At 48.1% G+C, this 72,089-nt stretch overlaps 1 protein-coding gene and 1 pseudogene across 1 annotated transcript; one reads left to right on the top strand and one right to left on the bottom strand.

Annotated features, from left to right (window-relative positions):
* The first annotated feature begins 4,867 nt into the window (after positions 1–4,867).
* Positions 4,868–49,191, top strand: LOC149327628 (endothelin-converting enzyme 1-like). The gene is made up of 5 exons (XM_089562483.1): positions 4,868–4,987; positions 23,053–24,112; positions 29,019–29,450; positions 38,481–38,666; positions 48,176–49,191. The coding sequence occupies exons 2-5, from the start codon at positions 23,171–23,173 to the stop codon at positions 48,362–48,364; spliced, it is 1,749 nt and encodes a 582-aa protein (XP_089418609.1). The 5' UTR covers positions 4,868–4,987; positions 23,053–23,170; the 3' UTR covers positions 48,365–49,191.
* Positions 49,192–53,094: 3,903 nt separating this feature from the next.
* On the bottom strand, positions 53,095–53,891 carry LOC149327629 (uncharacterized; annotated as a pseudogene).
* Between the last annotated feature and the right edge of the window lie 18,198 nt (positions 53,892–72,089).

Here is a 72,089-nt window from a genome sequence, read left to right on the forward strand (position 1 = left end):
AAAAAAATTCCAATCAGGAAAGGTGTCTGGCAGGGAGACATGATCTCGCCAATGATATTCACCGCCTGTTTACAGGAGGTATTCCGGGGCCTGAAATGGGTACAGTTGGGGATAAGAGTTAATGGAGAACACCTAAGTAATCTGCTATTCGCCGATGACATCTCCTTGCTAAGTCACTCAGGACATGAACTGCAAAGCATGATCAATGAGTTAGACAGGCAGAGCAGAACGGTGGGGATAAAATTAACATGCAGAAAACCAAAGTAATGTCTGACTGTCTAGCAAGGGAACAGCAGTTCGCATATGGTAGCGAGGTGCTGGAAGTAGTAAGAAAATATGTCTGTCTAGGGCAGGTAGTGACCGCAGATCCGGATCATGAGAGGGAAATAACTAGAAGAATAAGAATGGGGTGGAGCGCATATGGCAGGTTCTCTCAGATCATGGATGGAAATTTACGTGTATCCCCCAAGAGAAAAGTATACAACAGCTGTATCTTACTGGTACTCACCTATGGGGCAGAAACGTGGAGGCTAACAAAGAGGGTTCAGCTTAAGTTAAGGATAGCGCAGCGAGCTACGGAAAGAAAAATGATAGATTTTTCGGAAGCGGGCGGAGTGGTGAGGGAACAAACGCGGGTTGATGACATCCTAGTCGAAATAAAGAGGAAGAAATGAGCTTGGGCTGGGCACGTAATGCAAAGGCAGGATAACCACTGGTCCTGAAGGATAACGGAGTGGATTCCAAGACAAGGCAAGCGTAGCAGGGGGTGGCAGAGAGTTATGTGGGCAGATAAGGTCGAGAAGCTTGTGGAGATAGGGTGGCCGCAACTGGCAAAAGACAGGGTTATTGGACTGACATGGGAGAGGCCTTTGCCCTGCAGTGGACATATTCAGGCTGATGATGATGATGTTTTCTTTTTAAATGATAGCGTGGTGAAGCAACCTTGCTTGTTAGTGCTGAGCACAAGGGTTCGCAAAAGGAGTTGCCCACATGAGCCATTGGGCATCGAAGCTCTAAAATGGTAGTACCACAGACATGGCAAACTATGAACTTTCAGTTAGGTTGGCAGCAGGGACAATTGTGATATGTTGAGTGCAGGTGTCAGCAGGCAGTTGATTATTTCAGGCTTTTATTCTTGATCCTCTTTGCTAGGTAGGATTGCGAATAAATTTTACATTTTGGTCACAAGTGTCATATTTCTTCCTAACATGCACATGCTCGTATGCTTTCGGCAGGTGGCATCAAGCTGCAACGAAAACTAACACACAGCACAAAAAAGGATTTCAAGTGCCATTTATGTGTGTACTGAAACGCTTCTGTGGGATACAACTCCGGAACAAAGTGGCAAACATCCCTCAAAAGGGGCCCTTCAGCCAATGTTGTCGGCGTGGTGCCATGACGTCACTTTCAACTGTTGTGCACTATTGTCTGGAAGGCGAAGGAGCATTTGCAGCTTTGTTTTTTTACCTGTATCCAACCATAGCAGTAGGAAAAAAAGTTTTTTAAATAAATTTTTACTGTGCAGCAGACGTCTTCTTGTCCTGCAATTTTAGAAGTGCCTGAAGCCTCTGTAGTGTCCATCTTTTGATGGGTACCGTCTTCTGATGCTACTGATGACACAGCTTGGTAAAATCCGTCTGCTGCCTTTTCCCATCCTTTTCCATGTCAGGAACACAAATTGGCGGTACGCGGCATACCTCATTTGCCTGTGGACATAAAAAGTAGCACTACAGCATTCAGCCTTGGAAAAAAAGGCTTTCTTACCTGTTAAATGGCTCTATGTCAGCTGTTGCAGCTACTTTACTGCCCTGCTGGGCAATTGCCACACGCAGGACAGTAGTATTCAAGCACGCGTCTTTGAATCTTTTTGTCCTTGCAATGCACCGGGGGGACTTCTGCCGTCTAGTTATTTCACGTACCTCCTGGCAGCACACGCATTCTTCTTCGGTGTCCATTGGGACACAGTGCATGCATAAGCACCTGTAAACAAAGCACAGTTAGAAGTGTGAGCAATGCAGGAGGATAATTTATTAAGAAATTCCGTAGTTTTACTCTAGTTTTAACATCCATTAATAAAGCCACCGATCGAGTGGCAGCGCTGCAATTGCAGCAACACGATGGCTGTCGTCAAAATCGCGATGTTTTCCGCAGCTAAATACAATTTGCAAAATACACGGCATGGCAGCGCATGATTGCCGATACTTGCCCTGACGTTTACCGATTTTATCGAACATTATAAATGGGATTACGCGCGTGCAGCCACGAACTTCGGTCTGGCTTCTTTCCGATAATGCTGGTAGCTGCCGGGCCCCGGTGCAAGGGTATCGGGAGTCGCACCGCGCTCTCGCGCGAACAGCTTGCTGAATCATGCCATTAGAAATGTATACTGTACACACTCGAGCTTACGGTACCTGACAGCATGACTTTCGCTGCGCTTGTTGACATACAAATCGCTAATTCACGCGACGAAACGAGACAGCTTATGTGGGTGCGCCGTTTGTTTACACTCTATACCAATCCATCAAGCGCTTTTAACGTGACAGTCTGGCGGGAGTGTAGGGCACGATCAACGCAGATCTGTTCGCTAGAAAGCTGGTCACAGGCGCACGCAACAATGCAGCGCACGGGTACGTACCATTGTGAATTTCCCATTCGAGAAAATGTAGGCGCCGTCTCCTCGCTGTTCGCACGCATCGTGTTGTCATTGCTGTTAGTGTCGCCTTGTTCCGACGCCGCCAATGGCTCGAACAAGTAGGGCTCAACGCCAAGTTCCCTTGAACAGCTTGAACGTTGCATGTCTAGCCCGATACATCCACAGACAAGCACGTGCGTACAACGCTTTCGCGTGGGCCGCCGCCGCCGCCGACCGATCTCCCTTCTTTGACGTCACGACGCGCTTGACCAATGAGAGGTGACAAAGGCGCTTTCAGAATGGCCTGCGGCGATGGTGCACATTTTTTCAATATTAAAGTTGTTTGGGGTCATTTGTGACCAATTTTATTGTTATATTCGGTTTCAGGGGTCCTTGAACTGTAGATTCGCGCTCCTAACTCAATTTTTTTGAAAAGTGATGCAGCAGCCCTTTAACTGGTTTAGTCATATAAGAGTTTGTGACCAATTACTACACCTGGGTTGCCAAATTCTGTTCTGGTGAGTGAGTACGTTATCGGTTGTGGTCACCGACATCATGCCGCACCCCAGGCCTGGTTATGAAATTCCATCGACACGCGGAGATTTATTTTTAATCGGGTGGAGAATTGCGCTTAACCGGGATTCGAAGCCCGATCTTGCACGCGAAGCGGATGCTCAACCTTCACGCTATGTAGCCTTTATATAGCCTTCACAGATTATCGAGAAAGCAGTTGGCTCAGTCAGAACGTCAGCAGTCATGCAGGCGTTATGGATTCGGGGTTAGAAGTGCCTTATGTGAACATACTGGAATATATCTTTAACAGCTGCATAGCTAACATAGTCCTGCTTTAATTCTTCAATAAAATTCGAATGATGTAGGGTGTCAAACAGGGAGACACGGTCGAGCATTTCAATTCACCGCGTGTTTGCGGGAGGTGTTAGGAGTCCGGAATTTGGAACGTTTGGGGATAAAAGTTGATAGAGAACACCTAACTAATATCTGATTCGCTGATGATATTGCCTTGCTAAGCCACTCAGGAAATAAGCTTCAAAGCTTGATAAGTGAGTTAGGCAGAGCAAAACGGTTGGTCTAAAAACTATTATACAGAAAACCAAAGTAACCTGCAACAGTCTCGGAAGGAAACCGCAGTTTACAATTGGTAGCGAAGTTGTGGGGGTAGAAAGGGAATACGTTTACTTAGGGCAGGCAGTGACCGTAGGTCCGATCGCGAGGTCAAAATAACTAGAAGAATAACAATGGGGTGGAGCGCATTTGGCAGGGTCCCTACGATCATGAATGGCTGTTTACCAGTATGCCTCAAGAGAAAAGTGTACAAGAGCTGTATCTTACCGGTGCTCACCTATGGGGCAGAAACGTGTAGGTTAACTACATGGGTTCAACTTAAATTGAGGGCCACGCACGGAATTATGGAATGGCGAATGATAGGCTTTATGTTAGCAGACAGGAGGAGGGCAAAGAGAGTCAGGGAAAAACGATATCGTATACGAAATCAAGAGGAAGCATGTGAAGGCAAGGTAACCAATGGTCCTTAAAATGAAGAAATAGATTCTAAGAGAAGCAAAACGTCGCATGGGGAGGCAGCAAATTAGGTATGCAGATGAGATCAAGAAGTTCTCGCGGAGACCGTGTCCACATCTGGCGAAGGACAGGGTTAATTGGAGGTCGATAGGAGAGGCCTTTGCCTTGCATTGGGCGTAGGCAGGATGATGATAGGGGTGATGAACAAACTACGGAGAATCATAAGTGCTCCCTGTATCAATCATTAGATGCTGAGAATTGGCATTGTCTATTGTGCTACAGAGCTACGAATTACGGTTGTCCAAGCATATAAGGTGACTCCGAAGTGCGCATAGCCATGCCACTGCTCGGCTACGGACTCGGAAGGCGCAGGTTCGATCCCCGCCACAGTGGTCGCATTTCGACGGACGTGAAATGCTAGAGGCTGTGTACTATGCAATGTCAGTGCGTGTTAAAAAGCCGTTGATGGTCGAAATCACCCCGAGTCCTCCACTACGGCGTGGCCTAAAGTCTGAGCTGGTTTGGAACGTTAGACGCCATAAAACAGAAACCAAACCACGATATACGCGACCGCTATCCATTCCCGCCGAGAGGCCGCAATGGCCACTAAGGTCGCTTATTTGCCTGTTCAACCTTTATGCAGGATGCTACGCCCAGGACAGCCACTCGACCACAGGAGCCACATTTACTGAAATATAAGCTGCTCAGTGTGGTGCTGCTTTGCGTTGCTGTGGGATCCTTCACCCTGCTCCTGTACCGGCCGGGGAGCCGAAAGACGCCGCAGTACTGCGTAACAAAGTGCTGCTCTGAGCACAGGTGAGACAGCCTAGAGCTGAGCGCTACTTTGGGCCTGGAAAAAGCGTAACTCTACAGTTCCACAGGTTTAGTGCGCTGAAAGATTCTGAGGAGGAATTATTTTTGTGAATGGCTTGGAGCTGCATGTGATATGAGGTCCGGCACACATATCAGTCCACAGGGAGCCGTTTCTTTGGGTAAAGCATTAACCACGGCGAACCAAATATGATCTGCGGCATGACCCCCCACATTTGGAGCTAAAAGGCAATTCCCTAAGGCCCGCATTTAAGAGTCCGGTTTGAGATTTCTCGCTGTCTTTGCAGCACTCAAGAAAATAAATTGAGCAATAGCAACGCAGCACACAGGAGAGATCAGAGCCCAGGGAGGGCATTCTTCTGAGACACACCGTCCGGATCGTAACGCATCCCCATAGTTTCAAATCTCCTGAAGGTAACAATGGGTAAATTGGTATTGACCTCAACGAATGCTACAGAAGCCCCGCTACATAGATTACACCCAAACCCCCAGGGCTGTGAGCTTCAGACAGAGGGCGCACACTGGGGGCATTTTCGCTTTGGGTTTGTTTGGTTGCTCCTTCAGCCTATTTCTGGGGGAAAAGTAATCTTGCGATTGTTTGTGCGACTCAGCTGGAAGACTGTGCACGAACTACGATCGGAAACGGCCATGTGCTCTTGAATTGTTGAATAATTCATTCAGCAAGCAGCTGCTTCACATTCGTCTGGATGGTCTCACGTTCTTTCGGCCCAGTGCCGTACGGCTGTTCTCTTATGGGGCGGGCATCATCCGACGTGATGATTCGATGCTTCGTGATAGCAATTTTGTAGGCCTTGGACTAAGGCGCGAAGCAGTAGTTTATTTATTTATTTATTTATTTGTTTGTACCGCAAAGGCCCCATTGAAGGGGTAATACAGGGGGGGGGGGGGTGGAATATTCAGTAGTACATTTCTTTGATGGACGATTCGAATGACGAGGAGTCAGTCTGATCCACGATGGCGTTTGACAGGTCATTTCAGTCTCTTGCTGTATGAACGAAAAATGATGACAGATGCGCAGAAGTGCGGGCAGGGGGAGGATAGACGGATGATCTTTCTGCTCGCTGAGTTGGTTCATATCTCTATCGTTAATGCATGTAGCGATATGAACTTTTCCTTGTCATCTCTGTACCTCGTCTCTTTTGTTGCGCTACATGCTTTTACAAACGCGAAGCAGGCTGTGTACAGGAGCTGTAAGGCACGCAGTCCTTGATGTTGAACCCCTCATATCCCTGAACTTATATCACTCCTTAATAAAGCCGAGTGAAAAAGTCCTCCGGCGTCGGACGCAAAACATTTCCCACAGCGCCGGTCGCAAAACTTTAAGAACCTCAGCTAATTGCTCGGCAAACGCAATGGCAGTAGCGTGAAAGAGGTGGCAAAGATCGTTGATAAAACTGATAACCTGCAGTTCCCACCTACCGTAACGAACGCAGACGAGGCTTAGAGCCGAGAAACTGCCCTGGGTCAGCAAAAGTGAAAGGTGGCTGTCGACAACTGCTGTCCTGTAACGTAGTCTGTGGAGCTCCACACGAAAAAAAAATTCAGGGGGCACTTTGACTGTCTAAAGTGCGTAGAGGCGAAACCGTTTTCCGCACCACTTTGACTGCTTCTGTGGTAGTGGTGGCGTGATGTAATTGAGTACTAATTGCTAAGTGACGACAAATCACTAATTAATGGTTAATTACTGATTTGTTCCTGAATACTAATTACTGCTAATTAATGACGCTTAAGCTTCGCCTTTAGGAGTGGAACGCGACAGCGTGTTGTAGCGCTGCCAGGGAGTCCACGGAACGCCACCACCCGTTCGGCGCGTTGCCGTGCCCTTTGAACGCTATTTGAGGAAAGGAAAGGGCACATTAATTCTCTGTCATCTCGGTGGACACCTGAACCGCACCGTAGAGGAAGGGATGAAGTGGGAGTGGAAGAAGAAAGACCAAGATGTCCCGTAATGAAGAAAATGAAAATTGTATTTGAGGAAAGGAAATTACGCATAACACTCTCACATATCTCGGTGGACACCCGTCAAAATTCAGGGGGGGGGGGCACTTTTTTGACCTAAAGTGCGGTCACTGATGTGTGGTTAAGATGTTAAGCTTCGCCTCTAAGAGTAGAACGCGACAACTTCTTGCAACGCTTCCAGGAGTCCATAGAATGCCATCGCCCATTTGGTTCTATGCCTCGCTCGTCGGTAAATTGGTTTTTGAGGAAAAGAAATGTATCTGTCTCTCATATCTCGGTGGACACCTAAACCTCGCCGGAAGTGAAGGGAGAAGGATGGGAGTGAGCGAGGACACCGTATTCACTAGACGCACCTTTGTTCTTCCCAAACCATCGAGCTGGCATACCGGAGTGGATAGCATGCTCGTGGATAGCACGCTAGCCCGCGCAAACTGGGCAACATTTTGTAACGACCTCAAGGGTACATTAAGCACAAAACGCACGTGGTCCCTCCTACGTGCTCTCTTGGATCCAACAACCACTAAATCTCAGACACAAGTAAACACACAACGTCTAATACAACTAGAGCTCCAAAAGGGCACCGACGTAATTGGCCAACTACGGGACACTTATATACCCACATGAGATCCGCTAGGTGGCGCCGCCCTGGTTAGCTGGCTGACTATCGTGCTCCGTTTTTCACCTGCCCCTGGCCTGGTCCAGGGCCTTGCCCGCCCCTGGATATACACTCCATCGCGTCAGGAAGACATCCGCACCACGAGGACACCATTCGCATCACGGCCCGCTGTCGAGCTGGCGCTCCAAGCGCCTCCAAAAATCTGCTGCGGCGCGGCGCCTCACTAACCCTAACGCGCCGCGCCTGCACCTCTGGCATGCAGCGTCTCAACAAGCCCCTGAAGCCGAGACCCACCCATACCTCGCCGGTGTCAACTTCTTCCGACGCGGCCGCCGCGGGGCCTAGTCCAACCACGCTTACAGCCATGTCTCAACCGGCTGCGTTCAACACCGGCCACACCACCGCGCCCATTCCCGTCGCGTTCACCGACGCTGGGAGCACCGAATCGACAGCCGCAACGCAGCCGGCAGCGTTCGTCACCGCCGCGGCGTCCACTGCTGGCCAACTCCACGCATTAAAGGGGTTGTGAAAAGAAAATGAAGCTGCCCGGTTTTAATTTTTACTGCTTCCATAAACATTAGACATGCTGATTCCGAAATATTTCGACTCAATATTGAGTCTGCATTTAATAAAGCCCGTTCGAAATCCCTGCCTTTTTGTGCTCATGAAACGACCATGCGCCGCCGTCGGGTGGAACACGCACTACTCGACTACGTCACTTTAAGAACTTTAGAAACGTAAGAGTATCTTCAACTTCCGTTTGCCCTAAAATAATAGCTTTATGAGAAATTCAGAAAGTGGAACAATGTTTTCCAATTATTTGCACGCGTAATTACACTCTGTTAAACTGCAGCGCGTGGTCATACATCAATCACTGACCTGGGACCAGTTTCGGTTTCGGTTCTGCTTCTCCATCCTCCTTGGCTTAAGTATCAGCGATTCGATATAGCCTTGCTTACGTGAACCTATCTAGGCGGTGTTCCTTGACAGCGGTGGTTTGAGTCAGAGAATCGAGCTGAGCAAGGTCAGTCCATCTCGACGACTCTCTGTTTACATGAACTCGATACGAACGAGTCAGCTATCGCGGCGCGCATCGGCTCCGCGCTTCTCTTCTTTCCTGCAGAAAAATATATTCCAGAAGCGTGAAAAGGGTTAGGCATAATTTGCAGACGGGGCTGCGAGTCAACCCACCCCTTGCGATAGAGATGAAGACTCGAGTCCACGACCGGGTTCGGAGGTTCACGGTCGGGGCTCCCGCAGGCAGAGATATCACGGGCTCTCGATATGACTGCTACTTGCCGGGCGCGCGACGTGCCGTTGCGAGCGGCGTAACAACGACTGACAGCAGCTCGCCGCCTGCGCCCAACCGATGTCAATGACAGGCCGCACGCGGAGCGTCGCACTCACAAGGGGCAGAATGCAAGCGCGCAGAGCGCCAGCATCATAATGACGCAGGGGCGCGTTTCTCGGGGCCGGCCTGCCAGCCTGGATGCCGGCCGCCGGCGTCAGAAAAACACGCTAGTATTATTTGTTCACGCTCATAACAAGCCCTGGAATAGATTAATGCCAAAAATGAATCATTTTTGAGGATCGTTGGCTGATGCCGAGTTGCTGGCAGTATTTAATTCGGCGATACAAGCAAATTTCATCTAATGACCGCTTTATTTACTGCCTGGTCGCCGCTCGCATAGCTGGCATTTGCTAGCTCCGCTGGCGTCGCGGAAATCGAGCATATCTTTATTTTTTTATGGAACAGGTTCACAGTTAAAGGGGTGACGAGAGTATTACCTTTTACAGCGCTCACCAGTTCCCAAGCTCCCTCAGCTGCGGTATCGATAGTATCGATGCAAAACCAGGTAGGCTTAGCGACGACCAGGGCCGCCGGCAAGCCTCGCAGTTCATCGCCCGGCGCGTCCGCAGGCGGCGTCGTTGCAGAAAGCTCTACATGCTGCCACTGCTCGAACATCACAGGCAGCCTTTCTGATAGCATGGCTGTTTTGTCATTTCTGGTGCGAATGTAAAATACAGCGAGTCTGCAGGCCGGCCGGCAAGCGTGGATCCCGTCCGCTGGCGTCATAAAAATGAGCTAAAGATTTTTATTCAAGTAAATAATAAACTGTGGGAGCAAGAAGTGTATAAAATAGATCATTTTTGAGGATCGCTGAATAATGCCGAGTTGCTGGTAGAAGCAGCAACTGTAATACGAGCAAATTTCTTGCCACAGCCGCCGCTCAGCTGCCGCTGCCCGGCCGTTGCGGTCCGGCTTGCGCGCCTGGCGTCCGCTATATAGCTCCGCTGCCGAGCGCACCGCAACAATGACTATATTTTTTGTTGTGAGACGATGCTGTTGACAGTAAACCGATGCCAAAAGCAGGCATTTTATTATAACCCAGGCTACTTCCGAAGCGCTGTCCACCGCGGCTTCGATGTGTGAAACAGGCCTAGCGACGACCAGGGCAGCCAGAGAGCAGTGCAGTTCGTCGCCCGGCGCGCCCGCGTCCAGCGCCGTTGCCGAAAGCGCGCTACGTGGGCAGGCATGCTTTGTCGCCGCCCGAGTACAGCCCGCAGTCTTTCTGATAACATCGCTATTTTGTCTTTTCTGGTGCGAACTTCAGTAGCCAAGCAGCGCGCAGGCGCTGGTGTGCGGTGGCAAAGTGTTACACCGGATGTGGCCCGGGCATGAGTCTAGCGGCGCAAAGATGCTTGCCGCTCCGTGTCCCTGCTTGCAGTCGGCGGCCGTTCGCAAGCGGCGACTGGTGCGGCATGGGTGCGGCGCGCCGGCCAAGTTTTCGCACATATGTTAGCTTGCCAGCTAGCAGACTCCATTCTGAGCAGACGACAGTACCACATTCGAGTCAATATGCGTGCTGTAACCTCGGTCAACTATGGCTAAACAGGCCTCGCTAAGCCGCCATGTTGTGTTGACGACAGAAGCCTCTGATTGGCTTCTTAAAATGACGTTTGCTGTGAGTTGAGGGGGACGCGCGCTGGGAAACCGAAATTTAGTTTTTAAGCATGAAATGCTTTTAGCCCCCGTTGTCGGCAGTGTGGTGACGTCACGCCGAGACCGAGATCCACTCATCCGGGCATTGAAATCCACTCATCCGGGCATTGAAATCCACTCATCCGGGCACTGAAATCGAGTCATCCGGGCACTGAAATCGAGTCATCCGGGCACTGAAATCGAGTCATCCGGGCACTGAAATGGAGTCATCCGGGCACTGAAATGGAGTCATCCGGGCACTGAAATCGAGTCATCCGGGCACTGAAATCGAGTCATCCGGGCACTGAATTCCAGTCATCCGGGCTCTGAAACGAGAACATCCGGGCACCGTACGAGACTTAACGAGATTTAACGAGACTCTCTAAGCCCTCCTACGCGACCGGCATGCAAGCAACGGTTGGTCTCCAAACGAGTCACAAAAAATAACTGCTGCCAGTGCCTTCTCAATGTTTATCAAGATATCAGTCGCGCTGTGCGTTTGATAATGCACGGAATTATAATTTCCGATTTCTAATAACGCGTGCAAAAACCACATAAATTGCATGTTGCACTTCGTTGTCGTACGTGATCCGGGGGAGAAGCGCGGCGTTCAAAGGGCAAGGCATCGTGCCGAACGGGTGGTGGCGTTCCTCCCTTCCTTTACGGTGCGGTTCGGGTGTCCACCGAGATGGCAGAGAATTACTGCGCCATTTCCTTTCCTCAAAAAACCTTGCGTTCAAATGACAAGGCATCGCGCTGAACGGGTGGTGGCGTTCCTCCCTTCCTGTACGGTGCGGTTCGGGTGTCCACCGAGATGACATTAGGCCCGTAAACATTTCATGCTTACTCTACTCTCGGTTACGGGAGAGGCAGAGATTTTTTCGCTATTCAATCAACCCAGCCGATGAAACGAACCAAGGTATACTTTTGAATGAAGGGTCAGAATTCCAAATACACACGTCGTTCAAAATTTTCGGAAAACGTTTCACGACCCCTTTAAGGGAAGCCAAGAGCTTCGGGCCCACAGACGCATCGCAGTCGACTGCGTTCGTCGCCGCCGCCAGTGCCGCCGCACCTACTCGGACCACACTTCCCGCTGACAGCAAGTCCAGCACCTTGGTACCTGCGTCGCAGATTGCTGCTCAGGCTGACGGCACAGCAGACATGGACCTTACGGCGTCCCCGGTCGACGGCCATCTCATTCCGGCCCCTGAGGTCGGCTGGACCACCATCGGTGCCTGCCTCCGCCACCCGGCCCCGCACCGAGCTCATCACAGTTGGCATCCAGCTTCCCCCTGGCACCCTCAACCCCAAGATACCGCTCTACGACGTCCTCGCCGCAGTCGTCTCCGCTGCACAACTGTCCTCCGAGAACTTCAACAAAACTTGGGTAGGGCCTAGTTGGTACATGATGTTGTGAAGGTAAAGGATGCGCAATCAAAGGACGAACCACGAAGAAAGACACAGGGACACACACAAGCGCTTCCGAGAGCAGTGCGGAGATTACCCTTCAGGCCAAGCCAGCCCAAAGCCTCGTCTTTTTAAAAACTCATTCCCCTCTCACCGCCCACCTCCTGCTTTCTATCACGCATCTTCAGCTTCACGGTAAGCCTATCACCATTAAAACATATGCCCCTAATCCTCCCATCTCATGCCTCGGCGTCATCCATAACGTCGGTGGCCACTTCACCCCTGATGACCTCATGCATGATATCGAATCATTCAAAGCCAATATTCTTGCTGCTCGTATGATGGGCACCACTCAGTCGGTGCTCATAACTTTCGCTGGAACCGTAATCCCCCACTTTGTGTATTTCAAACGCGTTGCCTTCCGGTGCCGTCTCCATAAGCCTAAGCCTCCCACCTGCACCCGTTGTCTCGCTCTTGGACACCGCGCCCACCAGAGTCCACAGCACAGCGTTCCGGCAAAGTGCCGTCGCTGTGCTGCTCCTCTACCCGCCGACCCTTCCGCTCATGTATGTACCCAGCCCTGGTGCGTTCATTGCCAGGTAAACACCCACTCCTCCCTCGACCCCACTTGCCCCTTTCTCCTCGGTAAACAACGCGAGTGTGCCAAAGCTGCGTACCTACGACGCCTAGCTTTGCGCCGGGCCACGCAACCCACGCCCTCCTCCTCCTCTAATCATGAACCTCCGTCAGCTCCGGTCACGTCACCAGCAGGCTCCTACGCCGCCAAAGTTAAAGGCTCCTCGGTTCCAGCGTCCCTCTCTTCCACTGCACCTCCTTAAAACCTACAATGATGCATGGGACAGCGGCTGCCTGCCCAGCTCCTGGACCTCCTTTCTCATTTCTATGATTCCAAAGCCGGGCAAGCCTCCCTCTCTCTCTAACCTCCGCCCAATCTCCCTGACATCATGTGTTGGTAAGACCCTTGAGCGAATGGCCCTGACTCGCCTCTCTAATTTTCTCGAGACGAGGGAGTTCTTCCCTCATTCTCTCATCGGCTTCCGACGCCACGTCTGTGCACAGGACATGTTTCTAGTTCTCCAGCACACGTTTCTGTCACCTACCCCCACTCAAATTCACGCACTTGTGACCGTCGATGTTCGCAAGGCCTTCGACGGTGTTTGCCACGACCACATCCTTTCCCAACTCTCCTCCCTAGACTGTGGCTCCCGCATGTACTGTTATATCCGCTCATTCCTCTCTAAACGTGTCGCTCGCTTTCGAGTCGACCCCTATATGTCCGACCCCCACAACCTCACCCGAGGCACACCTCAAGGTGCTGTTCTCTCTCCTACCCTTTTCAATCTTGCTATGGCCCCTCTCGCCACCCAGCTAGCTGAAATTCCCGACCTGCATCATATATTTTGCGCCGATGACATCACTCTCTGGTGTTCGTCTGGCTCTCCCGGTCACGTACAGGACACCCTGCAACGTGGCCTAGATCTCATCGACTCCTTTCTCACCAATGCTGGCCTCTCTCCTGCTCCTGAAAAATCCGAGCTCCTTCTCCTCAACCATTCCTCATACCAGCGCTCACACAACCAATTCGTCTCTCTCCACCTTTCTGGCTCTCCCATTCCTGTCGTCACGCAGTGCAAAGTTCTTGGCTTTCCTTTGCATGCAGCCAAGAACGTGCAAGCCCTCCACCGTGCTGTCACCGCCTGCCACTCCGTAACTCACCTCCTGCGGCGCGTGGTCACTCGGCGCTCAGGTCTCCACGAGGCTCATGCGTGCCGAGCTGCCCACGCGCTGGCCCTCAACAAGGTCTTGTACTTTGCACCCTACGTTTCCTTCAATCAGACTCAACTTAACGCTCTTGAGACTGCCCTTGTGGGCCTCTACAAGGCAGCTCTCAACCTCCCTATCACTACCTCTACTGCAAAGATCTTTGCAACAGGCCTCTTTCATCCTCTCCGTTCTCTGCTCTCTCTCCATCATGACTCGCAGATTGCCCGGCTTTCCCTTACCCGTCAGGGTCAGTGGTTACTGACTCAAGCGGGTATCTCGCCCATTCCCTGCACCCCGTTTACCTCTCCTATTCCCACCCCGGCTCCCAATCTTCGGATCCTCCCCCTTCCGTCCAACATGTCCCCCGTTCTGCACGCCGGCCGTCGTCATGCGGCCGCACAGCACCATTCTCCTCTCTTTGATACCCAGGGTGTAGCTTACACGGATGCCTCCTTCGTGGCTCCTCGAGGTTCCTGCGGCTACGCCCTGTACCACCCCCACCTCCCCGCTCCTGAAACTCACACCAGCGGGCCGTTTCTACGCCCTCCGGATGCATTGTCCCTCGAGGTCCTCGCCATTGCGCATGCCCTCCAGTCATTTGCCCTCCTTCCCTCTCTTCAAGAGTACACAGTCTATTCAGACTCACAAGCCGCTATACACCACATACAGAAACGCACCCTAACCCCTTCTCTTCAACAGGAGGTCGAACGAGCGGCCTCCGCTTTGCAGCCTTCCATCGTTTTCCTCCGCTGGGTCCCTGGCCATTCAGGGATTGACGGCAATGAGCTGGCTCATCAGCTCGCCCGTGACACACTTTTCCGGGCACCGTTGATCCCCTGGCCCAAGCCCTCGGAGGACGGTGGGAGACTCACCCTTCGCCGCACCATAAAAGAGGTCTACCTCGAGCTCCGCCTCGACAAACGCCTTTACCCTCCCCCTCATCCATCCCTCACAGTGCCGGAGGCTTGCCTTCTTCGGCACGTTCAAATGAATGCAATCATCACCCCGTCTCGCCTCTTTCTCTATCGCTATCGATCGGACCCTTCCTGTCCCAACTGCCCCTGTATCTATGCGGACCTTGCCCATTGCCTCTTCTATTGCCCGGCTGCTCAGCAGTCGGGTTCCTACCCCCCACCTTCTTTATCCATCACCACCTGGCTCGACTGGCTTGGCGCTGAAGGGGAGGAAGAACAGCGACTCCTGGTCGCCCAGGCGGTCGATATGCTCGGCCTGTAAATTTTGGCCGAATAAACGTCTTCTACTACTACTACTATACCCACATCTCTTCAGTCGGCACATCCACCCAATCTACCTCCGCCTAACCCAGAACTTGATGCCGACATCACATTAAACGAAGTCCGCCGAGCACTCTTCAGTATTCGCCGCTCTACGGCGCCGGGGCCGGATGGCATAACGTACAAGGCACTACTCAATCTGGGCGAAGTCTCCCTCCAGGAACGCACGGAACTCTTCAATAACCACTAGCAACCTGGGACGCTCCCATCAGCCTGGACCCATGCCAGCATGCGATTTATACCCAAACCGTGCAAACCCGTCACTCTTCAAAATTTGCGCCCCATCTCCTTAACGAGCTGTGTCGGCAAGCTCTTCAAGCATGTCATTCTCAATCGCCTGCAACCGTTTCTAGAAACAACAGGCTTTCTATCCAACGTTCAATGCGGTTTTCGCCCAAACATCTCGGCGCAAGACGTACTTCTTGCCCTTAAAGAGTCCCTCTTTTGCACCAGGCGCCGTACAGCCAGCATGAGAGCCATACTGGCCCTGGATACTCATAAGGCTTTCGATACAATAAGCCATTACCATATCCTCACGACATTAGCCACCACGGGATGCGGCACCCGCATATGGCAATATATTCGGGCCTTCCTTCAGGGGTGCACGGCAGAACTCCACCTTGGGGATACTGCCTCCCAGCCTTTCCCCCTGCCTAACCACCGTACCCCACAAGGGGCGGTTCTGTCACCTTTACTTTTTAACATTGCCCTAGCGCCACTGGCAAAGGCCCTTGCTGCTATCCCAGGGCTGCACACAGCCGTATACGCAGATGATATAACCCTCTGGACAACGGGAGGATCTCTTGGAACAGCCCAGGATATCCTGCAATCTGCCATAGACATCACCACCACTCATTTAGCAAACACAGGCCTCCGTTGCTCTCCAAATAAATCGGGACTCCTGCAACTGAAGCCCCTCCCCAGTGACCCTCAGATCGAACTACACATGTACGGCAATCCAGTGTCCATTGTGCCTCAGGTGAAGATTCTCGGCCTTCTCATTAGCAACACACTCGATGCAACCACCACCCTTCAGTTCTTGCAAAAACAGACCAAACAGGTCGCTGCACTTATCAGGCGGGTGGCAGCACGCAATCATGGGCTGTCTGAACGGGAGACCCTCAATATGACAAATGCACTAATCATTAGCCGCATTATATATCACCTCCCATACTACATACTCACTCAGCGGCAAACACAACAGGCAGACATCCTAATACGCACGGCTGTCACCTCCGCCCTATGTCTTCCACGGACGGTTAGCACGAAACGTCTCCTGGCCACTGGTACCCACAATACAGGGACCGAATTAATAGAGGCTCAACGCACCAACCAATTAGTCCGCCTGAGTCGCACAGAAAAAGGACAACGCCTACAGCTACGTCTCAATCCACCCATTCCCACTCCAACAAGTCCTACACCTTACATGATCTCTCTGCGCACTCAGGATCACATATATCAGAAGCCCCTACCGCGCAATATGAGCGCTAGTCTCCATCAGGGTACACAAGTAAGCTAAACTGGGCTAGTCGGAACAATTGCATCTTCGAAAAACGTAGCGCGAAACACAAGACACAGGTAAGGTGAAGACAGGACACGAGCGCTTCTCACGACTGAATTTTGACAGAGCATATCATCAACGTACAAGGGAGATTATTGAAGCGTTCTATATCGCGAAGGTGGGGGGGGGGGGGAGTGTATTATTGACGCATCGATCGCCTTAACAAAAAGTGAGATTGTGTACCTCCAATCGGTTGTCAAGTAACAGTGCACGTGTTTTATGTTGCTATGCTATGTACCTGCTTCCTTCGCCGGCCTCTTATCTCCTCGTCTTGTTCTTTTTTGAGTTGTTATTTTGTTTTTTCCTTCTTTCTTCTTCGCCTCCATATTGTGGGGTTTAAAATCGGGGAGATAAACGCGTTCTCCCCGTTTAAGCGCGGCTGACTCAGTTCAAAGCCGCGCGGACCCCACCCCGTGGTCGCGTACGCTACTGAGCGCACGCCGACCACGGCGGGCTGTGCTCTGCGGGAACAAAGGAACGACACACTGGCTGACACAAACAAGGCATTTATTGCTATAGCAACAATAACGCCAGCTAGCAACAAAATACACTGAGGAATCTAGGATGTCCGACTCACCAGCACGGCTACGAGCGAACGTCCGCCCACGGTAGGGCAAAGGGATAAACTCCGAGGCCCGACGGAACGAGCTGAGGGGAAGACGTTTCCACACGAGGACGCCCGCGGCCAAGAGCGGAGCTTTGCGCGTGAACGTCCAACACGCTTCCCGATGCCGAGCAGAAGAGAGCTAGCCTTCCCCCGCGCGCGAGCGGCCAAACACGCCATCCGTGGCGCTGCTGTCGCTGCGACGCGAGCGCCCTCCCCTGTTAGCTAGAGTAACCAAACTAAAGGGAGTGCTTTTCGGGGGCAGCTAACAACAGTGGGGTGCAGTGCGGGAAAGTGAACGCAGGGGACGAAGGCGTCCCCACAATATCTATGGTATATATTCTGATATCCTTCCTAATAAAAAATTCAGTCGTGAGAAGCGCTCGTGTCCTGTCTTCACCTTACCTGTGTCTTGTGTTTCGCGCTACGTTTTTCGAAGATGCAATTCCATCAGGGTAGGCGGCAGGCACGAGCGAGCTATTGCACGAAAACGTACAGCAACCGCTCCGATATCCTTTATGTCGACGCGGCAGAAAATTCGAAACCAGGATATTTCACGGCAGTCGCAGCCTATGAAGACGGCACTATCCGGACTAATTCGCCTGCAGAAGCGGAAGGAGCCGCCATCACACTTGCTCTGGCCCACTCCACCATTGACAAAAACGTAACCGAAATTTGCACAGATTCCCAGGCCGCGTACCGCCACTACCTAAAGGGCGTGGCGGCGCCGGCAACACATCGTATTCTTGCCACAGTCACCTCTCTCGACCGAACGGTTACTCTGTCGTGGGTTCCTGGGCATGCCTCGATCCCCGGTAATGAGCGCGCTCATGCGCTGGCCCTAGAACTCTCCTCGCGGACCCTGGATGATCAGGCACCCAACCCTGCGAAAGAGGCCCCATCGGCCCTCTCTACATATCATCAAATTACAACATTCTACAAACTCAGCCGCATGACACTGCCACCGCCCCACAGTACCTTGTCGCCCTCATCCAGCGCCACATCGCGACAATTACAGACAGGCTGTTTTATTTCCCCCCACTGTCTCTCGTTCTTTCACCCCACCTTTCTCCTGATTGTACCACCTGTGGCGTGCCCAGATCCACACTTTTCCACTACCTTTGGGAATGTCCTTCCCCAAAGGCAGTACCCCCCATCCCCAATCCCACTCATTCTTCCAGGGAGGCTGCTTTACGGACCGCTCAGCCCGCCGGCCAGAAATGGCTGGTGGAGCGGGCTTTACGTGAAGCGCAAGCCCGTGGACTCCTGGACCAGAAGGGGACCACCCTGGAAGATTTTTTTTTTGGTGTAACAAAGTTGTTTCCATCCATCCATGCTCGTCTCACACTCCGAAGACCGGGGTTCGATTCCCGAGCTCGACCAATTTCGTACTCGGTTTTATTTATTTATTTGGCTTACTAGAAAAGTTAATTAGGCTAATTGAGTAATTAAGCAATTAACTAAACTCAGTCCCACTTACTTGGAGCATCACTATACGATCCCTTCAATTGGTTGCCTGGTTACTAGTCAAAGTACAATTGGCCCCGTTTGAAATTCGCGCACTGTGACCTCACGACCGTTTGGACCAACTGAAAAGCGTGACATTTCTGTCGACAACTGGTGCTTACAACGATGAGACATTAAAGGCTTTCGCCTTAAAAAACACCGGCGCGTGGAGGAATAAAAATTGTCGGAGGAAATTCCAAGGGCGAAGCTGCGTTGTGATAGTGGGAGTTGTCATGAGCTTTTCACCAACAAAAAAATGTAACTGTCCGCGTCGGTGAGATGACGGCAGTCAACCGATGGGTCACGGAGGGCGAACTGGTTTGGTTTGGTTAATGGAGTTCAGCGTTCCAAAGCAACTTAGGCTATGGTGGATTCCATGATAAACGGCTCCGCATAAATTCAACTACCAGCGGTTTTTTAAAGTGCACTAACATCGTACAGTACAGTACATCGTACAGTATCGTACAGTCTAGCATTTCGCCTCCATTGAAAGGCGACCGCCCCGGCGCAGATCTAACCCGCGTCTTTCGGGCCAGCAGCAGGGCACCATAGCAACTGAGCTACTGCGGTGGTGGACAGTGTACTACCTGGCCAATTAAAGCCGTTGCAACAAATAGAACGAGGAATTTTGTGTTTGAAATTTGTGACTGGACAAACTGAATGATTCATTTTTTTAATTTCCCTGACTCCGTTTTTTGAAGCTCATGACAGTGGGAACAGCTGGTCCGGAGTTCATGCCTGCCGTAATACTACGCTTAGAGCAGAGCAACCTGCTTGCAGAAGAAAGCCCGTGGTGGTCGCAGAATACAGCGCGGCCGGAAGAAAATATGCATTTGGTCAGCCCCTCCCTTTGGTTGCCTCGTCGCGCATAGCTCTTTCGGAGGGCAAGCACTTCTCTCTTCACGTGGGTCGAGCCACAAAGCGGCCACAAGTAAACTTCCTCACACAATGTTCCAGCTCGTCTTAACTCGTCCTTCATAACTTGAACTGATCCGCGCGGGAGCACTTCTACAGGGTGCTGCCTTTTGTACTGCAGGCAGATCACAGAGCGGAGATCGGGGCTGTTCGTTAAAGGTCGTGCCTATGGGGCTGCTACGTGCGATGGCTCCCACTGTTGCCGCGTCCCAGGTCAACAGAATGGAAACCATTGCGGTTTTGACTTGACTTTCAGGCCGCACCGTTAGCGGTTAAGCGGAGGTATTTATTATTTATCTATGACGCTGAGTGTGCCCCGCGGCATAAAACGTGGTGTTAGTGACTAATGGTAGAATATGTTACAAAAACGCATGAAGCCCGGTTGCGTGTAAAAAGTTACATAAGCTTCGGGCGTAAATGTTTTTCGTTATCCACACGTGCAAATTAGAGTCATTGTTGGCAGACAGGCCTGCCTATTGAAGAACTCGAGCGCGCACCAGTGAAGTTCCTGGACATGTCTACAAAAGGTGGTGGACATTGGTGTCGGAAGCGGCTGCTTCGCAGTGAGGGCATTTTTGCGGCGCAGGAATCTTGGCACTTTGCCACTGGTTGCGAACTGCAGGCGTAAGGGCCACTACGACACGCAGCCGCCTCAGAGAGACCTCCTCCACCCGTGATAGGTTTGGGGGAAGGGGGTAGATACACTGGGGAATAAGAGCACGTGTACGCTGCCTGAGGGAGGCTTAAGAAGTTAGATGTGTCAGAAGTGGATCTGGTGGCAAAGAGGCAGGTGGACTTTTTGGAATGTCATTGGCACGAGATGTCATGTCAGGTGCGATGCTGTGGACATCTGTGCGAGCTTGTACCAGTGAATGAGTATAGGCACCGGGTAAGATTTGCAAGCAGCATGTATGGCCTGGGAAACCCGAAGGGTACCGCGGACATTCTTTAGATGCTTCACGGCTTCTTGTGAATGGGTACATAGGTGCACCTGGTTATAAGGAGGGTCGTCAGGTAAGGCTGCGATGGCATTTAATATCGCTTGCAGCTCCAAAGAAAGAGATGATGATGTGTCAGTAGAGTAGGTTTGTAGGCCGTAGAGTTGAGGGTGTGTCGGACTGATAAAAGTAGTTGATCCTCCTGTTGGGGTTATGGCAACATCTGTGTAAAGAGTGCAGCTGTCATGTTGCGTAGAAAAAGTTTGTGGTAGCGGCGGCGAGAGGAACTCCGACTTCTTATGACGAGCAGGCTTTTTTGATGTAATGTGACAGTAGTCCCATGGAGGTGGTTGAGGCGCGAACATCGCACGAAGAGAAACTTTCCGTGCTCTATTGGTTTGTCTCTGGGTAATTAAATCTTGCAGTGTGTTAAGTTGCGCATGCTCCTGCAGCAGACAAATAGGAGTTGCTCGGGGTAGGCCAGTAATGACTGCATGGCTTCGTGGTTGAGTGCTTCAAGTGTGCACCACTGTCGTTTAGTAAGTTGTTGGAACTGAGCCTGATATAGGAGCCGATGTTGAAAGACAGTACGAACAAGTTGACGAGCTGTATCAGAACGGGCACCTCCAGAGCGATTGGCTATCCTGCGGATGAGGCCAAGTGTGTTTAGAGCACTTTTGGGCATAGCTGACAACCAAGCCGTGCCCTTGCCTGAAGCATGAACGTGCAGGCCTAAAACATTGGTATGTTCCACCTCAGGAAGTGGGGCATTGTCAATAGTGAGCACGAACGGTGTGGCTTTGAAAGTACGGCGGCCAGCTTTATTGCCCACATGGACATAGCAGGATTTGGAGAGGTTGAGAGAGAGGCCAGTGTCGGCATAAAGTTGTGGAGGATATTGAGAGCATTTTGCAGGGAGTCTTGCTGCACCTGAGCTGAGCGGTTTGTGGACCAGAGAGTGATATCGTCTGCATATGCTAGAACCTGAACATTAGGAAGGGTGGAGAGACTGTGTATCAGAGCAATGAATGCGATGTTAAATAGAACTGGGGCTAAAATTGAGCCCTGCGGTACACCCCGATTAGAAATGAAGCGGCCTGTGGGTTTACCATTGACGCGGATAGCAAATGTTCGTTGCGAAAGAAAGGCATGAATTGCTCGACAAAGCTGCAAGGGCATGCCAAGTGATGCCATAGTGTTGAGAATGGCTGCGTGGAGAATGTTGTCGCAGGCTTTCGTGATGTCGGCTGCCAGGACTGTGCGAACGAGACGGCTGTGCGATGAGCGACGTATCACGTCGTTGGCAAAGCGGTGAAGACCATCCTCAGCTCTGTGTCCTGGTCGGAAACCAATTTGAGCAGACTAATATTTCTGATGATGGTCGAGCCACCAAGAGATTCGAGTGGCAAGCAGTTTTTCATAGAGTTTACAAATAGTTGGGGTAAGAGAAATCGGTCGTAGGGCTCCAAGAGTTGTGGGTGGTTTTCCGGCCTTTGGTATCGGAACAACCACTGAATGTTTCCAATCGGATGGCATTTCACTGGATGTCCAGATTTCGTTAAAAATTCTGAGAAGTGAAGTCAATGCTTCACCTTCCAGGTTCCGGTGTAAGGCATAAGGTACACCGTCATGACCAGGTGCGGTGTTAGGGCGGATGTCTTCAATGGCAGCTATAAGCTCAGCCATGGTGAACGGGCAGGTGATCTCATCCTCTGCCTCATGTTTGGGACTGACTGGAACAGGCGCAGGTGAGCAATCATAATTTGGAAAGAACTGAAGTGCAGCTTGCGAAGTGAATTCATCTGGAGAAAGACGAAGGGCAAGGGGAATACTTTCGGCATTGTCTTTCACGGACGGCTTGCGTTCCATGGAATGAAATACACGCCACAAGTGGCGGTTGCCGACAGGGGTGTTGAGTTGAGAACACCACTCTGTACAGCGCTTGTGCAGAAGGCGTTTAGAATACCGACGGTTAAGCGGAGGTATTTGCACTACCACTTTTCCTCGTATGTCACCGAAAATGTTTTATCGTGTGGTGATGATGACGCTGATGGTGAAGCACAGCTCGTGTAAACGACTTAGTGGCGACGTTTACAACCTAGCGGGTGAAATTACCGTTACTCTATTGTGCTGATACTGGGGTTCGTTTATTTCTTCTTAAATTTGTTATTGTGACGTTTGGCTCATAAAAAATAAAACATATCTCCCATTGCACAAGCCTACTAAGTTGAGCAATGTTGAGCACTAAAAGAGTGAGGATATCCTAACCTTGCTCCGTGACAAACAGCTCCGGCGCATGACAATCGGGTACACCCGCTAGTTGAACCCCACAGGGGCGCTCAGCACTTCCTTGCGCCCAATACTGTTCAGTTGATGTCTACGTCGCGTGACTGGCCACAGGTAATTGTAACAAAACATAGCTGTACCTTACTGAAACATCTCCGGTGTTTCTCGCAGGGATCTCATAGAGAGCCATCTGGACAGGAAGGTGGACCCGTGCGACGATTTCGCTGCCCACGTATGCGGCCGATGGGCACCCCGCAAGCAATTCTCCGAGGTGTCCCGCTCGGCACTCATGGACATGGTCATGGCGTGGCTCATCCAGCTGCCCGACACACTGCGCAGGAGCGCCGACCAGCTGCCCGTGGGGAGGAAAGCAGCAGCCATGTTCAACAGCTGCATGACGCAGACGGACTCGAAAATCGGCGTCCTCAAGGACTTCATGCGCGAGCATGGTCTCGCATGGCCAGAGGATCCCAGCGATAAACTCGGTCCAGGTGAAGTGCTCTTCGACCTCGCCTTCAACTGGAATGTGCACCTCTGGTTCTCGCTGAAGCTGCTCCCGAGTACTGTGGACGACCACCAGAAGCGACGCCTATTTCTTGCTCCCAACGACCTCATGGTGCAGTGGCGAAACATGTTCAGACAGATACCGGAGATCTATTTCAAAACAGCCTACAGCAACCTCTTCAGGCTGTTTAATAACGACGCAGATGTATTTCCCTCACCTGGAAGAATACAGAAAGACTACGATATGATGAAGAACGTTTTCGAAGTCCTCTTGCGGCCGCGCTCGCATAAGACCCGCGTTCCCGCCGTGCTACCGCTCCGCGATTTGGGGCGTCACACGGAGGCCACGAATGCGCAATACATCACAGATGCCATAAACACCAAGCTGGCAATCGAGCCGCCCTTCACGATGGACGACCTGGTGCTCGTGAGCGACATGGCGCTGTTCAAGGCTGTCTTTGAGATCTTCGGCAGCGCCGAGGATGACGCTGTGCGCCGGCACCTGGCTCTGCTCTTCCTCCAGGCGTACGCGGCCGTGGGGGACCCTGCGGCTGCCCTGCTCGTTTTGCTCGGCAACCAGGAGCGGGCACAAGAGCATCGGCCCCTCTTCTGCGCCAGTCAAGTCGAGGCCAGCTACAGGCTCCTGGTGTCCGCGATGGCCACGGTTGCGTACTTCTCGCTGGACGAGCGTCGCCGCGTCGACAGTCACTTGGCCGCCATTCAGGAGGTTGCTCCACGTTTTGTTAAGACCGCCTCTATTGCACGATTAGAATAATTTATGACCCAGCGCTGAGAGCTCCTTTCTGAGTGTAGCCTTCTTTTAAAATGATAGAATATCTGAAGACAGTATTGAATTGAAAATTGAACGAAAAAAACATTGTTTTACATGAAACATAACTAACCAATGTTTCATTTTATACCAGTCAATTGTAAATTTGTGTACTTAACGTAACTATAGATGGTGGGCGTTTCAGAATGACGTTGAAGGTTCGCTAGAGCATAACGTTATTGTAGTAGAAGCGCGAAGAAATGTTTTCAATAGTGCTATCTGAAGTAAACGAGTTTAACTATCTCAGGCTTTATATTTCAAGAAATATCACCTGCGCCAAACATTAATTTGTAACGAGCTGTGTCTATATTTTTTTTTACAGATGAAAGCAAAAACTGTCCGCACCTGTTGTTCAGCTAATGGCTTAGGACTCTATCGTAGTTCCTACATTGTATTATGTGGCTATTATCTGGTGCCGTTGCACTCGGAAGCAGTAGCCAGATTGAAATTTGCTAAAAGGCAGATCTTATATGTCATTTTTGTAAGCGTTTGAATATCTATTCTGACTATTAAAAGGGAAACTGCCCACTTTGATCTAAAGAAATAGTTTTGCCCCTGAGGTTTGTTTCACTTAATTAATGGACACTGTAAGGCAGATATTTTTCATATTTATTTTTCTACACAATACGCTACATGGCACAAAAGCACGCACTAAATCTAACTTGACATTCCACTCGCAATAACTATTTCATCTGCTCATTCTTTGCTAGGGCTGTTAATGAATACGCTGGATCATCAGCAGCAGCCTGACTACGCTCATTGCAGGGCAAAAGCCTCTCCCTTGTCTCTCCAATTAACCCTGTCCTTTGTGAGCTGCGGTCACTGTATCCCCGCAAACTTCTTAATCTCATCCGCCCACCTGACTTTCTGGCGCCTCCTATTACGCTGGCCTTCTCTTGTAATCCAGTCCGTTACGTTTAAGGACCAGCGGTTATCTTGCCTTCGCACTACATGCCCTGCTGAAGCCGATTTCTTTCTCTTGATTTCGACTAGGATGTCATTTACCAGCGTTTGTTCTCTCACCCACTCTGCCCGCTTCCGGTTTTCTAACGTTACACCTTTCATTTTCCTTTCTATAGCTAGCTATGGTGCCCTTAACTTAATCTGAACCCTTTTCGTTAGCCTCTACGTTTCTGCCCCATAGATGAGAGCCGTTAAGATACAGTAGTTGTATACTTTTCTCTTCAGATATATTGGTGAACTGCCATTCATGATCTGAGGGAACCTGCCATATGCGCTACACCGCGTTCTTGTTCTATTTCGGTCTCATGATCCGGATCAGCGGCCACTCCCTGCCCTAAGTAGACATATTCGATTATCACTTCCAGCACCTTGCTACCAATTCTGAACTGCTATTCCCTTGCGAAACTGAACTCATTGGTCATGCTTTGCTGCTCATCTCCTGTATGGCTTTGCAAGGCATGTCATCAACAAATCGAATATTAGTTAGGTACTCTTCATTAACTCTTATCCCCAACTGTTTCCAATCCAGGCCTCGGAACACCTTCTGTAAACAGCCGGTGAATATCATTGGCTCGATAGTGTGTCTATGCCTGACACCCTTCCTTATTGGAATTTTATTGCTGACTTCTTGAAGGACTGTGGTAGCTGCGCAGTCGTTAGAGACATCATCGAGTGTTTGTACATGACTCCTCTACATCTTGATTCTGCAACGCTCGCGTGACTGCTGACATTTCCACAGAGTCTAATGATCTCTCGTAAGCAATAAACGCTATATATAGGGGTTGGTTATACTCTGCGCATTCCTCTCCCACTTTATTACCAGTGTGGGCATGGTCTATTTTCAATTATCAGTTATGAAAGCCTCCCTGATTTTCATTGTCTGAAATGCAAGGTTGTTCCTGATTCTACTTGCTTGCGATTACCTCAGTGCCTACTGCCTTATAGGCATTGTAGTTAACGGACAGTAAGTTGATCGATCTTTATTTTTTTTAAGTCCCTGACGTCTCTTTTTTATGAATTAAGATAATTTCAGTATTTTTCTGAGCTTGTGGTAAGCTTGAGGTCATAAGGCATTGCGTATACAGGGTGGTTAGTTTTTCTAGCACAATCTCCCCTGCGTCCTACAAGACATGGGCTGTTACCTGATCCTCACCAGCAGCTTTCCGCGCTTCAGTTTCTTCTACGACTTCTTCAGCTTCCTCTCTCGTTTAGAGGTGGGGTGGCCCATTGATATGGGCTATTCATATCCTTCTGATTGCATTGGCTAGTGTGTAGATTTCTGTAGAACTCTTCGGCTATTTTAGCTATCCTATCCGTAGTGCCAATGATGACCTGTTTGCCGCTTAGGGCATAAATCTGGTTTTTGCCTGTACCAGTTTCCTCTTCACTGCTTTTAGACTCACCCGTTCTTTGGTGCATCCTCGATTTTCTCGGCATTAAATTTCGTTATGTCTGCGATCTTGTGCTTATTTAATAACTTTGATGAGTCTATCAGTCCTGTCATGTCGGTAGTGTTATACGCTTTCATGCTTCGGCGTATCTTATACAGAGGTGCAGCAATGGCGTACACATAGAACATACGCACCGTCTGCAAATAGACCGGAGTTCGAATCACGGTGCCGTGCAATTGTCCACTGGGTTAGAAAGAAAAAGTTCGCGTGTCGATGGAAGTGCAAAGCCAGGCTTGAGGTGCAGCCTGATCTGGGTAACCAGAAGAGAAAACGCACTCCCTTACCAGAGGAGGATTTGGAAACTCTGGTGTAGTACTTGGCCACAACCTTCTGTGAACAAACCAATCAAACCTAGGCCCCAGTCCCAAAGCTGCTGCGTAGCAACTGACCAATGTAGTGATGAGACCAGTGACGCAGTGCAGGATGCTGAGAATCCTTAGCGCCGGTCCAGCCGCCATTGGAAACAGAACTTGGCGACGTTTAACGCTAAAACCTTGTCCAGTGAGGCTAGCCTAACAGTGTTGTTCGAGGAACTAGGAGGTATTAAATGGAATGTCATGGGCTTAGTGAGGTTAGGAGGACAGATGAGGAGTATACACTACAAGGGGGCGGGCACGTGCAGCGCTTCCGCGGAATAGCGGGCAGAAAAAGAACTATGTGTGGGATTCCTCATCACTCAGGATGTAGCTGGCAACATAGAAGAGTTCTAAGTATTGACGAGATGGTGGCAGGTGGTGCAGGCCTACGCGCCTACATCCATCTATGTTGCCAGCATCGTTGAAAGCTTCTGTGAAGCTGTAGAATCCACAATGAACAAGTAAAATCACAATAAACTGTACTAATGGGCGAGTTAAATGCGAAGTTAGACAAGAAGCTGGCCGGACACCAGGCGATAGGCGGCAATGGCATAGGTTCCAGGAATAGCAGGGGGGGGGGGGAGCTATTAGTAGAGTTTGGAGAGAAAAAATAATTTACTGATCATGGGTACCTTATTTGGAAACGGAAGAAGAAGAAGTGGACATGGAACAGCCCCAATGCTCGGACTTATAAAATGAAATGTACTTCATCCTATGCGCTAACCCTGGTATCGTGCAGGATGTATAAATCCTCGGAAAGGTGCGTTGTAGCGACCACAAACTGGTGAGGTCTCGAATTAGCATAGACCTGAACAAAGAACTGCAGAAATGAGTGAAGCAGAGGCCCATTGAGAAGTTAGCGGTAAGAGGCAAAGTAGAGCAGTTCAGGATGTCACTGCAAACAGATATTTGGCTCTGACTGAGGAAGACGATCTTAGTGTTGAAAGAAGGAACGTAATCTCATAGCTATTATTACGCAGTGCGCACTGAAAGTAGGCGGTAGGATGGTTAGACGGTACACCGGTAAGCTATCTCAGTAGACGAAAAATCTTATTAAGCAACACCAAAGCACTATGCTACCATGAGGGAAATCAAATGCACCAGTACGTTTAGTTACCCGTATGTGTTCTCCTGAAATCGACATCCATGCAACGGACAGAGCTGACTGTCTTTCTAGCATGAGTCTTATCCCGTGATTTGGTAGAATGCTTTAATAATCCTCGCCTCCACCGCAGTGGTTCAGTGGATATGGCGCTCGGCTACTGATCCGAACGACGCGGGTTAGGATCCCGGCCGAGGCGGTAGAATTTCGATGGAAGCAAAATTATAGAGGCCCGTGCACTGTGCGGTGTCAGTGCATGTTAATGAACCCCAGGTGGTCAACATTTCCGTAGCGCTTCACTTCTGCGTCCCTCACGGCGTGAGGCATTTTGGGGCGTTAAACCATCGTAATCCTTGCCCGTAATTCTAGCCCGTGACAAAAGAAGCGTTCGTAGTTGACCAACAACCGAAATATTATATCCGGAACGGTTCAAACAGCCTTCAGCTTAGACGCGTTGCTGGTAAAGGCGCACGGCTAGAACCCATCGAAAGTTGAAATGGCAGGTTACAAATTTTGCTTCAGTATAAATATGCTGAAGAAAGGCCGTGTTTGCGACAGTTGATACTATTCGGGGACAAAGAAGTGCAAAAATGTGCACCAAGGACCTTCTGATGTCTCTTCGATAGATGGAAAAGAAGTTGCTGTGAAGAACACTTCATAAGGGCTACTATGTGAAGCACACATGCCAGTTATGGCGTCGCGCTGTGCTTTCGGCGTGCAGTACCCTGGAAGTCTCTATTTGTTCAGAAGTTGCGCTTTAGGGCAACTGACTCATATAGTTTCCTTACTGCTTCCCTGCGATGCGAAGTTGAGGGAGCAAGCGCACTTTACAGACTAAACAAACGAGAATAAAGGCTTGTGCATGTGCGCGCGTGTTTGTGTGTGTCCTTATGCAGTAGGATCATAGTCTGAGCAACTCTTTTTTTACGCAGGTGGCCGTGGAAGCGACTCAAGGTGCGTTGTGGCTTGACAACAAGACCAGGCAGGTTGCCGTTCAGAAGCTAAGGAATGTCCGCACCGTCCTGTGGCCAGCCGATAAATTCTTAACTGCAGAGGGACTGGAAGCCGCTTATGCCAACTTTAGCGAGACCGCCTCGTCGTTTGCCGATTTTTGGATCAAGACCCGGCGCAGCTTGCGAGGCGTCGTCGGCTCCGACTTCGGCCTTCAGGAGCTGCGAATCCGTGACAGCACCGCGAATCCGTACGTTCTGTACGTACACGTGCTCAACGAGGTGTCCCTCTCCGTCGGATCCCTGGCACCGCCGCTATACTACAAAGAGGGCACGAATGCCATGGTGTACGGCGGTCTGGGCTACTTCTACGCCAAGGAGCTTGTAGGAGCTTTGGACAGCGAGGGCGTGAAGGTACGGAGGGTGTGCGCATAAAATCGTTCCTGTTAATGGTTGAGATAGGAGAAAAATTGGTCTAAAAATTTATATGCAGAAAACCAAAGTAATTTTTGAAATCCTAGGAAGGAGACAGCAGTTCGCGATTTCCAGCGATGCGTTGGAAGTTGTAAGGGAATACGTCGACTTGGAGCAGGTAGTGACCGCAGGTCTGGACAACGAGAGTAGAATAGCGGGAAAAACAAGAATAGAATGGAACACATTTGGCACGTTGTCTCAGGTCATGAATGGCAGCTTACAAATATACCTCAAGATAAAAGTACATAACTGTTTTTTACTGGTACTCACGTATGACGTTGAAACGTTGAGGCGGAAGAAAAGGGTTCGACTTAATTTGAGGGAAACGCAGCGAGCTATGTAAATTTAAATGATAGGTGTAACATCAAGGGACCGGAAGAGGCAGAGTGGGTTAGGGATCAAGCACGGGTTAATGACATCCTAGTCGAAGTCGAGGATGAAATGACCTCGAGGAGCATGTAATTTTTAATTATTTATTTATTTACACAGTACTGCTAGCCTTTAAGTGGGGCTGTAAGCAGGGGTGGGAGATAAGAAAACAAAACATAAGTGAGATGCGCAAAAGAAATCAAAGCACAGGCTGCTTTCACAACCAATGAGAAGCACTCAAGTGCAAAAATAGATGTTGCAAAGTTGCGTGCAAAAACACAAAGCAATCGCAAGAACACTCCATAATCGTCAGTTACAACTTGAGAACATTTGTACATGCTTCAGTAGAAGGGCATTCTACGATGCTGGCCGAAAGCCGGTTCCACTCACGAACCGCTTTCGGAAAAAAAGTGTTAGCGAAGGATTGAGTGTAACAGGAATAATCTTTAAGTTTTTTTCTATGATGCGATCGGGTGTTCGTCTGTGTACAGGCTCTATGTACTCGTGTTTTGGGAAACCTAGTTTATCATGAAACGGCAAGCGCATGTATTTTAATCGATCATACTGACGCCGTGTTTGTAATTTGTCTAAACCCGCCTTTTCTACTAGAGCACTCGCGGAAGCATGCCAGCTATATGATCGGTACATAAACCTAGCTTCCTTCTTTTGCAGAGTTGCAGCTTGTCTATGTTGCCACGAGTGTGCGGGTCCTAAACAATCGATCCATATTCTATTACTGGTCGAACTAAGGTTTTGTACGCTATTAGTTTAACTTTGTTTGTACATTGTCGCAGAGTTCTTCGTAAATTCCGCATGGCTCTAATTTCCGCATGGCCCTCTACACAATATTCGATATATTTTCATTCCACCTTAGATCCGATGTTATGGTTATGCATAGGTATTTATAGCTGTTTACCACTGCGAGAGTGCTCTGACTATAGAATACGAGAAATTTAATGGTTGCCTCTTGCGTGTTACGGTCATTGCAACAGATTTTTTTCTGTTTATTGACATCTGCCAATTTGGGTACCAGGTTGCAATCCTTGCTAAGGCACTATTAAGTAGAGCCTGATCGCTGGAATTGTGAATTTCATGATAGATCATGCAGTCATCCGCGTATAGCTTGACTTTAGCGGGTAGGGTATGAACTATGTCGTTAATAAATATTAAAAAGAATAAGGGCCCGAGAACAGATCCCTGCGGTATACCCAACTTGACAGGCGCAGGAGCAGAACACACGTGATCTATTTTTACGCATTAGCATCGGCCACATAGGTGAGCTTCGATCCATGCAAGAAGAGAATTGTTTCCCAACAGCGGTTCTAGTTTTGAAAGAAATTTGGAGTGTGAGACGCGATCGAAGGCCTTTTCAAAATCAAGAAATATAATGTTGATTTGGCTTTCAATGTCACTGGCTGTTGGGAAATCGTGAGTTAGCTCCAGGAGTGCTGTTACTGTGGAGAATCCTTTTCGGAACCCATGTTTCCTGTTGTCGATTAAATTATTATGCTCAACAAATGTTGAGATATGATTAAAAATAATGTGCTCAAGAACCTTGCAACAAGTACACAATAATGATATCGGCCTATAAGACAAAAGTAATGATGAATTATCTCTTTTGGGCATGGACACGATTTTACTGCATTTCCAATCAAAGTGAAGTTCTGCTTTAGTCAAGGAAAGATTGAACATAATACATATATATTTACTGCATCTCTCGGCATACCGAACAAGGACAGCATTGGGTATACCATCAGCCCCTGTTGGCTTTTTGCTATCGATATTCAGCAGTAACGACAGAGGGCCCTCTTCAGAAAAAATAACATTATTAATTGGCAGACAATGAAACACTAAGTCAAAATGTGGTTTCTTACCATCATCGTTTGTGAATACTGAACTGAAAAATTGATTAAAAGCTGATGCCACTTCCGGTTGTGGCGTTATTGTTTCGCTATTTATACATAATTTATCTGTTATTTTCGTTTTAGGAGAAAAATGCCGATAGAACTTTTCTGGCGCGGTGAGCAGAAAGCTGTTCATGGTAACGTTCAAATAGTAGTCCTGGTTCTTTTTTATGTATTCTTTTACCTGCGTACGTAGCACAGAGAGCTTATTTTTGTTGGCCGCTGAAGGAGAAAGCCGGCATGACTTTCTTAAGTTTTTTTTTTGTTTTTCGCTCTAGCCGAATAACTTCTTTAGTCATCCAAGGACTAGCATTTCGTACTCGTTTCTTCACAGCGGCACAAAATAACTCAAGAACTTCGTCACAAGACTCTTGCAAAAACACCACAGTGCATCGACAGAGCAATCGTTAGATTCACTTAATGCAACAAAATCGGAGAACGAACTGTCCAACAAATCTCAGATAGTAGCGTCTTTGGCACGTGCGAATTACGAGACTACGCGTATGTCTTCGTTTCTCTTAGTAGCAGGAGCGCATGCGAAATTCAGCGATACCATCTTATGGTCAGATATGCCATCGTAGACATGCGTAACCGCATTTCGGCAACGCAGGCTGCTGCTCACGAGGAAAAGATCTAAAATTCATTTATCGTGTTTTTGTATGCGGGTGGGTTCCTTCACTAATTGAGTAAAGTTGTGGAAAAAGATTAAATCTAGAAATGGCTCAGCAATGGCAGATAGTGGTTCAGGGAATTCACTGTTCCACTTGATAGAAGGCATATTATAATCTCCAGCATGTACTGTGTTGCAAGTCGCAATGTTACTAGAGCATAAGAATTCATTCACTACTTCAAAAAATGTGCTGTTGTTATTCGGCGGCCGGTAGAATGTACCTACAAGCAAGGTGAGTTCGGCTAAAGAAACCTTTAGCAATATGCTTTCGATATCGGGTATGTCGGGCGGATTGGTTGTATGCATTGACTCTCGGAAAATAATTGCTACGCCACCACCCCCAGAATTCCAATCTTTGCGAAGCATTCGGTAGCCTACGGGTACTGTTTCAGCGCTCTCGATATCCGTGTGCAGCCAGGTTTCTGTTAGGCATAGGATATGTGGCCTGTGTGTGAGCACGATACTTTCTAGGTCAACTGCTCTATTAACGATGCTTCGCGCATTTAGCTGTATACACACAAACGACCTATCCTCGGGGGCTACGGTTCATGTACTCTGTTTATCTTTCCGGCTAACTGGAACTCGGATCTTTCGTTCCTCGTCCCATTCGAACATGTAGTTGTCTATCTTAAGCTTGTCGTATATGAGCTTGAGTTTTTGGCATTTCTTTTTGTTAGAAGCGGAACTGTCCCACAGTTCCTTTTTTTATTCTTGTGCTTGCGGAAAAATTCTCAGAGACACACACGTTTCCATTCTTTAGCTTAAAGCAGTTCGTTAGAATATTCATTTTCTCATGGGGATCGTAGAACGGTGAATTTCTCACGGTGATTACCAGTCGTACTTTGTCGGCTTGTTTCCGTCCAATTCTACGCACTTGACGGGTGCACCTAAAATTTCTGTGAAGACGTCCTTGAGGACGGATTCCTTGAGATCTTCATGCGGCTCAATTTCCTTTCCGTTGACACCGAACACCATAAGATTATTACGCCTGCTGTGGTCCTCGAAATCGGTAAGCTTAAGTTCGAAGACCTGAACCTTCCTCTCTAAGCTACGAGTTATAGAATATACTTTGGAAATAGCTAAAGCCGAGTCTTCATACGTTTTAAGCCGCGACTCAGTGTCGTCTAGCCTGTTTTTTATTTGTTTCTCTCCCTCTAGAAGTTCGCCCAGTAGTTGCTCAGTTGACGGGCCCAGGTTAGGCCCGACATCACCACAAAACATTAGCATTGAAAAAACGAAGTTGGAGGCGACGGTACACATTGTGCATATACACTCAGGGCATGTCAGCTGGAGCCAGTAAAGATTGCTAGACTTAAAGGTACAGGAAGATTTACTGACCTGTATAAAAAGCATCAACGGATTTCAGACGGTGCTGACCGAAGGCCAGCTTTCGTGCTCACTGAGGAAGGGTGGTGGTGGCAGGCTATTTACGCTCCGGCTGTTTGATGACATCGACAGCTTGCATTTGATGCCGCCCACTTATCGTCACAAAAGATTGCCTTAGGTGCCGCGATCGGCTTGAAATGTCGGTGTGTCGATGGTGAAGCTTGCCGTGTCTTGATCTGCGCTGAACTTCGCCGCCAAGCGGAGGAAGCAAATATGTATAAAAAACACGAACGGATTTGAGACGGTGCAGACCGAAGGCCAGCTAACATGCCAACTGCGAAGGAAATAAGAAGGAAATGTTACCGATGGTCCTTAAGGTTTATGGTTCATGAGGATTCAATGTCCGAAAGCGACTAGCGTTATAAGGGACGCCGTAGTGAAGGGCTCCGGAGAAATTTGGGGCACCTGGGGTTCTTTAGGGTGCAATGACATCGCGCAGTACAGGGCTGCTTGAATTTCGTCTAGATCGAAATTCGACCGCCCCGGCTGGGTCGAATCCACGTCGTTCGGGTCAGCAGCCGAGCGCCGTTACCACTGAACCACCGCGGCGGCTTGTTCCTTAAGGGTAACAGATTGTATTACAAGAGAAGGCCAGTGTTGCAGATGGCGACCGGAAGTCAGGCTGGTGGATGAGACTGAGAAGTTTGCGGAGACAAGGCGTGGCATTGGACATGGTGATTGGAAAGATATGGGAGAGGGCTTTGTCCTGCTGTGGGCGTAGTCAGGCTGACGGTGGTGATGAACCCGGAGTTATCTGTCTCGCGAGAAAGCAGTATACCGAAATATGAGGTAGGAATTCAAAAAACTGTGCGGTCGCCTTCAGTTGGGGGCGAACTGTGCTTCTGATGGTCTCCGCGAATCACGAATTGAGCGTGTTTCCTACCGCAGTGCACCACCATCGGAGTACAACCGTGAAGAGGAGAGATCAGATCATCAGAGCTTCTGTTTACTGCAATCACGCAATTTATGAATCAAAGCAACAGCACGCGACGCAATGAAAAGAGTTCGTCAGCTGTCACTTTTTCTGCGATTGTAATCACTCATCCCTTCTGCATATCGTAGCGAGTGATAGAAGAATGATTACATTTTTTCGCGCATGAATCTTGACGCGTTGAGACGCAGCTCTCGACATTTCTGTTCATATGTGCTGCATAGGCATGCAAGGTCACTTTTGTAAGACACTTTTTCAAGTAAATCATCATCTGCTTTTATAATTTATTTATTTATTGATACTGTTAGCCCTTTTTGGGCCGATACAGGGTGGGAATTCAATGACTTTTTTTTATATATACAACACAAACACAGTGCAGTAAATACGACATAAGTGCACAATTCAAGCCAGCGCCAGTTTTCTATATACACAATTTTCTTGATGGATACACTTCCAGTCAGCTCGCCGTACAAGAACACAATGGTAGAAAGGTAGCATCAAAAATTGGGGTTACAGGGCTATCAAAGGTGCTACATTTCAGGTTACAGCGCACTTCGTAAATAAAAATAACAATAAAGGGGAGGAAGGGTTATCTGTCTGACTGCTATACTGTTAATGTATCAGCAGCGAAGTGGTGGAGGATAGAGTGTTCAAATTGCTCAAGGGAATTGATTTCTATTATGTCGTATGGTATGGAATTCCAAAGTTCAATTGTTCTTGAAAAAACGAAAACTTAAACGTATCTGTTCTTACCTGTAGAGGAAGGAACTGCCTAGGATGGCTACCGCGTACTGGACGTGATGATCGTGTTTGAAGGTACCGTTCTGTGTTGAAATTAAATTGGCCTTTACTTATTAGATACATGAACTTTAGTCTGGCTATTTGTCGTCGTTGGGAAAGTTGCGGCAAGTTCAATTTATCTAGCATTTCCGTTACTGAGTCTGTTCACCTGTATTTTGAGAGTATGAACCTTGCAGCCCGTCGCTGAACCTTTTCAATTTTATCTATTTGGTTTTTTCTAAAAGGATTCCATACAACACTTGCATATTCTAACTTGGGGCGTACTAAAGTCACGTATGCGGTGAGTCGGACATCTGCTGGTGCAAGTCGAAGCTTGCGTTTCAGATACCAAAGTTTTTTCTCAGCTGATGCACATATGTTATTTACATGCAATTTCCAATTCAAATCTTCACATATGGTCACGCCTAAATAATCAGTTATCTTAGAGCGATAAAAACATTGAGAAATATTCTACATTAATCAACACCACAAATCAATAAAAATCCCCTGTGTTCCTAGGCTTCTGTGCCTCTTGGCTTCCCTCATGTATAACGAGCCCCACATTCTCTAAGGTCACTGATTAAAATATAGTAAGTTGGAGAAGTCACATTGAAAAACTTAACAGATTTACTCAGCGTTTTGACCAGGGACTGATCTGTCTCAAGAATGATGATACCGTGCATGGACACGTCTTTTTAGAGCATTGAACTTGGCACACATAGGCCTTGAAAAAAAAAGGACACATAAGAGAAAAAAATGAAAAGCAAGGAAAAACTAAAGCGGAAAGCCACCACAGCGCAGACTCCAAACAATGGAGTAAAGGTTCCGCGTGAAAGAGGGAGGCGGTCTGGGCGGGCACGCGGCTAAGTCGAGAGAAAAAAAGAAGAAAAAAAAGCGTCGTTGGGAGGTGTCAACAAAAGGGAAGTGTCCGCCAATTTATGCTCGTCTGTAGCGCCTCTAGCCGCGTCTGTGTGGCCCCCCGCGACTCCAGAAGATAGCAAAAGGAGGACGCACAGGTTGCGGCTGCCCTAAGTGTCTCCAGATGTTCCGACATAGTTATAAAGCCCACAAGCAAAGGTAGTCCTATTTTCGTGATGAATACCCGAGACTAGAAGAATGAGGCAGAGCGGCAACTAAGCAAGAAATGTTTCTAAAAACTTGTAGCTTCTGGCCAAACTTCACATTTAAAACACGTGGTCTAAACCACTCTAGAAGACCTCGTAAAGAACAAAATAATTGATAGCATCCCCAAGTCTTTGCTTCCATTGTCCTCCATCCTCGGTAGGTTCTACCTTCTGCCAAAAATACATAAGGAAAATAATCCAGGACGACCAATTATTTCCGGAATAGAAACCACGTCAGAAAAGATTGCCAGTTTTCTCGACGGCTTAATCAGAAACATGCAACCAACTTATCCTTCGTATGTCCGAGACACAGCTCATATTCTTCCTGACATAACTGATCTGTTCATTCCAGAAAGCAGCACACTCGTTACCCTCGATGTCGTGTCCTTATACACCAACATACCCCACTCGGATGGGATCTGGGCAGTCAACACTTACAGAGGTTCCCAAGTTGAAAGACTAGTTGACGGCGCGACCCTTGAAACACTGCTGCATTTGGTGCTTAAAATGAATAACTTTGAATTTGATCGCGACCACTATGTGCAAATTAGTGGCACACGAATGGGCACACAAGTAGGTCCTAATTATGCCAATATATTTACGGGCATTCTCGAAACTAAATACCTAGAGAGCTGTCTCTTCAGACCTCTTTATTATAGAAGGTTTATAGATGACATAGTTGTTATATTGTTGTCGAGTAAAGACGCCAAAAACCACACACACACAAAACAAGAGAACGGAACAGAGGGCAAATTTGCCGAAACATATCAGATCCTGCCCTTCTGTTTTTCTCCAACCTACTCAAGCTCTACGATAATCTTTCCGGGTAATAAAACTTCAGACGTCGCAAAACCAGCTTGTTACCTCCGTGTTTAGGAAGCGAACAGACAGTCACCAATGCTTGCATTTTCAAATGAGCCGCGTAAAACATTGCAAGGAAGGAATACCATGCAGCCAGCCTCTAAGATTTAAGCGCATCTGCTCCCGTGAAGAGGACTTTGCTTCTGAGTCACTCTGCAAGGATTTGGTCACACAGCTGTACCCAGAACCTATCATCGACCATGCCTTTGAAAAAGCTGCCGCACAAGACCATCGTACAATCCTAAATAGCACCAATACTGCGAAGACAAACTTCCTAACTAATCTGATATTAACCTACTCTTTATCAGCACCGAATGTGAGTATACGATTCTCAGAAAGCATCGCAACGTTCTCCTTCAGACCGACAAAATGAAGCGCTTGCTTCCCCGAACCACCTACGCTCGTCTCTGATGTGTATTCATCCCATTAATATCGTTTTGTTGTGGCCGATGGCTGCGTTTAGGTAAAACTCCATTCTGTTGGACATTTTTTCACCCTCTTGTGCTGTATTTGGATATATTTGTGCTTCTCTATGATTTCGCTTGCCATTGTAATTATTCTAATATTGTTGTTATTTTGTTACTAAGCGTTGTTGCCTGAAATGAAATTCATTTTTGGTACACTTTCTAACACCCTGGCACTGTCTTTAAGTTCATTTGTGGGCTTCTATGCATTTCCCCACATATCTCTTACTAAAAAATTCTACAACAGGGACACATTTTTGAGTGTATCCTGTGTATTCGTCTGGCCTGTGTGTGTGTGTTTCTCTATCGGCCTTCGGAGTGCCATTTTACTTTATTTTTATTTTTTCCTTTCCTGTAAACGAGCCTTTCTATGTGGTCCTCATATGGGGACCTCATCTTGTTTCAGCGGCTCACGTGTCACCGTTTGGAAGCACTTATCTTTGTACATATCTGCTACAACGCATTTTTCTCCTTTTCCCAGGTGGACCATCGCGGGAACATCGTGTCCTCGTGGCTGAGCGACGTGGTCAAGCCTGTATTCGAGAAGCGCGTACTTGGCTGCTTGCGTACTGGCGACACCAACCTGTTCCCCGATGTGCCCGCAATGGAAGTGGCATTCGCCGCGTTCAAGCGAGACAAAGACAAGAATGGCACCCAGCTCTCCGCGGTAAGCAACAAAAACATGGAATTGACGGTAAGACCAGTGAGGTGTGTGTTTTCATGTGCAACATGAAGCAACCATTCCTAATTTCCTTTTTTCGGGAAGCGCAAGTGTATGATAACTGAAGAACTGCACTGTATGAAGATATTTTTCCTTGTGCAAGCATAAGAGAAATATTTACAAAAAATTCTTCCATCACCTCAACGTCGTGATGAATCTATTGAAAGACTGGGGTTCTATGGCTTGACGCTGTGGGCATGCACTGTCTCGCGGCTGCGGCGGCGGAAATTGGGAGACGGCGTGAGGGATTCGACGATTTAATTAAAAGCAGATATGCGCCCCGGGACGCACAACGGGCCGTAATGCTTGGCGAGAAATTTCAAAGACAGCTCATGCTTTTTTGACGGTATCGAGAGCCACACAAGGGTGCCAGGACAGAAGTGTGATCGGTAGCGTTCTCATGGCTGTATTTCTGGTGATAGTAGTTCTCAGTGTTGATTATGCGGGAGTTGGCAACAGACTTGTGCGTGTTGTGCGGCTTCGGAAACAGGATTATATTGAGAGACGTCAGGTTGGTAAGCCAGATTGGTATCATTTGTAATAGACGTATGACGGCCGTAAATTCGAAAGAAGAAAAAAGGCCCGCCGCGGTGGTGCAGTGGTTACGGCGCTCGGCTGCTGGACCGACAGACGAGGGTTCGATCCCGACCGCAGTGGTCGAATTTCGATGAAGGCGAAATTCTAGAGGCTCGTGTACTGTGCTATGTCAATGCACGATAAAGAACCCCAGGTGGTAGAAATTTGCGGAGCCGTTCACTGCGGCGTCTCTCATAGCCTGAGTCGCTTTGGGACGTTAAACCCCAATAAACCAAACCAGAAAGAAAAAAGAAAAGCGAATGGTGGACTGCCGAGCGGTATTGTATGTGTAAGTCACATAAGGAAGGACGAGATCTGAATTAAAGTGGTTGGATAGAGAGCATGTCGCCGAGGTTGTGGTTAAATCACTCGGTGGGTCCGTTGATAGGGCCCGGATGATAGGGCAGGTTGTTCAATGAATTATGTAGCACTGGCGGACCAGGACTTTGGCTACATGGGACAAAAAGGCGTGGCCTCGGTCGCTAAGCATTTCATGATGAGGCAACGTCTGTCCTGCGGTGGCCGGAAGTGCGGCGGTTTCTGCATATCTCGACAGACGATCAACCGCAACGATCGGCCAACGGTTGGGGGCCGTAGTGTACCGCCGTGGAAATGAATGCCGATGCGGTCGAAAGGGCGTAGTGGGCAAGGAAGCGGCAACAACTCTCCAGCGGAACGATGAGGAGACTTCTTCCTTGGAGACAAGGGGCCGAATTGGTCACTTGACGCGCACCAAAACGGCATTTTTTCAAGTTGAGCTGCAGGCTGGCGTCAGAGAGGCAGGTCAAGATGTGCTTCATGCGCGAGAGATCGGTGTCAAAGTCGGGGGAAAGACTACAATGGCGTCAAGGTAGCATAGACAGATCTTCCGCTTAATCCAAACGAAATGGTACCCATCACTGTATCGAAGGTCACAGGGGCACTGCAAAGGTCGAAAAGCGTCACAATAAATTTGTACAAGGCTTCAGGGGTCACAAAAGCCGTTTTGTTTCAATCAGCTGCTTCTGTGCGGACCTACTAGTACCCAGAACGTGAATCGAGGGAAGAAAAGAGCTGTGCCCCTTGCAAGCAGACCAGACCGTCGCTAATGCGTGCGAGGGTCTAGACGTCCTTGCACTTTATCTCATTAAAGGGGCGGTAATTTACACGGAAAGCGTATGGATCCATGTTTCTTTTTCACAAGCACAACCGGCGATGCCGATGGGATGCTTTAAGGCTGCATGACGCCGTTTTGAAACATATGGTCGACTTCAGATCTTCAAGCATGGCCGACTTGCTCTTCAGTGATCTGGCGCTCGGTTGCAGACACACGATATGGGCGCTGCCACAGCGCTGGTGGTTTTGGTGTAAAACATTTATTTATAGGATTTACAAAAGAGGTATTGCTTGGGCCGGGCCGGAAGGGTCCGGCCTTCACAACCACTAGGCAAGACCCCTGGTCTGGGACCCCTGTGGCCTCCGCGGCGGCCCGGGCTCTTGTAGCCAGGGCTCGTTGGTCCTGGAGAGTTTAGCAGCCGAGCAAGGCAGCCTCCCAGTCCTCTCGGGTGGAGTGGGGGTGGGGTGGGATAGCAGGATTGGCAGGGCATGTCCACACTATGTGATACGTGTCCGCAGGCACTTCCACACAGTGTGGACACTCCTCCGCAAAGTCCAGAGTGAAATGTTTAAGCACTGGCGTGCAGAGTACCTTGTTAGTGTAGAGACGAAGAAGCCAACGCACCTCCGCCTTCTTGAGGCCTTTACAGGGGGGTGGGTATCGGCCGTTAGCGGTTTGATAAAGGAGAGATATCTCCCAAAAAGTAATAATCGGATTGAAATCAGCAGCCCGATCAGGCAGCGGGAGAGGCGATGCCCAGTGGTTAAGCGAGCGGGCGGTAGCGTCCGCTACCTTATTTCCCTCTATCCCCGAACGTGCTGGGGCCCAGATGATGGTGCGCCGAGTTGGGAAACCCCAGTACTCACATCTATATAATATCTGGAAGGGAAGATCTGGAATTTGTCCCTGTTCAAAATTGCGGCAAGCTCCCTTTCAGTCGGTGATATCGACTCAGGACGCTGGATCCGCAGCTGAAAGTACGATAGCAATACCTCCTCGAATGTAGTCTAGAGAGCACGAAAGATGAGGCCCTGAACTGGGTGTTTGGTGGATCACGGCCGCCGTGTACCAACCCCCTTGGCATGAACCGTGTACCAACCCCCTTGGCATGTAAAATACCCCTGGTCGAGCACCATACTGTTCGGAAATAGCCTCCGCTCGCGCGAGGCGGCGGCCATCATGGGCTCTTAACACCGACAACCTCTGGCCCATCTCTCTCACCGATCTCTCTCACCATCTCTCTCACCATGCTCCGTGGCAGACTGTCCTCCTACCTAGAAACGCACAACGCCTTTGCAGACACCATTTACGGGTTCCGCCCACACAAGTCCGCACAAGATGTGCTGCTGCAACTTCATGAAAAGATTCTTGATGCTGTCGAGCTTCCTAGCGACAAAGTGGTCCTCGCACTTGACTTGCGGGGTGCTTTCGACAATGTGACGCATAATATCATCCTGTCCCACCTGTCGCAAGTGGACTGTGGGTTCAACACATTCCAATAGATAGAAGCAATTCCTCATAGTTCGGCAATGATATATCCGACTCCAGGACAGTGAACATGGCCCGTACCAACTTGGTACGCGAGGGACTCCACACGGAGCAGTCCTCTCGCCTCTTCTCTTCAATCTGGCCATGATGAAGCTCTTTATTCTGCTGAGTGAGGTCCCCAGTGTGCAGCTGCCCCGTACGCGAACGACATCACCCTCTGGGCAACACCAAGATCGGTTGCAGAAACAGAGGGCAACCTGCTGTAAGCGGCGCCTATTGTGGACGATTTTGCACGCCGCTGCGACCTTGAGTGCTCCCCGAGCAAATGAGAATTCTTGCTCATACGTCCCAATACAAAGTGCACAACCAAAATTGCCCTCTGCCTGCTTAGTGGCCGGATACCTGAACAAGAGTAAATCAGAGTATTGGGACTCTACATACGCAGGAACCGCAGGATTGACACCATGCTGAAAAAGCTCCGCAAGGTGGAGATGCAGGTGGGCCGTATGTTCAGCCGGGTGCCAAAGAAACGGAGGAGGGAGAACAGGGGGGGGGGGGGGGGGGTGTTGCGATGTAAAGACGCCCTGCGTCTGGCCGATGCATTCGTAACCAGCGAAACTCTATTTGGCACCGTACCTCTACCTGCGTAAATGCGATGAGAACGCTCTCGAAGTAATTCTCCGCAAAACCTATATAAAGAGCTCTCGACCTCCCCATTGCAACCTCCAACCAACGCCTCCTCGGCCTCGGGATGACGAACACCATTGGGGAGATGCGCGGGGCTCATCCCAACAACCAATACTTGCGGTTCAGCAATATACGTGCGGGTAGCCGCCTTCTGACCCGCCTCCACATCGCTTACACTACCCAACAGGAGAAGCGGGCATTCCTGCCCGAGGCCTGGCGCTTCGCCCTGCAGGTTCGCACCCTCCCCAATAACATGCCGCAGCAGTGCGTGGGCACCAGTGTCGATGCGATGGTTGATAGTGGAAGTTCGGTCCAAGGAACTTTGGTGAGAATCGCAGGAAGATCGGAACTGATTGAGGGTAAAAGCTGTGTGCTTTGCAGTAGAGGAAAATCGTCGTTGACTGAGCATAAGAACAATTTCGTAGAAGAGGGACCTGGCACAGAAGAAGGTGGGCTGAGCGCTTTATGGCGAGGTGCGGTGTATCGTCAGTGTCCTCGCACTCACAAGTCATGAGTGCAGTAGTAACATACCTAGAGCTTCGCGACAATGCTTTAGGCCGTAGTGTCTGTGAAATTCACGTTAAAAGTCACCTACATGAGAGTAAATTACCAAAATTATATATTCGAGCTTATGCTTACTACTTCTGTTATATGAATCACTTTGGAAGATACTGCAAAAGTGTAAGGCTGTTGGCCGTCAAGTTTGTTAGTGTGACCTTCTTGTTAATAGCAAAAGTTTTAATTATGTCGTTCTCATCACATAAAAAGAGCCGCTGCGGTGGCTCAGTGGTTACGGTTCTCGTATGCCTGCCAGAAAGACGCGGGTTCGATCCCGGCTGCGGCGGTCACATTTCGATAGAGACGAAATGCTAGAGGCCCGTGTACTGTGCGATGTCAGTGCACTTCAGTGGAACCCCAGGTGGTCGAAATTACCTGAGTCCTCCACTACGGCGTCTCTCATAGCCTGAGTCACTTTGGGACGTTAAACACCATAAAACAACAAATAATCGGTTGCATAAAAAGCGACTGCTTAATACACCTGCCCAAACACTTCTTGTACTTGTGTTACTTGCTAAACGAAGGCGTTTTATTGTGTCTGAAGCAGTTAGGCTTAGGGATCGAACAGGTCGTGACTTCGCCCGCGTGTAGAGAGCGGACACAGGTATCAAGCGACACGGATTTGTTTTTTTTTTGAGGGGGGGGGGGGGGGCAGAAAAGGAATGAAAACTAGACGAGACCGTGGTGAATATATAGAGAGATCTGTACGATAAAACTGGTTTGTAATAACTTCTTTCTGAAAAGTCTCAAATAGCTGCGCTCAATATGCTCGCTTTTCGTTGATGCTCATCGGTTTTCTTTATTTATTTCACAGTCAGTAATGAACTTGGCAGCTTCAAGCTGACATCTTGTAATTTTAGTCCCTAAAGTTACAACATAAATTATTTGAATAGCGCAGCTCACAGGGAAGTCAAGATTGTCCATCGACGCCTTAGAGTGGAAACAAGTCGCAGAGTAAGCGCCCTTTTTGAAACAATTTTGTTATTTCCTTTATTAAGGTTATAATAATTTCCATCTTCAGCAGCATAACGATGCCCGGTACAGGACAATTCCCTCCTCTCTATCCCTCTTAATTAATTCATCTCTGCGCCAGCTAACGTTGGCTTATCCCGAAAACTTTTAAACTTGTCCGCCTGACTGATTTTCTGCCGCTCATCCCTGAATCTGCCTTCCCTTGGAATCCACTTTATTGCCCTGACGAGCCACAGCCTCCATTAGGACACGCTACTCCTTATTCATACAGGCAACAAGGGCGTTCAGAATAAAGGCGGTGCAGAATAAAAACTTGCAGGGTTTTAGTGAGAAATCATAAAGCACCAATGTCAACATGGCGAGACAAAACAAATTGAAAGAAACGAAAAGCCTGCACAACATGGTCTGTAGCACTGATAAAACTTTGAACAATAAGCAAACGAAAGCATGCAGACACTGCATACACAGCTGCAATTATGACAACAGCATTATTGTAAACAATTAACGGTGTCAGATGCGCGTCAGGACATAGCAGTTAATCTTCCGACTTCCCCACAGAATCACTTGGGTATGTGGTTTTGGGTAGTGCGTTCCATTCGTTGATCATTTGTAAAAAAGAGTGGTTTTCATGCTCCGCGTATCGTAACATTGGAGGAGCAGCACTAAGAGCAGATCATTGTCAAACACGCCGTTGGCTGTTGAGCAGGGATAAAAGTATTCTGTCGTGATTCTGATTTCAACACTGAAAGCGAAAATGTTCTCGCGCGTAAAACTACAGAGGCTACTACGGTATCTGCAAAAATCCCCTGCCCCCTTTCCGGGGTTATAGGAACTACAGTTTGAAGTTAGTTTTCTTTTTGAAGAGCACCGTATAAGAGTAGCTAGTTATACTTTTGGTAGCAAAACGTATTTTACATCACACAACGCTCCCTTTGAACCTACGCCTCAGGAGGTCACGTTTCCACGAAGCCGATGCACACATATTATGAAAATGTTTTGGTAAAATGACAGAGGTAGTTACACCGAAATATTTGTTGTGATTCGCTTCAGAGACGCAGACAGCAGTTTGACCAGTAATGGCAGTGTTAGTTGTGACGCGTGATGGCAACTTTTTCTGCTCTGAATGCTATTGACTGATAAGCAGTATGTGATGAATAAAAAAAAAAGACGGAACTTTCTTGTTTCATCACCAATTTTCTCTGCGAGACAGTCAAACTCCTTGCGGAAATACAAGGTCAACTTGGCTTATGTCTGCTACCTGGCTTGGCCGGCGTAGGCTTTGTCGGATGACGGAGTTTGCGATCCGCTTGAGATGGCGAGCGAATGGCAAGTTATGGGGCGGTGAGCGGTGGCCAATCAACCTGGGGCCGAGTTGGGACCAAATTATTTGTTATTTTTTCCGTGAGTATCGGGTTAAAGAACACTAACGATCGCGCGGGGGCGGTATGTAACCGACCCTACACGTCCCTGTAAGGTGTGACTGCCACAAGTTTGCTCTTTCGGCTGAGGCACCTGCGTGTAAAAGATTAACTATGCATGTTCCTGCCAGACGACTGCAGCAAAGGCTGTGGATAAATCTTTTTTCCTCGGAAGCGCTAAGGGAATACGTCTACTTAGGGCAGGTAGTGACCGCTGACACGTATCATAAGAGGGGCATAACTATAGGAATAAGAATGGAATGGAGCCAATATGGCAGGCTCTTTCAGGCCATGAATGACAGTTTACCAATATCCCTCAAAAGAAACGCATAGAACAGCTCTATCTTACCGGTACTCAACTACAGGCAAGAAACGTGAAGACTAACGAAAAGGGTTCAGATTAAGGACAACGCAGCGAGGTATGGAAAAAAATATAGGTGTAACGTTAAGAGACCGGAAGCTGGCATAGTAAGTAAGGGAACAAGCGCGAGTTAATCGTATCCGAGTCGAAATAAAGAGGAAGAAATGGGCTTTCGCAGGTCATGTATTGCAAAGGCAAGATAACCACTGGTCCTTAAGGGTAACGGAGGGGATTCTAAGAAAAGGCAAGCGTAGTAGTGGGCGGTAGAAAGCTAGATGGGAGGATGAGATTAAGAAGTTGTGGGGATACGGAGGCCGCAGCTGGCAAAGGACAGGATAGAGGTCTTTGTCCTACAGTAGACGTGGTCCGGCTGGTGATGACGATGATGATGATGAACGTGGCGAAGGTGCCTCCTCTGTTCTGTGACCCACGCTATCGCATATTCTTTTTGGTGAGTGGTGAAGACACTGCAGATGGTGTTTGTTGCGCCGATTGTTATACGTTGCTACTCTATGTAAGCTTCATTAGGTGCTGGAAGCCTTCTTATGGCGAGTATCGGACTCGAGCAAGTTTCGGCTGTTGCAGGACCGTTGCGAAAGTATCACACTACTGTTAGCTCACTGTGGATATAACGATCTTCGCTCTACGTCGTGTCCTCTTCTGAAGGACTCGTACTGACCTTTGTGTCAGTCTTGAACTCCTTCCACCTCGATAAGCCTTATGATACCGTGATTCAGTGACTCAATGCTTCCACAATTACTAGCAGACTAGAACCGCACTGTAATCTTTCGTTCATTTAGAGAATCATAATGCGAGGGCATTATAGATACCATGCACGAGAACAGCCGGCGTCCGTCCGTCCGTCCGTCCACGTCACGAAAAAGCAGGCGGCATTCCTGCCGTGGTGGGCAGGTTAAAATTTCATTTTTTTTTCAATAAAATCAATGCAGTCGCCAACTTACCACCCTGGCAATGTGGGTCAGTTAATTTGTCCACTGGCTGGCAGCCTCCCGAAATATTACCCATGCGAAAATTAGCATTACGGTTGCTTTGGAAGAGCAACCTTGGTCTCACAAGCCCTGCCGGTGGCTATGTTTGAAACCTTCCGGGGCAGTGGCGCATTGTTTAACCGCGGCACCACTTCGTCAGGAGTGGAAGGAGAACTCTCAGCGATCTACGAATTCATGAAACAGTAGTAGTAGCCCGTGAGTCATCTCTGATCCTGTCGTATTATACGGCTAAGCGTTTTCCAAGTTTTTTTGTCTTCACTTCCTTAACAGCCTTGACATTGGATGTTGTAGCGCGTTCCTTTATTGCTCACATTGAGCTGATTAGCCAAGAGGCACCTGTTGCGCCGAACTAAACTGTGAACACACTGCACCTTAAACACTGAGGTTTGAGCGCTTTTCTCAGACCAGCGCTTCCTATGGTTTCTTGCGTTTCTTGCTACTCCACCTCATCTCCACAAAGAGGAGTCACTTTTCTCCCGCGTGGGATTTTTGGTACGGTTTTCAAAGTTGTGCTAGTTGTGGAGTTGGCGTGTTTTCTAGTGTGAACACTTTGACGTTCTGTAATATACCAACTGTGGCTGGCGTCCCGAGAATAGCTCCTGTTGTCGTATTATCATCATTATCATTATTTATTTGAGGCTTATAGCAGGAAACGGGCATTACATAAGGAGGTGAATTTAAAAATTGTCTATAAAGATGCGAGAAAAAATGAAGAAACATTTTAAAAGGTAAGTCACCGCAGGGCGAAACTTTCGGGAGTTACCGCAAAGTCTGAGCCAGGAGGTTAGTTCCTTGATGAATCGCTATAAGTAACCGTGAGATGTACGCTAGATGGGAAGAAAAATTTTGCATGAGTTATCGTTTCATGCAGAAACTTTGGCGGGATGGAAACAAAACGGAAGCTTTTGTTGAGGTATGTTTAAAAATATTTTGTGAAAAATATGGCACCTTGAATATCACGTTCCACAGCATTCTCAGAAAGAGGGAAGGCCTGGTCGATGTCAGACAATATATATTCGGTTTTCACGGCTGCTTTAGTTTGAATGTTCCATGTGCTACTGACCTAGTTGCTCGTGTATGTGGCAGCGAACGCTGAGATGTGTCAGCGCTTCACCATATCAGTTCTTCATAGCCGCGTAAAAATACTGCATAAAAAAACGAACAAAATCGTAGCCCTAGACATTTCTGTTCTTTGAGTACCTGCGATGACGTCATGCGCTTTGTCACTGATTACGCTGTAGTAAACGAAATGTCAGAAAAAACACACTTTCCACTTTTGTTTATCGCAGGAGTTGACCGAGGATAAGGTGTTCTTCATCACCGCCTGCCTCCAGAGCTGCGCCAGATCGCCTGTCCACAACCTCTACGGCGGCGACTGCAACAAGGCGATGGCCAATTTTGCGCCCTTCGCCGAAACCTTCGGATGCCCCGCAGGCTCCAACATGAACCCCAAGAAAAAGTGCACTTTCTTCAGCTGACAGCTTCACTTTTCCCCTCTGCTCCGTTCTTCCCCTTGGCTTCCTCTCTCTCCGAGTGAAGACAATCGAGCTGAAGTGTTTGTGGCTATGTTTCTTTTACTCCGTCGTCATCTGTTTGGCCAGACGCATTTATTTATTTTAAGGATAATGGCTTCCCCTTTCCATGCTTTATTTGTAATTCAAATGGGCGTTGACGTTCTGAACAGTTTCTTGTAGGCGGTAATGGTGGTCGAATTCAGACTAACCTGCTTCCTTCTTAGCTCATTATTGAACACGACTTCGTAAAACTGTAACATTTTCTGCGTGAACTGTCACACATCACATTCCGAGGGCAGTGCTGTGCGCTGCCTGCAAGTCAGTGTCAGCGGCACGAGAGTTTCTTTGCGCTATTTTATTGCACTTTTTGCTGAACCACACATTTTATTCGCCTTTAAGTGCGCAAATGAATTAAATATGGCAACGCGAAGGAGCAAAGCGCTAGCAAAGTTCGTGACTGCACTGCACATCCGTCACTATGGCCCACATGATTTGTAGCGGAATCATAGGAAGCGGTTCGAGTCCCCTTCCCGGAGCACTTCAGTATTTCGGCGGCGTGACTTTGAGGTACTGGCTTGAAGAGTGTGATGGAACTCTACGATTTCCAGGCGACTACAGTGCCGCCGCCTGTACTGCTGCCACTGGTCATGTGTTTGGGGGCCTCAAAACCGCGCTGCAGCGATGATTTGAATGCAATCCTGTTGTGGCTGGAATGTTGGTCTTTCCATATGCGGTTTCCGTTTGCCTTGGCAGAAGCTGAATAAATTGGAGTTTGTAAGCAATTATTTTAAGACATTGTATAAAATTTAGACCCTCGTTACCAATATTGAACTTCAGAGGCTATGCGCATCGCGTAATGTGGTACGAACATAGAAGATACATTCTGCTTGGCCGCCGCGGTGGCTCAGTGGTTATGGTGCTCGGCTGCTGACCCGAAAGACGGGGGTGCGATCCCGGCCGCGGCGGTCGAATTTCTTTGGAGGAGAAATTCTAGAGGCCCGTGTACTGTGCGATGTCAGTGCACGTTAAAGAACCCCAGGTGGTCGAAATTTCCGGAGCCCTCTACTACGGCGTCTCTCATAGCCTTAGTCGCTTTGGGACGTTAAACTCCATAAACCAAACCAAACATTCTGCTTGCCAGAACACAGCGGTATGCAATATGAACCGTGTACGCATTATTTTTAGTCTTGTTTCCCCCAGCTGCATCATCAGATGAAACTGCTTGGTGCCAAGGCATGAACCTGATGTTGAAGGAATAGCAGACGGCATGACCTTATCAGAAATTGGTCCATTGCTGACGTGCTAAGCGTCGGCTTCAGTGTTCACGCCGCATGAGCTATTGCGCCTGCACTGATTCAAAACTGGGGGATTCGTAGCTAGTGTTTCTCAGTGAGAGTGTAGCACAAGTCGCTCTCAATGCGTTTTTGCTGCTTAGAACCTGGTCGTGCACTGTGACGACAACCGACCCGAAGGTACAGTTTCACCATTTGCGCTTCTCTCTTTTACTCCGCTTGTAGACTTCAGTAAATTTAGCAGCTCTGTGCTTCATGTGATTCGTAGTCATTTCCTGCGCAAACGGCTACCCCGCACGACACACCATGTTAGCAACGCAGAAGGGCCATAACCGCTACCCGTGGTGTTTCTGTTCGATTACTTTATGTCCTTACCTTCAGGGTGTCGAACCGGAATTTTTTTCGGGTTCGGTTCGGGTTTGGGTTCACGCCTTTCGGCTTCGGTTTCGGGTCCGGAGACACATTCCGCTCCGGTTTGAACTGGTTCGACCTAGCCTAAACCGGTTTAAACGGGTTCGAAAAAGAAAAACTTCGGGTGCTTTTTTATTACACTTTTTAAAACTGTGTTTTATTTCTAGTTCCTTGTAATATAAACGTTAAATATTCATAATAGTCTTGTCTATTGTTTTTTTCTAGTCGGATGGGACGGGGCCCAGTTGATTGTGCAGACCGCAGCAAAACGTTTATAATGAGTGACCGGCATTTACAGTAGGATGGGGACATATAATTGTGATTATTTTCTTTGGCACATAACAACCGACTAAAGTAGTCATGCGCCAAAAGCAAGTGAAAACAATACAATGCTTCCTGCTGCTCCTTTCGGGCACTTAATGGACATGGTCGGCCCTATACCTGCCGTGTATTTTTATATACTGTTTTGAGACCCTTTTTCTGGGCATCTACCAGGGTTACAGCAGTGACACTAGTATCATTGTATCCAGCTTTTTATTACTTTTTACTGAACCAAAATAAATAGCTGTCTGCCATTATTGGTAAGGCTGAGATCTGGGCGAGTTGGTCTGGGCGAGCGCTTGTCTTGTGGTTGTCCCGCCTATTTTGCGCTGTTTACCAGTATGAATGCCATTATTGGCTTGTTTATTACTGGATCCTCGCGATCTTTCAGCCAAAATCGTCAATAAACATCCTGTGAAACAAAATTCCCTGCAGCAATTAACATATTTCTGGTTCAGTAAGCTTTGCCAGGTCTTTCTTATATTAACTGGGCAAAATAGTCAGTCTAGATCTTGCAGTTCCTGAGAAAAAGGATCATATGCTGCAAAATTCATTTTGAGATAATTTGCTATAAGTGAAAAAAAGAGCTCCATTACAAAACTGCCCTCAACAAATGCACTTTCATATATGATTTCAACAGCCATCAGCCTGGGATTCATCCCAACAGTGATTACTTTTCTCATTTATTTGCTGCCTTTTTTTGCGGGCCGTTTTTTGATGTGCTGCACAGAACTTTCAGCGAAGTAGTAATTGCCACTCGGACTTAAACTGCCACTGTACCGTATATCATCCGGGTGGTACACGAGATGACTTAAAAATGTCCCGGTGTGCAATACAGCCATGATTAAAAGTAACGACTGCATTCATCCGGAATATTTTCAGCGTCCAAATGCAAGTAAGCACATATTGCAGCTCAAAAATGTCATTTTGTATAAAAAAATTGTTCTAACACTAGTGAGACAGGGAGCCTCGTTCAGAAAAATAGCGATGATTTCGTATGCTGAAAAAAATAAAAAAAATCCGATTAAAAAAGTTTAGCTTACCCTGTTTCTTAAATATATCACATCAATTTAATTATTTTGTTTCATTTTAGCTGCTCCAACAATGTTTCGTTATGAGACAGTTCCTCATGAAAATCTGTACATTAATGCAAGACGAGTATTAGACGAATAGTTAGTAGTAGTGTCGGACGCTGCATCAGGAAAACAGCGCAAGCCGTGCAAGTAGGATGTGAATTTTTTGTTCGGATGTCCTCTTCTGTCAAGAAACAAGGGTTACTTTTTTTATTGCGGATGTTTTTTCCTAAGATGAATCTGAACAATAGGCCGACACATAGAGAGATCCATTAATCAGGTTTAAAATTTCTAATTATGCGAAGCCTAAAGTAAAAAAAGATTGATGAGGTTCAAACTGTTTGCGAGTTGGGCGTTGTTTCCTATAAAATATCCTTAATCGTGTTTAGCAGCAAGGGGGATTGAAGCCATACTCAAGGCCATGCCAGTTTTTGTTTCTCAAGCGGCGAATATGTCGTTTCCTGATGTTCTGGAGCGTGAGGAAATGCGGCCCTTTTTTCCTCACAAAATAAAAACCGAGCGCACTAGACACGCAGGGAGCTCCGCGCAAACAATATTCGCTGACGACCTGCTACATTAATTGAGGCGCAGAAATACAATTAACCTATTCCTTTGTGTCATCAAATCCAGTTTCGTTTCCCTCCGTCGCTATCGAAAATAGACGCAGCAAGCGCCGACTGCTCTTTTGCTCGCACCATGCGCCAATGCTAAAGACTGTGCATGTCGAGGTACAATTGCGCCGGCAGTTTTACCTGGGAGTCGTGGGCGCCTAAATACATAAGCAGCGAATGTTGCTTTTGCACAAAGGTTCTTGCGCACCTCGTGTACTCTGTCCCGATTTTTCTCAGTAAAAAATTAAATAATTTCCTCGTGCTTCACAGCTTTAGAAATGACTTTTCCCTGTTTTCAAAAACTGGTGTTGCACTGTCTTTGACATGGCTACCTCGTTTAGAGATACTTTCAAACTTTTGCTATTGCACTGCAAGTGCTTGTAGAATACTCATTCGTGTCTGCTAAGCTCGTAACCTTTTATCATTCGCACGCCTTTCGTCTAGTTTCATTGCACACCATGTTATGGCTTTTTGCCGTTTCTTTTTCTGTCTGGAGGGCTCAACCACCTCACTGGCAGGTATTTTTTTCAAGTTTATTTTGTAGGTCGGAAGGGTACTCTTTTAATATTACTGTCAGCTTTGGCGGATGGCAGGAGACTCATGCATGGCAAACCTGTACCCCAGCCAATATATACTGTTGCGAGGTTCGAAACTAAAAGCCTCATCTGAGGTGTGCTCGCAAGCCCAAAACACGCTGCAGAAAGAGAGGTCGAGAGGGGACAGCTTTTATATGTGCGTCGAAAGGCACTGAAAAATCCCCTCCGCCACGTCTTGTGGTGTGGGCCATTATCGTATTGGAAGGACAGCTCTCACTCCTGTGGCCGCGATGGGATGCGAAAGCCGCTGTTGCGCGCCATGAAGGCCTGCACAGGCGCGCCCTGTAACTTGTGGAACCGCTTTGAGGCTAGACTGCGACGTTTAGTCGTATAATTTACAATAAACATGACGTGACATCATGGCTGCTCGCAAATATTTTATTATGTGGTCAGCAGATCGATGCTACCAATTTTTATCTGCCAGTATACAAAGACCGAAGAAGGACATTGATAAGGGTAGTTGGAGTCATCCGGGTTCGATGAGAATACAGGGTGTACTTTAGTCCAGAAAATGCTCTCTTAACGCTGACTTATGTAACGGCCACAGCAAGCGCTACCGTAGCTAGTGCATACAGCTTTGGGCGCCGCAACGTTTTCCTCTCTCAAAGTCCGAAAACACTAAACTGTTCGCTTATGCCGGGCACACTTTTAAATTCGTCGAGCAGACTGTGCGCGTCGTTGATTTTGAGATAACTGTCTCTCTCTCCAAGTCTTTGTAGGCAGTCTTCTTCTCTTTCCATAAGAAACACTTCAAGCTCACTGTCTACTTGTAAGCTCTTAGAGGGAGATTCTGCTGTGGCCTGTAGGGATACTTGATCGCCGCCAGCGATCCTACGATGCCGCTTCCACGTGGTGACCAAATGCTGTCTTGCTCGGCACCTTTGCTCGCTGGTCAATGTAATGATCTAGATAAATGTCGGCGCAAAACAGACCGCTCCCCAACAAGAGCTTCTCGCGCGTTTTCATGGCGTCTTATATTGCTCGCTACCGAGGAGTCAATTTTGGACAGCTTTGTGAAGCAGTTCAACCAGGTACCGTAAAAATCACCTGCTGTTAGTTGTTCCAATTGTAGTTCAACATGGGCTTTTTCAGCCGGAGCCATTGCGGTTACCATGTTTTGTATGCCGTGCCAGTCTTCATCTTTCAGACAGAGCTCATCTTGGTCGCCGCAGAATTTGTGATGTTCCAGCAGCCGGTTAAACATGATACTTGTTGACATCCACCTAGCTGGACAATTTAATATCGGTTTCTTCAAATCAAATCAAGTTTATTTCATATTTACAGTACATGGTTTATGGGGTATATATATCAGGAGGCCCAAAAGTCGAGACTACAAATAGGGCCTCCTATGGCTACATGAACAGAATACATAAACCGGCGCATGCACAACAACTCGAGGTAAAAAAAAAGGAAGGCAAATAAAGCGACAAAACGGAAAGAAGTGTACAGCAAATGAATGTTACATAGTGATTGCAAACACAAAAACGTTATTAAACATCTAAGGATTCAAACAAGTGGTGTTTTAACATTTTTTTGAATTTGTACGATGACAGTGGGGTTTTCAGTGAAGGGAGCAAATTATTCCAAGTAGAGATGGCAAAGAACGATTTAGTTTGCTTTCCATAATTAGTCCGTACTTTTGGCAACAATAAATTGTTCGACAAAGCAAAACGCGTCACGTTATTATTTGTAATTATATTTTCAGGGACAAAATTAACACATATGTACTTATTGATGACTTTGAAAAGAAAAACCAGGACCTGAAATTTGTGAAGATGTTCAAGGGGCAGAACATGTAGTGAATGGAACAAAGGTGCAGACGGCTGGGTAAAAGAAGAGAAAGTGATGATTCTAAGTGCTTGTTTTTGCATAGAAATGAGTATAGGAAGATGAATTCAGTATGTGCTACCCCATGAAGTGATACAGTAATTAATATGGGAGTGTATGAATGCGTAATAGATTGAAAGCAACGTATCTAAGCTAAAGAACGGCCTTGTTCTGATGAGAGCCCTTATTCCGAAACGAATTTTATTAACAACGGAGGCAACATGACGATTAAACTTTAGGTTCGAGTCAACTATCACACCTAGAAATGTAGCAGAATGTGTTTGCGGTATTGAAACATTGTTGATAGTTATTGATAAATGTGAAGTAATTTTTCTTTGAGGGGCGCGAGATACCACAAAATTGGTTTTAGACGGATTAATCTTAATACAGTTAACGTGAGTCCAGTTCTCTAAAGATAGCAGCAACGAGTCAAGATTTGTGGTTAATTCAGAAGACGTGTTACCAGTTGCCATGATGGTTGTGTCGTCAGCGTACAAGAGACATTGGGTTGTATTTAAGTGAGTCTGAAGGTCATTAATATAGGTTAGAAAAAGGAGGGGACCTAGAATTGAACCTTGGGGCGCTCCTTTATTAATTAGTCTAGGAGATGACAATATACCTTCAATGCACACGCTCTGGTACCTGTCGGATAAATAACTTTTGATCAGGGTCAACGCCGGGCCTGTAATACCATAGATTTCGAGTTTAGAAAAAAGAATGCAGTGATTAATATTATCGAAGGCTTTGGTATAGTCTATGAAGACAGCGCCGGTTATCATACCGCTGTCAAGTTGTGTTTTGATCCAGTCAGAAAAATATAATAGGGCACTTTCCGTTGATTGACCGCGTTTAAAACCGAATTGAAAAGGAGACAAGATATTAAATTTGGCTTAATAGGAATGTATTTGTATTTCTAGTAGCTTTTCTACAACCTTGCTTAAGAAGGGAAGTATAGAAATAGGGCGGTAATTCTGCATTTGTGATCGGTCGCCTTTCTTAAATATTGGAACTATCTTAGCCCGTTTTAATTGAGTAGGGAAAACTCCTGTTTCAAAAATGACATTGATAACGTGACAGAGAGGCTCGCAAATAAGGTGCTTGACACTTTTAATATGGGAAGAATGTCTATTGTCTAATGCAGCACCTGTGTTATTTAGGTTGCTTGTTACACCTAAAACATCCTGAGGCGTATATGTTCTTAGAAAGAAGGACTGTGGCTGACGTGATAGAACAGGAACTTCAACGCTTTGAACTGTTTCAGAGGAGGAAAAATATTCACAAAACGCATTGGCTATTGGTAAGGGGTCGCGCAGAGCTGAATCATCTTTCTCGATAGTCTTAATAGATTGTTGACTAAGTCTCGTGTTTATGAATTGATTAATCAGTTCCCACTTTCTTTTCGCATTACTACTGCTTTCGATAAGCTTGGTTTCAAAAAACTTTTTTTTTGCATTTTTAAGAGACTGGTTTATTTGTTCAGATAGAATCTTGTAGCGATGTAAAAGACGCGTATTAAATGGTTGTCGTTTTGTTTTTCTATATAAGTTCTCTTTTTCCTCAATGATTCCAGTATATGTGGGGAAACCCAGGGACAGCAAGGTGCGCGATACCTTTTGGTCGATATATATCTTGTGCAGGATGTAACTGCAGCTGTTATGAGACTTGAGAACATATCAATGGCCTGTTCAGCGTCTGAGCTTGAAAAAATTGCTGAGAGATCTGCCCGTGTTATTTCATCATTGTAAGCCTGCATATTTAGTTTCGTCTGAACATAATTAGTTTTGTAGTCATGATGGGAGCTAAAGTAAAAAAACACCGGATAGTGGTCAGTGATGTTGACCTCTGCGACTCCAACATTCGGCGAAAGCTCAACATTAGATAGAATAGTGTCCAACAAAGTATATGGATTATGCGGCACGCATCGGGTCGGTATGTTTAGAAGAGACTCAAAGCCAAATCCACTAAAGCAGTTAATGAACTCTTCATAACCTGGGCATGTACCATCACGTAAATTAATATTGAAGTCACCCAATATTAGCGCGTTCTTGTTTTCGATAGATATTTTTTCAAGCGTAGCAGAGAAAGAGTCGCAAAAGTCAACAGCTGAACAGGAAGGGGAGCGATAGACAGTGCCCACGATTATTTTCTTTTTGTTGTACTGAGGCGAAAAATTTTCAATTTCTAGCCACAAGGACTCACACTTATTCACGTTATTGCTTAAATCATCCCGCCTATTGTATGAGAGGGAGGATGAAACGTACATGGCAACGCCCCCGTGGGGACTACTACTGCGATGGAGAAATTCAGCATTGTAACCTTGTAAGCAGAACAGTTTTTCGTCTTCTGGGTGAAGCCAAGTTTCCGAAAAACAGATGATTGAAAAGTGATGGTTTGTTAACTGTAGGAAGGTAGCAACCTCATCGAAATGTTTCCTTAGGCTCCGGACATTAAAATGTACAGCCGAAGTAATATTGTTTCCGCCTAGTTTATTTGCCAAATCTGAAGTTGAAAAGTAATGCATTCACTAGACGGCTGATGCGGTTGAAGTTTCAGAAAAAACCTACAAATCCTTCTCGGATGTTATCCTGAACAGTGCTGTCTGTTGACTGACGGGCTCTGATGACAATTGTTTGTCCAAAGGAACATCCATTTTTTTCTTTCTTTAGTTTCAGCGCCGCTCCAAACAGCCTTTTGTTAGATGGTGTGAGGTGTTCATTTACATACACAACATTTTCATGCAGGGCCGAGTAACCAAGACTTTTCGTTGTCAGCCGCGTCTTCCGAGCCTTAGCGAAGAACTCATTTCGCTTTTCGCGGGAACGAAAACGTGCTATCAGATTCTTCTCGTCAGAACGTGTAGGAACCCGATGCACAACTTCAAAATCCTCAGTCCCAACAGCACAGCTGATCTCGTCGCCCACTTTCTGCATTATCTGGATGCAGTCCTCACCTTGTGTCAGTGGGATGCCTTTTATCTCAAGATTGTTAAGACGGGAATACTGCTCTAGCTCAGCCACACGGTGAGCGAGCTGCTTGTTGCTATCAGCAAGCTGCTTGTTGCTATCAGTAAGCGTTTTGCACTGGGCGTCGATGTCAGCTCGCGCGGTCTTTAGTTCTTCAAATGTTTGGTTAATAAAAGTCATGCTTGACCTGAAACTTTCAATCTCAGCCTTTAATGCGTCAAATTCGCTTTTCGAACGCTGAGCTAGTTCTGTTTTTGAATCGTTGATGGCTTGAAGCATTTCTTTCATTCTTTTTTCAAACATTTGCTTGAATTCTTCAAGTTCTTTTGCAAGAGACGCAACAGTCATTGTGCACAAACAATTCGAGAGCTGTTTTTCGCGAAAAATATATGACAGTCACACTGTACCTGCAGAAAACAAGGGGCTTGCTTAGCTGCTGCACGGGTAGCGTTGCCTGCAGCCTCGAATCGCCTGTGCAGCAATGATGGCTCGGTGATTCCCGCGACGGCTTATATCATCACGCCTGCCGTAGAAGGGCGCTGCTGTGGTGCCAGGATCCGCGCTTCGTTCAGGATGACCATGTAGATGAAGATGCGCATGTGCCAGGTAGCGATCTGCAGAAAACAAGGGGCTTGCTTAGCTGCTGCACGGGTAGCGTTGCCTGCAGCCTCGAATCGCCTGTGCAGCAATGATGGCTCGGTGATTCCCGCGACGGCTTATATCATCAGGCCTGCCGTAGAAGGGGGCTGCTGTTGTGCCAGGATCCGCGCTTCGTTCAGGATGACCATGTAGATGAAGATGCGCATGTGCCAGGTAGCGATCTGCAGAAAACAAGGGGCTTGCTTAGCTGCTGCACGGGTAGCGTTGCCTGCAGCCTCGAATCGCCTGTGCAGCAATGATTGCCTGACTGAATCGCCTGTGCAGCAATGATCGAATCGCCTGTGCAGCAATGCCTGTGCAGCATTCGAATGTAACTTGCCACGAAGGAACATCACCGCCGGCGTAGACACCACAGGAAATCCCCTTTGTAAACAGTCTTCGATTTATGCGACATCACTGATGAGAGTAGCTTTGAAAATCGTTTTTTTTTCCGACGCCATAGTAGTAAGGGCTGTTAAGAACGGGGCCACACAGCCCACCGCTGGAACCAGTGTTAAAGATGGGGCTTCTATCCCACCGCTGGAACCAGAGTTGAAGACGGAGGGGTCCTGGAGATGACTAACTCGTTTAGCCCCGCAGGTACCGGCTCCGAATGACGATGTCGGACTGCGTTATCGAGGAAACTGTACAGAAGGGTTTATTCTACATATTTACAGATGAGAATCGAATGCCATCCTCCGATCACACAACATCCCGTTAAATACGGTTCGCGTTCCCCAAATCCCTGACTAGGGAACTTAGGTCGAATAACGTTGTCCAATCGGATGGGCCATTGATGACGCTGGCGGTACCACCCCCGGCACGGGGCGGTGCTGAAGCTCTCTCGCTCTCTCACAGCTTGGGGGATGAGAAGGGGAAGACAGTCATCAAACACAGATGCGTCACCTTGACCACTGCCGCAAGTGTTCTGTGCGTTGCCTCCGTGGGAAAGCAGAATCCCGCAGTCTCCTCGCAGGTGGTTTAACCTTCTCGAACTCCCCCGCCGGATGGCCGAAGCACGAGACCCCTTCGACACAGCGTCTTTCAATTAGCAGCCTCGCTCAGCGTGACCTTGCGTAGCATCATCCAGTCCGGTGACCCGAAGGCCGACTCGGCCAACGTATACCGCTGTCCGCCGTGCTTCATGTGCATCTCTGCTTCCAGCGTTGCTGCTGCTGTCCCAAGTTCTCGCCACATCGTTGCCTAACGACGACACTCGTTTGACAGTAATTTCTCCCAGGCCCGTGGGAGACAGCGTCCTTCGATCGGTTCGGAGGTTCGGTGATTTGGAGAGCAACAACCCCCGTCCGTCGTCGTCTATGCTTCTGCCGCCGGCGCCAGGTCTCGTTGTCCACTCTTAACAGCTCGTCCGCGGCCCGAAAAATCTCGAATGGCCAGCGTTCACGACCGCTGGGCAGGAAGAGATGAGGCCGGAGTCGGGTGGAAGGGCTGGTTTCCAGAAATGGCATCCAAGCTCGAACATTCAACAAAGAATGGCATCAGTGGACTGTTCCACGATACAGGGCACTGACCCACAAGCAAGCGCTCGGAATTTGCCAAAGACCCACCAGGCTTCCCACAATGACAACAAATGTTTACTAAAACATGATTGGATTTTGGCGCAATTTTGGTGCCGAGAAAGCGCAAAATATCCCGATTGAAATCGCCAAAGACGGACTGCTTGGACCAAGGTTAAAAGCAAAAACCCACACACAGTAGGTGGTCCTACCAAGTACTCGTGTCTACAACAATCGGCTGAATCCATCAGCATTTCCGTGCGGTTTTCCGTTCCTGAAACGAATCGAGAAATTGTTTTTGGAGAGCAGGACTCCGTCTAAGCAAGCGACCATTTTTGGGGGGACAAAACTGTCATAAGCATGTTTGAGACGATGATCAGTCTCAAATATGAACTTTGCGCCGTTCAAGTAGCTCTGGTAACCCGACAACATCTGTGCCGTCTAAACCAAACGCGCGCTCTGTGTCTAAAGCGCTTAACGCTTCTCTACATGTCAGCCTGCGGCTGATGTAGTGAACATGGTGCTCTTCGTGGCCGTCGCCAACTTGACTTAAAGTAGCACCCAGTCCTCTATCACTGGCGTCCCACTGAGCTTCTTTAACAAAATAAGTGGCCCGAATCAAAGGTCTGGACACGAGCGCTTCCCCCAGACGAGTTTTCTCTTCGGTCATCTCAGTATACGTCAGTGGGGCTCCCTTTCGTCAAGGGATCAACGCTCCGTCTACGCGACTCTAAGCGTAGTTCTACTCGAGCTGCACTCCTGTGAGTGCCGTCATCAGTTGGTAGCGTGGGAAATCGACACCTGTGATTTCTAACTCAATGACGCCCTATCCTTTCTAAGGTAAGGAAAAAAAAACAGTAACCTCCGATCAACTTGTTTTAACTCAAAAGTAGCCTTTCCCTGCCTGATTTCATAAACACCCACAGAAAAAAAAAGGAATAAAAAAAAAACAGCTACTTCAAATCGCCACGCGGGGGGGGGGGGGGGGAAAGCTGACTCCCCGCCGCCGAGTTGAAAGGATTAGTCTTTCAGACGCGCCCGCCGCGGTCGCGCTTTGACTGATTGTACTGCGGTCAACTCGTGACAAAAGGCTGCAGAAAAAAAACGATCCCCGACTCTCCCTGTCGTTTCCGCGCCCCCTCGAGGCTCTCCGAAAACCTTGGTCGCGCCTACAATGTCGATAACCGACTCTGGCTCTGGACAACGAGCAGTGACCAGCGCGAGAAGTTGCCTCTTTCTCTCGCCCCAAGCAGGAAGCTCGGCTACTCATTCGCCATGCGCGCTTCTTAGAATGCGGGGCCAAAAGTGAAGGACGATTCCTTTTCAAGTGCGCCCGCCGAACACGCCTGCATGTGTCGTCTCGGTTGTTCGACGCCTGCGTTCGCATGCGCCGAGTACCGCGCAACCTTGCGCTTTCTGATCTCTTGGGCCGCTTTGCTTTTTTTCTAACTGGCTTTTTGTCCCGACGGCGCGGTCTAGTCTTTCTTACAGGCCGATGCCCCATGAAGCACTTCGCGCCTGTTCTGCTTGGAAGACGCGCTCTTCCCTTTTCATTACTGCGGTCAGCCTGTGAACGAGCTGCACATGTCTCCAGATCATTAACTGCAGTTGCAAGTCTGCGAGGTGCAACGCGGGAAGGCCTCGCCTTTCCTTCTACCGCATTTCTTTCTTTCGCACCTGTCCGCGCAACCGAATTGAGGGCTTTGAATTTGATCCGTTTTCTCTTGGTTCTTGCCCTTTTTCTTTTTCTGCGCCTAGACTGTACCGCGTGCGTCTCCTGATCATTCCTAGCTACCTCTAGTTTCTCAGTCGCACTTTGGAAATTGTCTTGAAATTCCAAACTGGCCTCTGTGCCTTCGCAGCGGAGTGCCAGCTCTACGCAGCTGACAGACGGACTTGAAACTGCGCCTGAGATCCCCAGCTCATTCCTTTGGGGTTTGTCCTCTCCAGCTTGTCTGTCGTTTTGCGCGCCATTCACTCTACTGCAGTGCTCAGCTACAACTGAGCCCGCCTTGCTGTCGCTCTGCGCGCCATTCTCTACTCTGCAGTGCTCAGCTACAACTGAGCCCGCCTGGCTGTCGCTCTGCGCGCCATTCCCTCTACTGCAGTGCTCAGCTACAACTGAGCCCGCTTGGCTGTCGCTCTGCGCGCCATTCTCTACTCTGCAGTGCTCAGCTACAACTGAGCCCGCCTGGCTCTTATGGCTATCCTTTTCCTCGGCAGCCTCGCACTCTTCTTGTGCCAGTATTACCAAGGTAGCCTCTCCGGAGCCTTTGTCACTGAAGCCACTGTGACATCCCAACTCTCTCTTACCGCGGTTGTTACTCTCAAAAGGGGTTTCCGCTGTTTCAACTTCGAAACCTTTCTCGCTAGGAAAATCTTCCTTTTCGCGGTTCTGCCGGTTTGACGCCTGTATCGACTCTACTGAAAGGGTCGCGCTTATAACTGTCCCGACAAAGCTGTCCATTGCCACTCCTACCTCACTTGGAGGAGAATCCTCGCACTCGTGTCGTTGAGACGCTATCTCGGAATGCTCTCTCTTAGCATTACGTCCAACTACACTGGACACGGTCTCGGATTCTGCGGCTTTCCTTGGACTACCGTACCAGTTGCACACGTTCTCTGCCACTTCCCTCGTGGTGTCGCGATTTACCAACTCGGCTACGGTGACACACTTTGCGGGTCTTGCCTGCGGACCTATTTCATAAGCATCGCTTGCTCTTTCAGGAGTTCCGGCTCTCACAATACCGCCTTTTCTTCGCAGTTCGTTTTCAAGCTGTATACGCTTTAGATCCCTTTCAGCCTTTTCAGCTTCCCATTTTTGTCTTTCTTTCTCTTTTTCCCACTCCCGATCAGCTTCCTCTTTACGCGCTTTTTTCTCTGTGCGCGCTTTTTCCTCCTGTTCGGCTTTTTCTTTACGGGCTTCTTGGTCGTGTTTTTCTTTGCGGGCTTTTTCCCCCTGTACCAAATTCCACGTAACTTCTAGGTGATCGTTATCCTTGACGTGTTTAAGAATGATTTCGCCCAGTTCAATTTTGGTTACTTTGTTCTGAACTTCCACTGACAGTTCCTCGCATATCAACAGCAAGTCCGACTTCAACAATCTCATTAGGTCCATTGTGACGCTTTCTCCGCTTTGGCTCTGCTAACTCAAAAAAAAATGCCTTGAGAATAACCCTTCTCAAATGACAAACCCTTGATTCCCAGTCAAGATTTTTCTCTGAATCTACAGCCTGGCGAATCCCATAGCAAAAACCAAAACGCTCACCCGTGGAGAAAGTACGATGTCGCACGGTCCATCCCAGCTGCTGCCAACCAGTGTTAAGAACGGGGCCACACAGCCCACCGCTGGAACCAGTGTTAAAGATGGGGCTTCTATCCCACCGCTGGAACCAGAGTTGAAGACGGAGGGGTCCTGGAGATGACTAACTCGTTTAGCCCCGCAGGTACCGGCTCCGAATGACGATGTCGGACTGCGTTATCGAGGAAACTGTACAGAAGGGTTTATTCTACATATTTACAGATGAGAATCGAATGCCATCCTCCGATCACACAACATCCCGTTAAATACGGTTCGCGTTCCCCAAATCCCTGACTAGGGAACTTAGGTCGAATAACGTTGTCCAATCGGATGGGCCATTGATGACGCTGGCGGTACCACCCCCGGCACGGGGCGGTGCAGAAGCTCTCTCGCTCTCTCACAGCTTGGGGGATGAGAAGGGGAAGACAGTCATCAAACACAGATGCGTCACCTTGACCACTGCCGCAAGTGTTCTGTGCGTTGCCTCCGTGGGAAAGCAGAATCCCGCAGTCTCCTCGCAGGTGGTTTAACCTTCTCGAACTCCCCCGCCGGATGGCCGAAGCACGAGACCCCTTCGACACAGCGTCTTTCAATTAGCAGCCTCGCTCAGCGTGACCTTGCGTAGCATCATCCAGTCCGGTGACCCGAAGGCCGACTCGGCCAACGTATACCGCTGTCCGCCGTGCTTCATGTGCATCTCTGCTTCCAGCGTTGCTGCTGCTGTCCCAAGTTCTCGCCACATCGTTGCCTAACGACGACACTCGTTTGACAGTAATTTCTCCCAGGCCCGTGGGAGACAGCGTCCTTCGATCGGTTCGGAGGTTCGGTGATTTGGAGAGCAACAACCCCCGTCCGTCGTCGTCTATGCTTCTGCCGCCGGCGCCAGGTCTCGTTGTCCACTCTTAACAGGGCCGACACGGTAGCTCACCAAACAGAGTTTGTGATTTAATATACTCCCGTCAGCAATTCGACTCAGTTCCTTGCTCCACACAGCTTTCACATTTGAACATCGAAGCTTCACTCCGGGCGTGATTTAACATGCCAAGGGAAATAAAAGAAGCACACTAGGGACAAACGAAATAGAAGATAAAGTGGGAAATCGACTAAAGGATTTATCTTCGAGATATAGGTTGAGATACAACTCAAGAACGGACAGGCGAATTAGTGCCAAGGCGGCCTTCCCACCATCAGCGTCGACTTACCATTCTGACGTCTAGGTCGAACAAATTGCATCTGCTGGCGTCGCCTCGTATACGACTGCCATGCAAGTGCAATGCGATTCATTACGACGTCGTCGAACAATAGGCAAATGAAACTGATTAGCGTGGCGTTTTTTTGGTGCACATTTAGCATTTTGTTTTTTTAGTTGTACATGAGTAGAATATTTACTTATTTATTCAACTTCCCAATTAGATGCTGTCATCTACAGGACAGCACTCGAATGTTGGAACTTTTTCCATGGGCGGCACCATTGCGCATTTCATCGGCCACCCGTGTTCTCGATGAAGCGATAGCCCAATAACGAAGATTGGTGGGATGCGTGGGGCATTATATTTCCCTTTGCTTTTTTTCGGTTTTTTTTGCAAGCGACAATTTTGCGAAATGGTTCTCATGTTTGCGGTGCGCAGTGGCGCTCTTTAACCCATTAGGGACCAAGAAAAATCTGACAGAGGGATTTTCTTCATTTTTAGTACATAATACTATCATATAAAGAAAAAGAGATTGCTGAAATTTCGTCACGATTGCTTTATTCCTTCCAGAGGATACACAGGTGTACTTTTTATAGTACACTGCGTCTTCCCCATAGCACATGTGGCTACTTTACTGCATTCCTATTGGTGACATGAATTTTGTTATTATGTCTGTGATTTTACGCAGGGTGATATAACACTTCTTGCAGGCCCTCATGAATATTTTCTGGCTATACTGGCACCGCAGTTATCCTACTTTGCACGGAGAGCTTTCTCCTTTTCAAAGAAGCATCAGATACGATTCGGCCAGAGTGTCTGCGAACCGCTGGTTACTGCATGTCAAGGTGTAGATAATGATGAGTAACATTATTACCAAAGCAAAAATAGTCAGCTGGCTCGTCTCTAGCAATTTGGCAGATTGTTCAGGCTTTCACAATTGCAAAGTTGAGCTTTGGTGTCAACCAACACTCTCACTTTTTGTCCCTGATGCTGATATACTGGCAGTAGATGGCTTGATGCGAAAGGTCAACACCTGCCATACCACTGTTGTAAAAGGAAAGGAGTTTTGGCTTTAAAAAAATCTGTTTTTCACGTGCTATAGGCAACCACCACTCTACAAAACATGTAGGCTCACTGCTGTTATAGTTGCAAGCCATAGTTACTATACTGTTGATCGTAGACTTCAATAAAAGCATGTAAACTATACTACTGAAGCAAGAATCGATGTTTTGACGGCTGCTTCTATTCCATCGCTTTCTTTGGCCCGAGTGGACACTTCCTAAACCCGTTTTGGCGAACGGTTCCCCTAGCCCTAAATTCCTCCCAGTGGAGCGTTACAAGAATGTCCTGAGAGGCAAAAAAATTACCAAAAAAAGATGAAATGGTCACTAAGCGTTGAAATCACCTCAGGTGACTACAGGACAACACGCGCTTCCAAAAGTTTCATTTCTGAACTCAAGTACTTTCCGCAGACGGTGTGAAAGGCATAACAGTAACTGTCTGCTCTGCAAACCTCCAGTTCTTATAACCAAACTTTATTACAACCAATTAAAATCATACCATCGTCATACTGAAGACCGCTAGCGGCAAGTACAGCAGCCTCCGAGGCCTTGCTGAGCAGACAAAGTGATTTTTTCGAAAAATTGAAAGGAACCATAAGATCTATGAACTGGAATAAATAGGCGCCGTTGTGCACACAGGAAGACCCAGTGTACTATAGAAAGTACAGCAGTATATAAATCATCACAGAGCAAAAAACGCCAAAGGTGCGGGACATTCAAAGCATCCGTTGTTTACTTTCGTCTTTCGTGCTGCTCTATACTTGAAACTAGCGTAATATGTACATAAATGCGGCCGCTAGAAAATTATAACCAAGCGACTACCAGTGCAGTTCGTGGGAAACAAACATCCTGAAGTTTCACCACGGAAAGCGGGCATACTGAGCAGAGGAAGTGCGCCAAATTAGTTAAGGGTGGTTGACCAATCCCCTGTAGACAACATCATGCCCTACTTGAAAAGAAAATTCCAGTCTTTGGTGGTGAAATCATAAAAAATTTAACTGTACTTTTAAAAGTACGCTGGGCGCTAATGGGTTAAATTAGCGAGAACAGCGCGTTATACGCAATGGTAAAAAAAAATCAATACAAGTTGGCAGCAAAAGTGGGCCAGAACCTTGCCCCGAACCGGTTCGGAACGGTTTCTTCGATTCGTTCCGGTTCAGGTTCAGTTGGATGGCGGAAAAATATCGGGTTCGGCTCCGGTTCCGGGCAAAAATTCGGGTTCGGTTCCGGTTTTCGGTTCTGTTCCGGTTCCGGTTCGACACCCTGCTTCCCTGGCTCTCTCCGGCTGTTCTGGGGTATCATTAAACTAACTACACACACAAAAAAACGATGTCAAGGAAACGCAACAAGCCCAGTTGCGCTTGTGTTATCTGCACGTTCTTGTATGTGGGTGCGCAGTTATCGTTGTGACAATGAACGACCGATTTCCTAAACAACCTGGTCTTCTAAAACTTAGTTCGGGAGATATAGCGATATGTGTGCAACGTGTCGTTCCGGCTTGCAGACAACCTCACAGGGAATTTCAGACGCCCTGCATTCGATCTGATGCTTGGGACATAAAGCATATATACGTGACTGGAGTTCACATGCCGCCTACACGTCGTTACAAACAATCACTTCTAAATATCGTAAAATTATGTCGTGCGTTGATATACACAGGTGATCACTGCTTAAAGCTTGGCTCCATCGAAGAGGGGTCTCTAGCGATTTGAGCACAGGTGCTGAGGGAAATAAAGTGGGAGAGCGAGAAGGTGGCTGGAATCTTGTTTTCCAAAACCTTTTGTTCAAATGGGATAAATCATTTGTTAAAGAGGGTTATTAGGTCAGTTTTTCAAAGACCTGGAACAAGCGATCCCCACGATCTGCCAGTGTCTTCGTTGTTGATGTGTAACATCGGAGCTGAGTGGCCAGCACTGGACGCACTCCTGGCGTGGGGTCATGGGTATCCCCTTTTCTCCCAGCCTTTGTATAGTGCTGGCGTCGTCTTTTATCGGTCTCGGGTTTTAGAGAGCACCTTAGTGATTCTTGCTAAAATACAAGATTTATATTTTGGAAACAATAGGAATGAAGTGTTCGGACCACCATTACAAGATGAATAAAAATGGCTGTAGGCTTTGGATTCGTTCAGTCCCTACATGCTAGCGCGGGCGCTCACGGTTCCCTCTCAGTACTAGGGGGGGTCTAAGGCTTCCCAAGACAACCTTGACTTTATTCCCTGTAGATAAATTCTCGGGCTGATGCCGATAACCATTGTTTAGGAAGCAGTATCTTGCACAAATATATAAGCGCTGAAGCGGGGCTCAGCCTTTCGAAGCAGCAACAGTAAACGATAGGTAGAAAGTGCTTCAAAAGTTTCCGAGCCACAGGATCTACTTCTGAGTCTATAATTGAGTATTTACGACGTCCTGTAAGTTCAATATCTCCGTAGTGGGTAGAAGTATCATTCTCACCTCTGAGAGCCTTGGTAGCGTCATAGGCGCCCTAAGTGCGAGGATATGCACTGGTGAGAAGCTCCGTGGCATGAGAACTTTCGATGCACCTTGAGCCATTTTGTGGTATATATTCTCGGTGGTACTGATCACGCTTCGGGTTGATTCTCCGTGCAGCACGAATGCACTTAGATCAAGTAAAAACACGTAATGTAATGCGCAAAAGGTAACGGGTTATATTAAAGGTGACTGCCGGCCTTTGCAAAAAGGTAACGGCAGAGATAGGCCGATTGGATCGCCAGGAGCAAAAGAATGAGTTCAAGTGGAATTGCAACCGTCTAAATTTATAAGCTCAAGTTTACCGATGCCATTCGAAAGGATTAATGTGCGCAATCAATGTGTAATGCGAGCACTTCCCTTATTGGCCGAGAAATGGCTTAGGGTGCCCTGCAATACGTTTTACTGCACATGACAACAGCCTTGAAAGCACTGGCCCCTTAAGCGACGTTTTTATCCATCCGCATAAGAGCACAGACAGCGAAGGTACCATTATGCTTGCTCCTTGTTTTAACCCGAATTTTGGTGGGACATTTCTCTGGGACGTGCTCCTACTGGAGCTATGCGCCGTGTCCTGAAGTCGCTTCTTTTGCCTCAAAAACATAAAATGATCAAAGTAGTGATCTTAATTTTCAGCAGTGGTAATGGTGACAGAAGCCTAAGAAGTAGGAAATAAAATCTCACAATCCAATCCATATTTCTACGAAGTGACGCAAAGTGCATTTGGGGGCGACTGTAAAATTCGCTATAAGCGCACACGTTATACAGATGAGGATCAGAAGAAAAGAACGTGGCGCACCAGTTCAAACACCGTTCAAGCGAACCGTGAAACCGTGGCTGGACGACGTACCCCCCCCCCCCGCCCCCCCCCGTGCTGAAAATTGCAGCATGTTAAATGGAACCTACTTTTACATCACGAACGTTTAGGTGAGAGCGACAGTTTTCACATTTAGGCATTACGCGCTATACAGCCAAGCATGACTTCACAAGACGTTCACACCCCAAGGTGCTTTGTGGTTTATGGGGGTTTAACGTCGCAAAGCGACTCAAGCTATGAGGGATGCCATAGTGAAGGACTACGGAAATTTCGACCACCTGGGGTTCTTTAACGTGCGCGGGCATCGCACAGTACACGGTGCTCTATAATTTCGCCTCCATCCAAATTCGACCTCTGCGGCCGGGATCGAACCTCCGTCTTTCGGGTCCGCAGCCGAGTGCGATAACCACTGAGCCTGCGCGGCGGCTTCGCGCCCCCAAGAGGTATCTTTTAATGTCTATGTCGGTGCAACAATACGGCGAGCAAAGCACTCAACTGTAGATCAGTTCTTTTCCTTCCACCGAGCATCAAGGTACCGCCCTCAGTTGTCTGCAAGTTATTCGTTTTTTTTGAGAAAAAGAACCTTATCGCGCAGTCAGTCAGCTTTGGCATGTGCAGTAATGGATACTGAAAAAATTGCGCAAAAAAACGAGGACGAAGCAAAGACAAGACGAGGACCAGCACAGGCGGCCTCACCTCTCGGGACTCAGAGCAGTTCTCCCTGGCGAATTCCCTGGCTCTTCTACTCTCCTTGAGCTTAGAGATCTCGAGCTCTACCTGCTGGCGTCTTGCTTCTTTTACCTTCAAGACATACTTAACATCCTCAGGTTCATCCTCGCGAAACCGCGCCTTTCCGCCATTTACTTTTGCAAGTTTGGCCTGAAGGTACGCTAAGCGCGCCTTCGCTAATTCCACCAGGTACCTCCCATCGAGTGAGGGTCGGCATAGATAACCCTCCATACCGCTTTCCGTACCTGTCAACTGTCCTACCGGCTCAAAAACATGCACAGGGATGTGAACAATGCGACGAAGGAAACTGACAGTTTCGATGCGTCGATCCGCATTGCCAGCTCCTTCGCGTAGGAGCTCACCGCCACTTTCACCGGACGCTGCGATGAGCTGTCGCACGCCGCTGGTCCTGTGCACGTTGTCGTCACTTGCTGTGACCCGCCTGTGACCGTCGAGTTCTCAACGCGCTGCTTTCCTTGACCGTACGCAGTCTCGCGTCGCTGGACTACTGCCGTGTTCCTTGCCGCTGTCTCTCCCTGCAGGTCCGTTCTCGAACGCTGACCTGTTGCCTTGTCGTCGCCTTTTTCCCTGCATTCAGTCTTCTCCCTGCGCCGTCTTCCGATGGCCGCAGGATTCTCGTCGACTGCGCCAGTAAAGTTCAGGTTCTTCTTCTTCCTTGCACCAGAGGTGCCCCGCCAGAGACGGTTTGTAGACTAGAAGTCTGAATCGTTATCTTCGCACGAGGGGTGCCCCGTCAGAGATGGTCTTCCGATGAGTTGGGACGCAGAGATAAAAAAGGGAATACTTGAAGATTTATATACAGACATTTACATCACATACAAATTTAGGCACTGGAGATAAATTTAGCGGCAAAAAGAGAAATTAAGCAACAAAGATTTTAAGCAACAACTAATTTTAGACGACTCTCCAAAGGATTGAATTTTACTTTTGAACTCGCCAATGACAGCTGTTTGCAATTTTTAGACTTGAAAATAACCCTTCAGGACGAAGGATTTGCTGGAAGTACCAACCGCGTGCACAGAAGAAATTGTTGCCTTTTGATTCCAAGCAATCGAAAACTGTTAAACGTGCTATCGCTTTGATGTGCCTTGAGTCATCTCTAAGAAAGTGCTGTTGTCACATGGCGCAGGAAAGCTTTCACGATCAGATTGCGAAGCTAAAACAGGCAGGCTTTCCCCAGATAGTAGTGAGTTCAGTTGCTGAAGCTCTTCTCAAGAAGATCAAACAAGAAAGGAATAGGAACCAGACAATGGTTGCAGTTGCAAAAAAGAAAGTGAAACCTGTGGTCATCCCATATCAGCATAAAGTGGCTCATAACCTCAAGCGCGTGGCTAACAAGTTTAAGGTACCCGTGGTTTTCTCGGCCCCAAGGAAACTCTCTTCACTGTGTCGTCTGGTTTTGCAAGATGGTAGCCGCAACTCAGATTGCAAAATCAAGCATGTTAATAAGTTTGTGAAGTGTGAAAAAGGGGTAGAGTTAAAAAAAAAAGGTCGGAATGGCCGGTTGGTCTGATCGTATGCTGGGCACTTCACGTCTACGTACTCTCGTCCGGCGACACGTTGCCGGTTGGGGCAGCAACTCCAAACTTCTTGAGAAGCAAACACTGATTTAATGCAGACGAAACCAAAATACAAGAACTTAGAGAAAAGGGCGGTTTAAAGAAAGACAGTCAAAAAAGGCTGTTTAACAGAAGGGCTGTAAAAAAGCGGCCGAGACTGAGACTCGGCGCGCTCGTCTCTGCTCTTTGTTCGCAGCGGGTTTTAACCCTTCGATAATTGGGCGGAGCTTTATTAAATCCGCTCTCGCCCAATTTCAACCAATCCCGCTGCAATGGCACTGTAGGTACAAGTAGGTGGAGCCCAGTGCTCGCCAGAGCCCGACTCTAGAGGCGCCAATATGTCCACTGCTTCGGGGGTTTCAAAAGTCGCCGACCTTACTGTCCCCCACCGCCACTTGACAGCTCATCTCTCTTCAATGCGACATTGTCGCCGACCCTCTGCAGCCCTGAAAAGGCTGTTCGCGGTCTGCTCCCCGTTTCCCGCTGCCTTGGACAGCGCCCGAAGCGCGCGACGCCCCGTCTCCATTCTCGACACTGGAATAGTAATGCCTTTTGCCCGGCACTGATGGCCTGGGCATCCCTCCTGGGAGGGTTAACATTGAACACTAAGACGGCACGAGGACAAACACACAGACAGCACAATCACACACACGTACAGTAACCTTCTCAGGCTGCTGTTCGAAACAGGATGGGTGCTCCGAAGAGCGCAGCGGGATATACGGAGCCTACAGACGGACCTCCAGACGGACACGGTAGGGGGAAATTAGCTACTGGTGCCACAAGCATCTAGCTTAACACCTCCCCACCAAGAATGTTGGGTGGACGCTCGCCGTACACCCAACATACAAAAGCGCGCAAAAGCACTAAGACCCGGCTGTCAACAACATAACAAAACGCCACAGCACAAGGAACCCGACCGTCAACCGGGCGCTGCACCAACAACAAAAAGAAAGGAGCGCTTCTGCGTCCTACTAAAAATGCAAAAGAATGCTCAGGAAGAAACCTTCAGGTGTGAGATACAAGCACAATCCTTAGCTTGCACATTTAGATTAGAGGCAGACAAGCAAATGAGACGCTCTGATAAAATCATTACAAAAATCAGAGGTACATGCAAGAACACTGCAATAAATGCGGTACTCTTCAGGATTACAATTCATCACAACAGAAAACAGTGCCCACCAGACAAAATGAGCACCAGCACACCAGCATGGCTCTGTCCAATAATATTCAGAGTCTTTTCACTGTGAAGTGTTCATATTCCACCACGTTCCCCCA

The sequence above is a fragment of the Amblyomma mixtum genome, chromosome 10, assembly GCF_055824585.1.
Source record: "Amblyomma mixtum isolate Tamu chromosome 10, ASM5582458v1, whole genome shotgun sequence".
NCBI classification, from domain to species: Eukaryota; Metazoa; Arthropoda; class Arachnida; order Ixodida; family Ixodidae; genus Amblyomma; species Amblyomma mixtum.

What these genes read in the sequence shown, in the direction of transcription:
- LOC149327628 (XM_089562483.1), top strand. Translation starts at nt 23,171, where the DNA reads ATGGACATGGTCATGGCGTGGCTCATCCAGCTGCCCGACACACTGCGC. An exon ending in TGGACAGCGAGGGCGTGAAG is followed by an intron (nt 29,451 to 38,480) that starts GTACGGAGGGTG and finishes TCCTTTTCCCAG; the next exon opens with GTGGACCATCGCGGGAACAT. An exon ending in ATGGCACCCAGCTCTCCGCG is followed by an intron (nt 38,667 to 48,175) that starts GTAAGCAACAAA and finishes TGTTTATCGCAG; the next exon opens with GAGTTGACCGAGGATAAGGT.